This window comes from Rhinatrema bivittatum, chromosome 8 (genome assembly GCF_901001135.1).
Source record: "Rhinatrema bivittatum chromosome 8, aRhiBiv1.1, whole genome shotgun sequence".
Taxonomy (NCBI): Eukaryota; Metazoa; Chordata; class Amphibia; order Gymnophiona; family Rhinatrematidae; genus Rhinatrema; species Rhinatrema bivittatum.
Window position 1 is genome coordinate 266,446,192 of NC_042622.1, and position 71,895 is coordinate 266,518,086.

General features: G+C 45.4%; 1 protein-coding gene across 1 annotated transcript; it reads left to right on the forward strand.

Moving 5' to 3' along the window:
- Nucleotides 1–16,369: 16,369 nt before the first annotated feature.
- On the forward strand, nucleotides 16,370–28,809 carry NDUFA11 (NADH:ubiquinone oxidoreductase subunit A11). Its single transcript, XM_029614927.1, has 4 exons — nucleotides 16,370–16,525; nucleotides 16,958–17,050; nucleotides 27,623–27,745; nucleotides 28,530–28,809. The coding sequence occupies exons 1-4, from the start codon at nucleotides 16,447–16,449 to the stop codon at nucleotides 28,640–28,642; spliced, it is 408 nt and encodes a 135-aa protein (XP_029470787.1). The 5' UTR covers nucleotides 16,370–16,446; the 3' UTR covers nucleotides 28,643–28,809.
- The last annotated feature ends 43,086 nt before the right edge of the window (nucleotides 28,810–71,895 follow it).

Consider the following 71,895-nt stretch of genomic DNA (forward strand, 5'->3'; position numbering starts at 1 on the left):
GCTCATTTTACAGAGTGTCAACATACTTTTTCTGAGATCAAATGGACTATTTTAGAAATAGTAGCATGGCAACAGGATCATACGCCTCCGTCAGTGTGAACAGTGTTGGATTTATCAATTGAAAACAGTGACTCCTCATGGATTTAATAAGGAAATAGAGAGGATTCACTTCATGTGAATACCTCTCGTCAGTCAAATCAAACACACAGGTGTAACATGGCAGATCACATATAATCAGTAGTACTCTCGCGGTAACCTTGCTTAGACGTCAACGAGGAAAAGGCAGCAAGGTTTGGTGAGCTCAGAGTGTCTTTTTGAATCATAACCCATGGATGTGCATTTTATATTTAAGTTAAAGTTTATGTGCGATAGAAAATGTTAAGTTCATCACATGTTGGTATTCGTCCTTTATAGAATGAAATTGTGTCATGTGGATACGATGAATTAAACTTCTCCGAGGCCAGTACAGGAGAATGATGCATTGCAGTCCCTGAAGCAGCTTTTGCGAAAGTACGTCTGACTGGACTTTTTGAACAACTGGACCTTCGAAGCACATTGGACTCGCTGGAGTGATTTAAACTTTGAAGCGCGGCAACGCCACCAAAAGAACTGAATCTCGTAAGCGCGACAGCGCCGTCTACCAATAAGGGAAGTACTGTTCCATATTAATTCTTAGAAAAAATACAAAAGGTTAAAAAAAGTTACAAAAGAAAAATCAGTAACAGGACCGATGATTAAATATGACCCGTAGCGGTTAATACATAAAGTTAATTTGCTAGTATGCCGTGGGTGTTATGATGGTCCTATCTATAAATTAATCTATAATAACACAGCACATAGAAGAAAAAAGGTTTTTGATTACACAACGTATTGATGTGAGACTTCAATTACTCCAATATTGAATGGTAAATGTATCATCGGAAGACACTAGAGAGATAACGTTCCTGGATGGAATAAATGATAGCTTTATGGAGCAATTGGTTCAGGAACCGACGAGAGAGGGAGCAATTTTAGATCTAATTCTCAGTGGAGCACAGGACTTGGTGAGAGAGGTAACGGTGGTGGAGCCACTAGGCAATAGAGATCATAATATGATCAAATTTGAATTAATGACTGGAAGAGGAACAGTATGCAAATCCATGGCTCTCATGCTAAACTTTCAAAAGGGAAACTTTGATAAAATGAGAAAAATTGTTAGAAAAAAACTGAAAGGAGCAGCTACAAAAGTAAAAAAAAATGTGCAAGAGGCATGGTCATTGTTAAAAAATACCATTCTAGAAGCACAGTCCAGATGCATTCCACACATTAAGAAAGGTGGAAAGAAGGCAAAACGATTATCGGCATGGTTAAAAGGGAAGGTGAAAGAAGCTATTTAGCCAAAAGATCTTCATTCAAAAATTGGAAGAAGGATCCAACAGAAGAAAATAGGATAATGCATAAACATTGGCAAGTTAAATGTAAGACATTGATAAGACAGGCTAAGAGAGAATTTGAAAAGAAGTTGGCCATAGAGGCAAAAACTCACAGTAAAAAACTTTTTTAAATATATCCAAAGCAGAAAGCCTGTGAGGGAGTCAGTTGAACCGTTAGATGATCGAGGGGTTAAAGGGGCACTTAGAGAAGATAAGGCCATCACGGAAAGATTAAATGATTTCTTTTCTTCTGTGTTTACTGACGAGGATGTTGGGGAGGTACCCGTACCGGAGAAAGTTTTCATGGGTAATGATTCAGATGGACTGAACCAAATCACGGTGAACCTAGAAGATGTGGTAGGCCTGATTGACAAACTGAAGAGTAGTAAATCACCTGGACCGGATGGTATACACCCCAGAGTTCTGAAGGAACTAAAAAATGAAATTTCAGACCTATTAGTAAAAATTTGTACCCTATCATTAAAATCATCCATTGTACCTGAAGACTGGAGGATAGCTAATGTAACCCCAATATTTAAAAAGGGCTCCAGGGGCAATCTGGGAAACTACAGACCGGTTATCCTGACTTCAGTGCCAGGAAAAATAGTAGAAAGTTTTCTAAACATCAAAATCACAGAACATATAGAAAGACATGGTTAATGGAACAAAGTCAGCATGGCTTTACCCAAGGCAAGTCTTGCCTCACAAATCTGCTTCACTTTTTTGAAGGAGTTAATAAACATGTGGATAAAGGTGAACCAGTAGATGTAGTATACTTGGATTTTCAGAAGGCGTTTGACAAAGTTCCTCATGAGAGGCTTCTAGGAAAAGTAAAAAGTCATGGGATAGGTGGCGATGTCCTTTCGTGGATTGCAAACTGGCTAAAAGACAGGAAACAGAGAGTAGGATTAAATGGACAATTTTCTCAGTGGAAGGGAGTGGGCAGTGGAGTGCCTCAGGGATCTGGATTGGGACCCTTACTTTTCAATATATTTATAAATGATCTGAAAGAAATACGAGTGAGATAATCAAATTTGCAGATGATAAAAATTGTTCAGAGTAGTTAAATCACAAGCAGATTATGATAAATTGCAGGAAAACCTTGTGAGACTGGAAAATTGGGCATCCAAATGGCAGATGAAATTTAATGTGGATAAGTGCAAGGTAATGCATATAGGGAAAAATAACCCATGCTATAGTTACACAATGTTAGGTTCCATATTAAGAGCTACCACCCAAGAAAGAGATCTAGGTGTCATAGTGGATAACACATTGAAATTGTCGGCTCAGTGTGCTGCGGCAGTCAAAAAAGCAAACAGAATGTTGGGAATTATTAGGAAGGGAATGGTGAATAAAACGGAAAATGTCATAATGCCTCTGTATCGCTCCATGGTGAGACCGCACCTTGAATACTGTGTACAATTCTGGTCGCCGCATCTCAAAAAAGATATAATTGCGATGGAGAAGGTACAGAGAAGGGCGACCAAAACGATAAGGGGAATGGAACAACTCCCATATGAGGAAAGACTAAAGAGGTTAGGACTTTTCAGCTTGGAGAAGAGACGGCTGAGGGGGGATATGATAGAGGTGTTTAAAATCATGAGAGGTCTAGAACGGGTAGATGTGAATCGGTTATTTACTCTTTCGGATAGTAGAAAGACTAGGGGACACTCCATGAAGTTAGCATGGGGCACATTTAAAACTAATCGGAGAAAGTTCTTTTTTACTCAACGCACAATTAAACTCTGGAATTTGTTGCCAGAGGATGTGGTTAGTGCAGTTAGTATAGCTGTGTTTAAAAAAGGATTGGATACGTTCTTGGAGGAGAAGTCCATTACCTGCTATTAATTAAGTTGACTTAGAGAATAGCCACTGCTATTACTAGCAACAGTATCATGGGATAGACTTAGTTTTTGGGTACTTGCCAGGTTCTTATGGCCTGGATTGGCCACTGTTGGAAACAGGATGCTGGGCTTGATGGACCCTTGGTCTGACCCAGTATGGCATGTTGTTATGTTAATTTGTTAGAAAGCCAAGAAGTTGTTGCAGGTGTTGGAGTTCGTGTAGATTGTTGCAGTGAGAGGAATAGCTGGTGAGAGATGGAGTGAAAGAATTGCCCCAAAATTAAGAGTTGCACTGGTTAACCTATATCACACAGTGCATAAAATGTTATATTCGGATAGCTCTCATTGTCCAGCTCATTTATTATTGTATTACACTGCTAAAGGACCTTGTAGTTTTTGTGGGCAGGATTCTGAAATCCTCAGCTCGGTGCGCGCCACTGCGGTCAAGAATACAAATAGAAGGCTAGGAATTATGTGGAAAAGAATGTAGAATAAAACGGAAAATATACTGCCTCTATATCAGTCCACTGTGTGCAGTTCTGGTCGCCCATCTCAAAAAAAAAAGCTATAGCAGAACTAAAAAAAAAAAAAAAAAAGTACAGAGCACAGCAACAAAAATGATATAGGGGCTGGGATGGCTCCCTGACGAAGAAAGAGAGCAAACAAGTAACATGGGAAGCCAGGACCGACTCGTCTCTCTCTGCACCCACCGTCCCACAAGCAGCAACAAATAAACGCTCAAACAGTAAACGGGATCAAACAGGCCGCGGCTTTTAATTGTACAGCAAATCAGGTGCCCGAGCTGAGGTAATTTGTATGGAACTTCTTCTGCACCCGCCAGCAAGGTGCACAGCTCTCGTTGAACCAACCCACGACTCCCGCCTCTGTCCAGCAAGGAGTCGCGACCATGACCTCCGCTCCCGCCGCTTTCAGCAAGGAGCTTCCCCGCCAGACAACAGCACCCAATTGCCCTGCCATAATCCGACCCGGCACCTGTCGGGTCGTCGCACCGTTTCTCCTCAGCTCGGGCAACCCGCAACCCACCCCCAGCTGAGACAAAACAATCCAAACAACTCGTACTTAACATGATCATGGTATGTGAGGGCGGGTGGGAGGGAAGGTCGCGGTGGAGGAGCGAAAGAGCAGGGGAGCTGGTGCTCCGGGGTAGTCACAGGAGAGGTTTTCTCCTATTGGCTGCCCCATGCCCTGGGGAACCAATGGGTTTCCCAGCCCACCCCGGAAGTGAGCTAATGGGGCGGGGCCAGCCAATCAGCAGGCGCCCTTCTCTTAGGGCTCTTCAGCTTGCAAGAGAGACAACTAAAAGGGAATGCGATGTAAGTTTCTAAAATCCTGAGTGGAACAGGTAAATAGGTGACAGTTATTTATCCTTTCAAAAACCACTAAAACAAGCAGGCACTCTAGGAAACCAATAACCGGCAGACTTAAAATAAATCATAGAAAGTCCTTCTGCACTCCGCACGCTCAAGCTGTGGGATCTATTGCCGTGGGCGAAGCGAATAGCACAGAGGGGTTTAAAAAGAGGTTTGGACAAGTCCCTGGAAGAAAAGTCCATGAGCAATTATTAGGCAGGCGGACTTTGGGAAGCTTTCTTACCTCTGGGGATCGCTTTTTTTGGTACTTACTAAGGAGCCCATGCAATAATGTTCGCGGAAAGCGGACACTGACTTTTCAGCGCCCGCTTTTTTAATGCAAGCATGGCGCCCGCAAGGGGTGGGAGGGGCGCCGTGCAATATGTAAATTAGGCGCTAGGGTCGCTTGCCTGTCAGCCAGTAATGAAAACAGACGCCGAGTTAATCAGCCTCGGTCTTTATAACTCTGCTGTTTTGTTTTTTTTTTTACTTTAAAAAAGAAGTACAGAAGAGCAGTTTTTTCTGCCTTTCTGTACTTCTTTTACCTGCGCTCAGCTATTAATGCCCGCTCCACGCGGCGTTAATATCTGAGCAATAAATGTGTGTCTGACACGCATATTTATCTTTTTGCATGCGGAGTGAATGAGTAATAGCCCCATTTACATACATTTGCATGTGATGAGCACTATCTCATTCACTCCACGTCGGACGCGGGTTAAATAGGCACTAATCCCCCTATGGCATTAGGGAGTGGATTAGCGCCTATTTAACCTGCGTCGGAGTGTGGGTTATACGGTGCTCTTTGCAAAACCGACCACCCAGCTCAAGCTTTCTAAACTTTGGACTACTTGGGCAGAGACCTGTTCTCCTTCCTGATAAGACCTGGCTCTGATCAATAAGTCATTCAGATAAAGATGAACCATAAACATCTTCGTGCATCAAAAACACTGCCACAACTACCATGAACTTGGTGAAAGTCTGAGGAGCTATGGCCAACATGAAGTGGAACGCCCTGAACTGGAAATGTTCCTGAAGAATGCAAAACCAGAGAGATTCTGATGTTTTCCTGATGGACACGTGAATGTAAGCCTCTGACCGGTCCAGGGAGGACAGACGCTCCACCTGACAAACTGCCATGAGCACTGAAAAGAGATATTTGTAGATTGCTGTTCATTCCTTTCAGATCAAAAATGGGCCTGCAAGATCTGTCCTTGGGAAATACAAAATAAATGGAGTACCAACTGCGGCCCCTCTTTGCCAGAGGAACCAGAACAACAGCTCTCAATAGTTGAAATCTCATTAAAATCTGCTCTCCTTTAGACAGTGGATATACAAGGCAAAACCATAAAAACATTAGGCACGGGCGCTAGAAGCTCCAAGGCATTTCCGAGATGGGCTACTTCTGATCCGAAGTTAGAACTGCAGCAAGCAGCTGCCGATTGGCAGCACCAGAAAGTGAACCTGCTGAGCCTCACTGAGGGGCTCCAGCAGTTTCAGAAGAGGAGGCCGAGTCAGGTTTCAGCTTTCGAAAGCTCCGAAACCACTGACCTCTCCCCCCCTCGAGAACCTCTAAAGGAAAAAGGTGTCTGCTTCCCTGATCTGTAATGCCTAGAAACCCAAAATTGATCTCGAGCTCTGTCAGGGTGAAAAGACGAGTGAGGTTTGTCCTTGGGGAGCCTCTGGGGTCTTGGACTTCCCACATTCTTCACCAAATGATCCAGGTCCTCCTCGAACAACAAAGGAAAATTGGTTCTTACCATCTAATTTTCGTTCCTGTAATACCACAGATCAGTCCCGACAAGCGGGTTTTATTCATCCCTACCAGCAGATTTATTTTTATTTATTTATTTATTTAAGGTTTTTTTATACCGGCATTCAAGAACTCGTTCTCATCATGTCGGTTTACAGAAAACAGGGGTGCAAAAATATAACCGAAAACATAAATAAACGTGGAGAAGAGAAGCAGTTACAATTAACAAGGGTTCATGAACTGGGATTATAAGAAATAAAAGAGATAGAGGAGGATAATTATATACAAGTGTACAATGTAAATAAGGAGTCCTCTGTATATACAAGAGAACAAAATAAATATGGAGTCCACTATATACAGCTACTTAGCATAGGAGTCATTGGTGGATCTTGTTAGGTGGAGTTCGGGAAGGCTTGCCTGAAAAGCCATGTCTTAAGTCTTTTCCTAAACGTTAAGAGGCACGGTTCGTTTCTTAGATCTGGTGGGATAGAGTTCCATAGCGGAGGGCCTGCTGTTGAAAGGGCTCGGTCTCTCAAGGTTCTGTGATTAGTAGTTTTTACGGGTGGAACAAGGAGGCATCCTGTGTAGGCTTCCCTAGTCGGTCTTGTTGATTCGTGAACACGGGGAGGAATTTGTAGGTCGATTATGGTGTGTTGGTGAATGATTTTGTATAATAATGTGATGGATTTGTAAATTACTCTGAAGTGGATTGGTAACCAGTGGAGGGCTTGAAGGACAGGAGAGATGTGGTCTCTTTTTCTGGTGTTTGTTAGTAAACGTGCTGCTGCGTTTTGGACCATTTGGAGTGGTTTTGTATATGAGGAGGGGAGGCCAAGAAGAGTCGCGTTGCAGTAGTCTAATTTGGAGAAGATGAGGGCTTGGAGAATGGTTCTGAAATCTTTGGCGTGGAAGAGTGGTCTTATCCTTTTTAAGACTTGCAGTTTATAGAAGCAGTCTTTGGTTGTTTTGTTGATGTGGGCTTTGAAGTTCAATTTATTGTCGATTAGGACACCTAGATCCCTTACATGAGTGGTTTGTAGGTTGGTTGGAAGACAGACTGTGGGTTTGTTATCGGGAGTTATGAGTAGGACTTCAGTTTTAGATGAGTTTAGTACCAGATTAAGGCTGTTGAGGAGGCTTTTAATTTCTAGGTGGCAGGATTCCCAGAACTCGAGGGTTTTTGAGTATGATTCTTTGATAGGGATCAGGATCTGGATGTCGTCCGCATAGAGAAAGTGTATTAAGTTGAGGTTGGTGAGGAGTTGGCATAGTGGGAGGAGGTAAATATTAAAGAGTGTAGGGGATAAGGAGGAACCTTGTGGGACTCCGATGGTCGAGTCGTGGCGTGCTGATTCTTTGTTCTGTATTTTTACCTTGTAGCCTCTGTTGGTTAGAAATGATTTGAACCAGGAGAGCGCTAAACCAGAGATTCCTATAGCAGCTAACTGTTTAATGAGGATCGCGTGGTTTACGGTATCGAAAGCTGCTGAAAGGTCTAGAAGGACCAGCAGAAATGATTGTCCTTTGTCTGTACCTAGGATGAGGAGGTCTGTTAGGGATGTAAGAAGGGATTCTGTGCCACGATTTTTGCGGAATCCATGTTGTGAGGCGGAAAGCAGTTTGTTATCTTCAATGAAGTCCGATAGTTGGGAGTTAACAAGCTTTTCCATAATCTTGGCTATGATAGGTAGATTAGCTATTGGGCGGTAATTGTTGGGGTCTTTTAGGTCCAGGTTTGGTTTTTTTAAAAGTGGTTTGAGTGAGGCTTGTTTGAGGTCTTCTGGGAAGGAACCTTGTGATAGCGAACAGTTGATTATGTCAGCCAATGTTTTGGAGATGGTTTCTGGTATTGTGAGGAGAAGTTTTGTTGGTATATGGTCCGCTGGGTGCGAAGATGGTTTCATTTTTCTAAGGATGGTTTGGATTTCGGAGGAGGAGGTAGGTTGAAACATTTCTAGGAGAGTGTTTTTGATGTGGGGCATTAGAGCTTGAGTTAGGGGAGCGATATTGGAGGGAAGTTGAGTAAGAAGATTCTTGATTTTGTTTTGAAAGAAGAGAGCGAGTTCATCTGCTTTGGTTTGAGCTTGATTACTAGGGCATTCTGGTGAGGGAACTTGGGTGAGGGTGGAAACGTAGTTGAATAAAGCTTTCGCGTCAAAGACTAAGTTGTGAATTCTGGAGGCGAAAAAGTCTCTTTTTGCTTTGGAGGTGTAGGCCTTGTATTGTTGTAGCGTGCCTTTGTAGTCTGAGAGTGTGCTGGGATTTGGAGTTTTCCGCCAGTTAGATTCCTTTTGTCTTAGTATTTGTTTAATCCTTCTAAGATCGTTTGAGAACCATGGTTGTTTTTTGGAGGCATCTGGGTGAGATTTTTTTGTTGTAAGTGGGCAGAGCTTATTGGCTATTGATTCCGTGATCGTATTCCAGGAGTGTAAAGCAATATTAGGATCAGTGAGAATTATATCGGGAAGGTGTTTGGTTAGTTGATTGGTAAGGTCATCTGGATTACAGGGTTTCCTGTAGGTAAAGGATGGAGAAGGTGTGTGACTGGTAGTAGATTTTTCCAGTGAGAATGATGTAGAAATGAGGGAGTGATCAGACCAGGGTACCTTCAGATTTTTTATTGGAGAAGACGATTTTATGCCTTTGATAAAGATCAGGTCTAGTGTGTGGCCTGCTTTATGTGTCTGGTTTTTGACTATTTGGGAGAAGCCCATCGCTGAGAATGCTAGTAGAAGAGTTTGGCAGCTAGGTGAGAGAGCAGGGTTGTCCATGTGGAGATTAAAATCTCCGAGTATTATTGCTGGGGTGTCCAGGTTGAGGTATGTTGTTGTTATTTCGATGATGGATGAGACATCAGATTCTAAGAGTCCCGGGGGGGCGTAGACTAGAAGTATTTGGAGTTGGTGAGATGTGAAGAAGCCTATCTCAAGTTTATTATTGGAGTGGATCGGATGTTGAGAGAATTTGAGGTCTTTTTTTGTAGCAAGAAGGATTTCTCCTCCCCTTTTTTTCAGTCTAGGAAGGGAGAAGATATCGTAAGTTAGCGTTGGTAATTGGTTTAAGATTGCCGTATCTGATGGTTTCAGCCATGTTTCTGTTATTGCGCAAATGTCAGGCTTGGTGTCGGTGAGGTAGTCATTGAGGATTAGCGACTTTTTAGTTATAGATTGCGCATTGAAGAGCGATAGGGTGAATAGGGTGAGGCCTAGTAGTTGTGTTATCGGTGCTATTAGTATTGGTGTGAGTGATTTTAGGTTGTGGAGGTTTGCTTGTCTGGTTAGATTTCTTTTCTGTGGGAAGTAGTGATGTATGATTGGGATTGAGAATGTTGGATGCATTTTGGAGGCTGGATCCTTTTAAATTGTATGTGTTGTTATATAGGATGTTTGATTCGATTGAGTGCAGTTGTTGAATGGATTTGTTGAGTTGTGGAGTAGTTGCTGGGTTGATGCTGGAGTCCTGTAGAATTGTTCGAGTGTGGCTTCAGTTGTGAGGTTGATTGTCTTTGTCAGGAGTGGTTGAGTGGGTGCTGTGTTCCTGTGCGTTGTCAGAGTATGTCACCTGAGCAGTCGTTTGTCTGTGGCTGTGTCGTCATGCATTGGAAGTTTCAGATGGAGTGATTGAGTGTTAGATGGATGACTTGGATGGTGTAGACGGTCCTGTTCTGGCACGTTAGAGGGCTTGGTGGATTTTAGTAAGAGTCCAGCTGGCTTCCGGTAGTTAGAGAGGTAGGTGGGAGAAATGGGTGGTCAAGGGCTCAGGGTCTCTCAGGGGCTGCACGAAGGGGCGCACAAAGGGGCAGGCCCCTTTGTTGCGCACCTTCGGCGCGCGACGCGCGGCGCCTCGGATGTCCGTAATTAAATACCTCGCGTGCTTCTCCTGGATTGGTTGATGAAGATTGGAAATAGGAGGGCCTGTCTTGTGGCTTCCTGCGGCGGTGGGCGGAGAGCGGAGAATCAGCCGGATCGGCGCGATTTCAAGCAGGAGGAGGTAAGTGTGGAACTTCCCCGTGGCCGGGGCGGGGGCCCACGGAGGTAGGGCGAGATTTAAAGGCCTTACCCTGATAGGCTCAAGCGCCGGCTGCGCGGGCCTCTCTCCCAGCACCTATCTGCTCCGGGGACCTGCTCTCCACGTTGCAGTCTGCGGCAAAGAGGGCGACTGAGATCGAGCCGGCGTTTTTAAATTTGGCGCGGTCGCGTTGGTTTGACGTCACTGGCGCGACTGGGTCGTCTTGGGCGTCGGACTATCGGTCGGTGCCGGAGGGCCTGGCTTGTGGCTTCCTGCGGCGGTGGGCGGAGAGCGGAGAATCAGCCGGATCGGCGCGATTTCAAGCAGGAGGAGGTAAGTGTGGAACTTCCCCGTGGCCGGGGCGGGGGCCCACGGAGGTAGGGCGAGATTTAAAGGTCTTACCCTGATAGGCTCAAGCGCCGGCTGCGCGGGCCTCTCTCCCAGCACCTATCTGCTCCGGGGACCTGCTCTCCACGTTGCAGTCTGCGGCAAAGAGGGCGACTGAGATCGAGCCGGCGTTTTTAAATTTGGCGCGGTCGCGTTGGTTTGACGTCACTGGCGCGACTGGGTCGTCTTGGGCGTCGTCGGACTATCGGTCGGTGCCGGAGGGCCTGGCTTGTGGCTTCCTGCGGCGGTGGGCGGAGAGCGGAGAATCAGCCGGATCGGCGCGATTTCAAGCAGGAGGAGGTAAGTGTGATCAGATGACGGTAGATCAGATGGCGATCAGATGGCGGTAGATCAAATGATCAGATGGCGGTAGAGAACAATACTTTGGGCATTGCCACAAAATATGACAGTGCCACCTGCAGTCCCTCAGTATTAATCGATGCCCAAGCCAAGATAAGAAAAAATAAAGAGCGAATAAGGCTCCCAACGTGGATACCCCTGACCAACTAGATAATCATGCAGAAAACGCTAAACCTAGAAATTGAAGCCAAAAAATGGCAAATCTGCTTTGTAAATAAATACAGCAGTAGACCAAGCAGTCTTTCGGCAAAGGTCCTCAGGGCGGGCCTCTGGTCTGATCTGTGGTATTACAGGAACGAAACTTAGCAGGTAAGAACCAATTTTCCTTTCCTGAACATACCCAGATCAATCCAGACAAGCGAGATGTACCAAAGCCCTCTTACACTGGGCGGGAACCCGAAAGCCCAGCTCGAAGAACACTCTCTCCAAAAGGGGCCGCCTCTGGGGGCCCGCACATCCAAACGGTAATGTGTGGTAAAAGTGTGCAATGAAGACCACACTGCGGCTCTACAGATCTCTTGGGGAGACACCAGCTGACACTCAGCCCAGGACGTCGCCTGAGCTCGAGTCGAATGTGCTCTAAGACCCACCGGAATCGCTCTTCCTTTTGATACATAAGCTGCAGAGATCGTCTCTTTCAACCAACGAGACAAAGAAGCCTTAGTCGCCTTTTCGCCCTTTTTTGCTCCCCCGAACAAGACGAACAAATGATCAGAACGACGAAAAGCGTTAGTGACTTTCAAGTAATGTAATATCACTCGTCTCGCATCCAAAAGGTGAAGTTCTCGTCCCATCGAGGGATCCCGAGCCCAATCCGGAAACCCGGGCAACTCCACTGATTGGTTTACACGAAAAACCAACATCACCTTAGGAAGAAATGAAGGTACCGTACGCAAGGACAGGGGAGGGGCGCACCATGCGGCAGCTGTCAAACCCTGAAGAGGGCGCACTGCCCCAAGAATTTCCCCCCGGCGCGGTGAACAGGCTGTTGCCGCGACTGAAAGCCGCACGGCTCATTCAGGAGTACAGCCAGCCCCCACCGGAGTGAATCTGCCCCGACCGGGACCACCCTCCTCTGAATGATCCCCTGATCCGCCCACTTACTGCCCGGCCTGCACCCGACGATCTCACCAAGGATTTCAGTCTGTTAGGCCACACAGCCTGCTCACATGCGGCTGCTGTTGCATTCAGCCTGCTAGGCTGCTCACGTGTGGCTGCTGTTGCATTCAGCCTGCTAGGCCGCTCAGCCTGCTCACATGCGGCTGCTGTTTGCATTCAGTCTGCTAGGCCGCTCAGCCTGCTCACATGCGGCTGCTGTTGCATTCAGTCTGCTAGGCCGCACAGCCTGCTCACATGCGGCTGCTGTTTGCATTCAGCCTGCTAGGCTGCTCACGTGCGGCTGCTGTTGCATTCAGCCTGCTAGGCCGCTCAGCCTGCTCACATGCGGCTGCTGTTGCATTCAGCCTGCTAGGCCGCTCAGCCTGCTCACATGCGGCTGCTGTTGCATTCAGCCTGCTAGGCCGCTCAGCCTGCTCACATGCGGCTGCTGTTGCATTCAGCCTGCTAGGCCGCTCAGCCTGCTCACATGCGGCTGCTGTTGCATTCAGCCTGCTAGGCCGCTCAGCCTGCTCACATGCGGCTGCTGTTGCATTCAGCCTGCTAGGCCGCTCACATGCGGCTGCTGTTGCATTCAGCCTGCTAGGCCGCTCAGCCTGCTCACATGCGGCTGCTGTTGCATTCAGCCTGCTAGGCCGCTCAGCCTGCTCACATGCGGCTGCTGTTTGCATTCAGCCTGCTAGGCTGCTCACGTGCGGCTGCTGTTGCATTCAGCCTGCTAGGCCGCTCAGCCTGCTCACATGCGGCTGCTGTTTGCATTCAGCCTGCTAGGCTGCTCACGTGCGGCTGCTGTTGCATTCAGCCTGCTAGGCCGCTCAGCCTGCTCACGTGCGGCTGCTGTTGCATTCAGCCTGCTAGGCCGCACAGCCTGCTCACATGCGGCTGCTGTTTGCATTCAGCCTGCTAGGCTGCTCACGTGCGGCTGCTGTTGCATTCAGCCTGCTAGGCCGCTCAGCCTGCTCACATGCGGCTGCTGTTGCATTCAGCCTGCTAGGCCGCTCAGCCTGCTCAAATGCGGCTGCTGTTGCATTCAGCCTGCTAGGCCGCTCACGTGCGGCTGCTGTTGCATTCAGCCTGCTAGGCCGCTCAGCCTGCTCACATGCGGCTGCTGTTGCATTCAGCCTGCTAGGCCGCTCAGCCTGCTCACATGCGGCTACTTTTGCAAAAACAGACAGCTGCCGGTGATTTTTTTTTTTCCAACAAAGATTTAAAGGCCCAGGCACACAGGAAAGCACAAAAAGAAAAGTAAGGGTACTTCCCTGTCCTGGGCAGCCAGAGGGGCTTCGGGCCCACCGAGGGAACCAGACCACTGGCTGTCAGGGGTCCCAGGGTCGCGGGCTGAAGCTGGCCAGGGGTGACGACCCTTCTGCAGGATCCTGTCACCTCAGGGAGCAAAGTTTCCTCATGCTATCCAGTCAGTCAGGACTGCAGGGTTAGCACCTCTACCATCTGCTGGCGGTAGAGAAATACTGAGGGACTGCAGGTGGCACGCTCGTATTTGTAGCAGTGCCCAAAGTTTTGTTCTCTACCTCCATCTGCTGGTAGGGATGAATAAAACCCCCTTGTCTGATCTGGGTATGTTCAGGAACTTCCCCTTAAATGGAAACGTACTCAGCCAAGACTTTGACCAGATCTCTGCTGACCAGTTGCAGTGTAGTTTCCTGGCCACCACTGCTGATGCTGCAGACCTAGAAGCCCAGAAAAGATCGTACAGAGCATCAGCTAAAATGAAAGCAGCGGATTACATCCTCACTTTCTGGCAGCTGTTGAATCCAGTGCAAGAACGCACAAACCACAAAACCACCACACATAGAGATCTGAACCGCAAGCTGTGGTGGCAAACAAGGGAATCTCAAGCCATCTGGATCCTTAAGAGAAGTGATGCCTTGCATAATGATAGTAGTAAGCCTGGTAACCACTTTGACTAAAGCATTCCAGCAAGGCAAATGTAAAAGACACTGAAATGCATCAGGAGGCAGGGGATGCAGTTTGAGAAGATTCTTTACCCATTTCCAGGGACTCCTAGTTTGGTAGCACCATATCCACAACATCAAAGTGCAGAGAAAAAGTTGTAGTGGATTTGTGAACCCCTTTAACCCCTGTCCGGTCAATCCCGAATATATTTGTCAGTGAGCCTAATATAGTGTGCAGTCTTCCCCGAATATATACGTCCGGTGAAATATAAAAGGATGTAATACAGACAATACCGCAAACTTTTCACGTCCTGAAAGGGGTTAATATTGGGATCCCAAGCAGGGACTCCCTCAGCCGTAGATATGCAGAGGCAAGGTACTTCAATCAAAGCTGAAGTCTCGCTCTTGTGGAATAAAGTATGACAATATCATCCTCTCTCTCTCAGAAACCAATTCTCCCTCTTCCACAGCTGGGCCAATGCCCAGCTGTTCCCCCACTTTCCTTCTGTCCCTCTTCCAGATCAGGAGTGGAAGAGATTGCTGCCTCCTTGGCCTGCTTCCCAGGAGCTGGGTCTCCAGAAAGGAGATCAAAAACAGCTGAAGAGAACCTGCGATTTGCATCAGGCTCCTGTATAGCACAGAAAGCCTGATGCACAAATTGACACTTCAGGTGAAAATGCCTTAGAAACCTCATCCTGCTCCACCTGTGCTTAAGGGCCCTGCACTGGGACTACAGCCAGGGAATGGCCAACCCCCAATGCTGCGGGCTCCCATTGCTGCTGCGTTGCAGAAGAAACCATAAATACGTCCAAATTGGCTGCCGCTGCCATCAAAACTGGACCATCTATGGATTCCACTGAAGCAAGTTCAGCGGACAAAATGGCCAAAGAAGAGCTCCGTGCTGGAGAAACAACCACAGGCCCCTTGCACATGTCCCCTGGGAACTCCCTCACCATAACATCTGTAGAACACCTGCATCTATATTTATAGCCTGCCTAAGGTAAGCAAGATATGCTAGGCTGGTTATAATAAACATTAAAACCTCCAGACAACATAAGTGAAAATATATCAAGGTTCCATACTGTGGTTCTGCTTGTCCATCAGATCAGATACATCCCAAGAAGAGAAGCACAGCTACCCGTCCCCTGTAGCCGAACCACGGATGCCTGCAGAAGGGAGACAGCAGAACAGGTTTAGCCTTGCAGTCTAGTATGCTCAAGCCCTGCACCTTGGCCCCTTCCAAGCTTCTTAAGAGGCTGCTTAAAGACCCGAGGTAAGGAAGATTATCTCCAAAAGAACCTGAGGGCCAAATGCAGCAACTTTTTTTTTTTTTTTTTTTTAAGAACTACCCCCAGCTCTATAAAGCCCACCGTAACCGGACTCGATCTCCTGCGAAGAGCAAGGGCCTGGGTCCAAACAGCACTAGAGCCTCCCAAAATCCTGCTGTAGCAGCAGGGGAGGCAGAGTCCGCTGGGATTTCTCAGTGCTGCCCCCCCCATGTGCTGGAGTTAGAGAAATCCTGAGGGGCTGCAGGTGGCTCTCATATATGTGGCAGTGCCCAAACGTTTGTCCTCTGCCTCCATCTGCTGGTAGGGATGAATAAAACCATTTGTCTGGACTGATCTGGGATGTTCAGGAACTTCCCTTTAAATGGAAACGTGCTATGGTAATAAAGTCTGTGGGATCCGGGGCCAGAACCCACCCGTTAGCACTGGCCCGGTGTGATGGCACAGGATGAAATCTACGTGCAAGCGACAGCGGGAATAGTTGGAAGGGGAAGTGCCATTTACCATTTAGCAAGCGCTATTCGCCATAGGCAGTAAGTGACAGCCTCTGCCCCATGGAGTTCAATCTGGTGTACACTATTGTAACTCCTCCTTAGGGTTAGGGGGAGGGAGGTGGAAGTGCACTGTCTGCATATGTCGGCGAGAACGGCTGTTTTTGCCTCCTCACAGCTGCTGAGCTTCCAGATAGCAAAAGCTCCACGTGGCCGAGTCGCGCGCCGGGACGTCTTGTGGAAGCCTCGGGAAGCTCTCGCGAGCGCCGGCTCTCGGGCTCCTGCCACACCCGCGAGATTTGGTGGCAGGACTCCATCTCCCGGCGACGCTGGCGGAGTCAGGCGGGCAGACTTAAGCCGTGCTCTCGCTCCAGGTCTCGCGAGATTTGGTGGCAGGACTCCATCTCCCGGCGACGCTCGCGGAGTCAGGCAGGCAGACTTAAGCCGTGCTCTCGCTCCAGGTCTCGCGAGGTCGGGTAGTGTCCGGCTGCTTGCCCTTGCTTGCAGACATGAGTTACTGGGACGCAGAGGATGGCAGCGACTGCTTTACCAAGACCTGGATCCTCAGCAAACTGGGAGCCGGGCTTGGTGCGTTAAAGAGGGAGCGGGCTCTTCCCGTACTCGGGCTCGGCTTTTGAGCCTTTATTTTGGCCACAGCCCGGGCCTGGCCTTTCATTCCTTGGTCTGGAAAGCAGTAAGAACCCCAAGCTGACGGCTGTGTATTATGGGATGGGGGGGGGGGGGTTTACCTTCCTCTGACTGACATTCAGGAGCTCTAAAATGCAGATTGGCATTTGGCAAAATGGACTTACCTTGATTTCTAAGATCACTTGGTGCCCTTCCTTGCCAGACCTATATAAATCTTGGACCTCCTCAGGTCCCTTCAAGAATGCTGCACAGTTTTCTGCCTCGTGGGGACAGATAATCAGCTTTGATGATGGTGTCTGTGATAATTGCCATCTGCATGTTGTTACTGACTAACCCTATCTATTGCCATTAAAACATTGCTTTCCTCTGCAGGTTTGATTGGTGTCACCTATCATATTGTTGCATTCCAGCCCAAAACTGCTCTTGAGGGACTTCAGAGGGCCACGACAGCCACTCTGACCATGGGTAAGAAAAACCTGGAGGAAAAAGGCAGGCTTGCAAAATCCCTGCCTTACATTGGGGTGGGTAATGTCTCCAAATGGGTTTGTTTTGTGCACTGTATGACCGGAATGAACCTCACTCATTTGATCTCAGTCTCTCAAATTTAGTGCTAATGCCCTTCATGATGCTTGCACTGTATCAAAGAATGCTTTCTTCTTGATACTTGATTTCTTCGTAATATGTGCAAGAACATAGTGTGCACTTGGAAGTTCTTTTTACGTGAACTAGTGTGGAGTGCTTTATTACCACCATAATTTTTTTGGCAGTCTTCATTTGTGGATTTACAGAGATACTGATCAGCAGGAATTGATCATGTTGATATGTTTAAAATAAAATCTGGTTCTACGTAATTATGGCCAGTGCATTTCTTTGGCTGTTAAAGGAGATTGAGGTAGCCATAAGTGTACCTTCTACTGTAACTTGGGGGACAGGTCTTTTTCTAATTTGAATTTTTTAAATTGAGTCTTTTATTAGTATTTAGAAGTACATCTGGAAGCAAACATAGAAAAGTGTGTTCTAAAATTATAACACATGAAGTGTGGCTCGTAATTGACAAGAAGGATGGAAACTGCAGTGTCAGATTGTATTTTTTATTTATTCAATACTTCAGGTTTCTCTCCAGTCTCATGTTTTATATTGAGTTTACTTAAATACATTTATAGCCTGCTCATCCGGGCGAGTGTTCCAGAGCAGGTTGCAACATTTAAAAATAACAATACAATAAAAACAGTATTAATTAAGTTGACTTAGATAATAACCACTGCTATTACTAGCAACGGTAACATGGAATAGACTTAGTTTTTGGGTACTTGCCAGGTTCTTATGGCCTGGATTGGTCACTGTTGGAAGCAGGATGCTGGGCTTGATGGGTCCCTTGGTCTGACCCAGTATGGCATGTTCTTATGTTCTTATGAAAGGTAACTGAAAAAAAAATGTCTTTTTTAGAAGGTCTACTATCTGCATAACAGATACGAAAGTTAACAAACCTCAGCCTCATTCTGGATTTCCAACTTTCCAAGGACAGTTATCCTTAAGCAAGAAATTCCGTATAGTTTCCAAGATTTTGCCTTTGGAAATATTGAAATCATATCTAATTGGAACTTCGGGAATGCTTAAAGAGGCTGTTCCATCCGCCTGTCAAGACTTGTTGTCTTCCATTGGTTAGATGCAGGGAGGATAGCCAGAGAATAATATCAGAAGATCAGCTGTCTATGGATGGTTCGGCTTTCTCTCTGTGTTTGGCTACTTCTCTAGAGCCCCTTCAGAAGTGTCTGTTTTATTTTTGAAGCAAACCAGTCCAAGGGTGATAATTTATGTATGGGTTAAAAAAAATGAGGGCCTTCCTTGATGTGAATAGTATTACTCAAAGTAAAGCAGAAAACGTTCCTGGAATTCCAACAGGAAGTTTTGTCTGTAGGGGCAACCTTCTGTCTTAATGTTCTTTGTAAATGTGTAGTCTCGTTCAGGGGGGAACTATATATATATATATATATATATATATATATATATATATATATATATATATATATATATATATATATATATATATATTTTTTTTTTTTTTTTTTTTTTTTGGATCCTACTGGGTATTTTTTTGTTTCTGAAGAACAAAATGAATCCTGTAAATATGTCTACCACTTGAATTGCTTTTATTTCCCCCCCTTTTTCATTGGGTAAGCTCAGAGGATCCATAGTGACAAGAGGATACAAATGAAGTACATTCGAATAATTTGCCCAGAGCAGCAATTGTAATCCAGAACAGCGGTGGCACGACTTCATCGGGGCTCAAAGAAAACATGGGGAGGCCAGTGGTGTGATGATCATGACGGCTGTGCTTGAGACAGATATGAGAGGAGGGTTGAGAGTTTGGCTGGAAGATCTAAGGGAGGAGTTGGTGTTGGGTTGCATTTGAGAATTTGATATGCATAGCTACCAAAAGAGGATGAATCTTAACCGGGCAGACCGGATGGGCCATTTTGGTCTTTATCTGCTGTCATTTTCAGTATTACTATGTTCCCGTTGATAATTGCATTAATATATTTGACTTTCGCTAGGTATATAATGCTTTTATTTATGGTTTTGAATTAACAATTGTGCCTTGGATCTTTCACTATTTGGGGACTTGATGGTGCATGTATGTTTATGATATATTTTTTTCTGCTTTTTTTAGTTTAAATATATGAACATCTTTCTATGCCAAGCCTGAATACAATCTGAAATTTGGTAAATTTTAAAGCAAAGAAAAAAACTCTTATTATCCTGTCCAGTGCAGACTAATGGGTAATGGAGACAGAGGACATTCCCTTTCTCAGTGATATCATCACTTGGTGTATAGAGGCTGATGCTGCATGGGCACTAGCTAGAATTTCTCTGTCTCCAGCAGATGGTAGATACATGTTGGAGTGGTGCAGTAGGATTTCTTGGCTCCCAGGGGCCCGGCCTTTGGGCCTGTCCCTGGTGGCACTTATTCCCAGGGTAACAGTGTGCATGCTTGTTTTCCTTGGTGGAACTGGATCTTGGCTTCTAGGGCAACAGTTTATGTGATTGTTTCCCTAGTGGAGCAGGCCTGGATCGTAGCTCCCAGGAATCCCTTTTGAGATTGGCTGAACAGCGTCTGGTAAGCGACTTCCAAGTTCCGCTTTGGGCCTGGTTGAGCAGGAGGGTCTGGCAGGTGTCTCGAGATCCTAAGGTTGACTTCCAGGCTTCCAGCTAGGCCTGGTTGAGACTTGGACGGTCTCACAGTAGAAGCCTTTGGCAGGTCCCCTTCTATCTGATTCTTATTGGTGTGGGTCAAGGCCCTCCCTCACCCCACGTGCTTGACTTCAATTCTCTTACCTCTGGATTGACGACTAGTCTAGGCAGCGCAGGCAGTATGAACCTAGTGCATTCAGGACAGGGCTCATTTTTAGAAGGTATCACGTTAAAGGCATTATGAAGCCCTGAAGTTTAAGCCACGTACGGAGGGCGCACATTCTGGTGTGCTTGTGGGAAAGCTCCCGGGCCTCAAGTGAAAAGTACTGCTCCCTCTTCCCTTAGACTCCAGGGATGGCGTTTCCCTGCATGTCAGGCTCCAAAAGTGGGCGGGAGAGGCTGCGCCGGGGAAGCCTTGGTTTAGCTGCGCTCCAGTACCCCTCAGGGCTCACGGTTTAGGTTCTGAAAGAAAAAGACTGGTGCCTCTGGGCCCTCTGAGTCTTGGGCTGAGTGGGGAGCTGCGCAGAAAGTCTATGGGTTTGCTGATGGGGGGGGATAGGGGTGTCTTGATTCAGGTGAGCATCAGGTTAGCTCGGGTGTGAGATTTAACTCATGGAGGTTCCCCAGGGTGTAGGAATATCACCAGCACCTGGCTTCTGTTATGCGGCTTTCAGATGTCTGTTGTCCTGCTGGTCACCGTGGGGTGCATCTCCCGCTTCCATTCCATCAGGGATGGTCTAACTTGAGTGGCAGGTACCACCATCTATCAAAAGGAATGGATCTGGATCCTTCCAGCTTTGTGAGCACATCAGACGGACGCCTGGTGCACTGGGGTGCATTCTGTCACCCCCCTCGCCAAGCTCAAGGGATCTGGTCCAGGATGCGGTCTAGAAACAGACTGGAAGTCCAGGTTGGCTGGTCAGCCTGCTTGTACTTCCTGCCCTTAATGGTTGCTTGTCTGAACAGGCAAGGGGGAGGCTCAGAGATCAGCGTTAGCCCAGAAAGCAGGCAGGTTGTTCTGGTGGGCAGGTCAGAGCTTACCGCCGTCTTTAGCCGTTCTCGCTGCGCTCGCTGAAACAGACTTCTCCCCCCCCCCCCCCCAAAGTCGGCGAGCTCCGACTGGAAGCTTTCCTGAACTGAGTAGCTTATGGGAATCCCCCACCAGTGAATCTGGCAAATTGCAAGTTTCCAAGAACTGGCAGATTATTCAGCTAGCAGCGAAGAAGGAAGAAGCAGAGTTCAGCCATCGCTCATGGCCTGGTACACCCGGCTTTGGTTTTTTTGTCTTTATAGGCCTAACCCTTGCGGAGGGGTTAGCTCAGAGAGGAAAATTCTTCAGCAGGGACTCTTTCTCTGAAGTCTCAGGCTTGAGGCATCTCTCAGATATCAGTTTCTCCCTGGTGGGGTGGACATCCCATCCATGCTGACTTTCCTGCAAAAGGAGTTTTGATAAGGGCTGAGCTCTTAATTCCCTGGGGAGGGGGTGTCCCAGCGGCAGACGTCAGATTCGGGCAGTTCAGCTTTAAGCATCTTTGCCCTGCCCTTGGAGTTGGATCTAGATCAGGTTCTTACAACCGTCTCTTCCTTAAGTCGCGCGTCGTCGAAGGATATTCCTTAAAGGTAAAGATTAGAAACCTTGTTTCTGTTTATCTCTTCTCTTCTTTGTGTGGAAATCTATTTGTACTGCCTTTTTGCTTTGGCAGGGACTTGAAAATGATTTAAAAAAAAAAAAAAAAAAAAAAAGGCAAAACACAGTATTAGTCATTTAGCTGTGAGCTTTCTTATCTGAGCACTAACCAACAGTAAAACTCATTAGAACAGTTAACATGAATCTCATCTATGTATTGAATTTTGGCTATTTGGCTAGTAATTGAGTTGTGCTAGGATGCTGTTTGTAGGTGGTATCATTTTGTTTTGTGTTAGTGACAAGGCAATTACCATGCCATTTTTTTTTTCTTGCTAGACCATTGCTTACATATGGGATTTCCCCCTCAATAGCCAACAGAGACAGAGGATGTACCTCTTAGGACCTCACTCTGGGCTATAAGGGAGCTAGGGTCCTAGGTAGTTGCCAGTAGTCTCAGTCTCCGGCAACTGCAGACACATGAGAACCAGAAGAGAGAGGCCTTTATCTTTCTCCCCCCCCCACACACACACACACACTTTTTTTTTGTCAGAGGTGGAAAGTTTTTTTTTTGTTGCCATTGCAGGCCCCCCCCCAGTACTGCATGCACGATACAGTGGCAGTAAAGATGCTACTGCAAGAAGTCGCGGGGCATGCACAGCAAAGATACAGGGAGAAATAGGCTTAAAGGATCCTCAGGATAGGAAGATTGAGTCCATTCTGAAGCAGGCTTTTCCTACAAATTCCATAGCTCTGCAGCCTCCATTGGTGGAGGGTACGTAGCCCGAGCAGCCTTGTGTTGGATCCACTGCGCTGAGAACACAAAACAGCTGGCTTAGAGTTGACCATAGCATTTCTGGGAGGTGCTATGTACGACTTGGGCGCTATCCTCTGGAGTGGCAGCCAGGAGGCTCCTATGGTTAAGTAATTGGGCGGTGGATTCAGCATCTCAATCCCACCCTTTTAAATTGCCCTTTAAAGGGAGCCATGCTTGTTGGAGAGAAACTGGTGAAATATTTGGGAGAATCGAAATCCCAAAGACTGCTGGAAGATAGGACCGTCTAGGGCAGAGCTTTCCAAAGTGTGTGTTGCGACACTTTGGTGTGTCGCCTGAGGTGTGCCGGTGTGTCGCGCAAGCCCGGTGCACGTGACACACCGGCAAGTGGGAGCCAATGCAGCCGCCGGTGGAGCTCATCCCACTGGCGGCTGAGCAGTAAAATATCGCTGATCGGCAAGGCCGTGGTGGAGCTCACCTCACCACGGCCCGAAGAAGAAAAAGTTCACGTCGAGACGTGCAGGTGCTCCTCCTCCTTCCTGCCCATGCGGCCCCGGAAGAAAAATGTTGCCGGAGCCGCAAGGGCAGAAAGGGGGAGGAGCATCAGCCGCGTCCAGAAGAGGAGCAGCAGCGGGGAGAGAAGAGGAGGAGGCCCGGTAGCAGGGTCTCCGCCGCGATCGGCCCGAGAAGATCAGGGCCGCTGCAGAGCCCATCCTGCAGCGACCCGTGAAGAGGAGGCCCAGAGGTAAGAGAGCGGCTGAGGGCCCGTAGAGTGCGTCTGTGAGCTGAGTTGAGCGATTGTGTGCGTGTATGGGGTGAGTTGAGCGATTGTGTGCGTGTGTGGGGTGAGTTGAGCGATTGTGTGCGTGTGTGGGGTGAGTTGAGCGATTGTGTGCGTGTGTGGGGTGAGTTGAGCGATTGTGTGCGTGTGTGGGGTGAGTTGAGCGATTGTGTGCGTGTGTGGGGTGAGTTGAGCGATTGTGTGTGGGAGTGAGGACCTGAATGTTTGCAGAGACAGCATGTGAGAGAGTCTGTGTGTGTGTGAGAGAGACAGCATGTGACAGTGAGAGCCTGTGTGTATGAATGATTGTATGAGAGAGAGCATGTGACAGTGAGAGCCTGTGCTTGAGCAAGACAACATGTGGGTGTGAGAGAGAGCCTGGGTGTGTGAGAGTCAGACAGCATGTGCAAGAGAGAGACTGTATGAATGATTGTATGAGAGAGAGCCTGTGAGTGTGTGAGAGAGAGAAAGCATGTGAGAATGAGAACCTGACTGAATGTTTGAGGGAAGAAGATAGATGGAGAGAAAAGAAATAGAAAAAAAGACAATATGAAAGGAATTGGCAAAAAAATAAGAAAGGGGAGGTGGAACAAAAAAGCCTGTGACCAACCGATTAGAAAACTAAGATCAGACAGCAAAGGTAAAAAAAAAAAGAAATTACTTTTTACTGATTGGCACATGTAATCTTTGGTAATGTGCAAGAATAGCACTTTCTCTATGGCGGATCTCACAATGTACGAGATCAACATGGAGGAAGTGGAAACCCAGGGGGCCTGCACAGAGGAGGCAGCAGAATGGGCTTCAGTGCCAATAGCAGCGATCAGCGCCTCCCCAATAGCCATGCGGCAGCAGTGGCAGCAGAGGAATGAGAGAGGCTCCGAGGTTGCTGGCAAAAGAAAGAGAGGGGGTTTGCCTTTAGTGTGTGCCTGCCTGAGGGTGTGTCTGTGTATGAGAATGTATGAGTGTCTTCCTGGGGTTTGTATGTGTGAGAATAGGTGCCGGCCTGTGTGTGGTGTATATGTGTGTGTGAGAATGAATGTGTGCATGCCTGAGGGAGTGGTGTGAAATTGAATGGAAGCCTGCCTGGGGGTCAGTTTCAGTGTGTGAGAATGACTGGGAGCTTGCCTGGGTGGGTGTGTTTGTGTGTATGTGAGGGAGCCAGAGAGAGTGTGTATGAGAAAATCCAGGGGAGTAAGAGTTTGTGTGGGGGTGTGTGTGTGGAGGGAGAGAGAGTGTCTTAGAGCCTGAGAGTGTGTCAGTGTCTGTGAGAGTGAGAGGTTATGGTGGGTATAAGAGCATGAATGTGTATGTATGTGACAGTGTATGTGTGAGAGAGAATGGACATGTGAGTGTATGTGTGAGAGAGAGAGGATAACCTCCTAATCCTTGACAATATCAGGGTGACTGGAAATCAAGAGCTCCCACGTATGGACAGCAGGGGCTTTTTAAAATCCTTATTAGTTTTAATTATTGGGTGTTATTTGATATATGTGCTGTTTTGAAATATTTTATTGGTGTTTAGGAAATTGTACAAAATGTATATGATTTTAATGAATAGAAATTCTATTTATCAGTAGTTTTAAAATATTCTTTTATTAGTATGGTTTACTATTATAACTGATGCTTTATGTTTCTTGATTTTATTTGTTTTATGAGGAATGGTGGTTCTGTTTTTCCATTATTAATACACAGAGTCTGGCTTCTTGGGGTTTCCATTTCAGGTTTTGTCTAATTTGTGCTCCTTTATTTTGTATTCTGTATTTGGTGAGGGTCTGTCTCTGCTCTGTGTGTGTGACCATGATGAGAAATTCGCTAGCATAGGGATCTATAGCAATCGGGTTTGTTTTGTTTCCTCAGTAGGTGGTGTATTGGTATTCTAGGACCCAGTGTAATATTTACCCTTGCTTTTTCACAGGTAGGGTTATTGTTGTTAGAGTCCTTGGTGTTATTACTGTTACGTTATGATGGGATTGCAGTATAGATTTTGAGTGTCTTTTTTGCGAGGTTTTATTTTAGTTCACAATGTGCCTGGCAGTGGAAGGTGTTTGTGCTGCTGTTACTGTGAGGTGACACCAGAATTTGAAAACATCTTTAGTATGATGAGCTGTAAGGGAAACATTCAAGCTCATTGTTTGGGGGAATTTTAGTGGATGCAGAGAGTTACAGAACTGGAGGTGCAGGATTTATATTGACATTCTGTCCCTTCCTATAAATTCCAGTCTTCACTCTCATAGCCGTATAGAATTAGTTGAATGAGGCTATCAAATAATTTTATAGTGTGAAACTGGCCAGCTTTTTAAAATTACGCAGAAGACCCTTTGGACTTTCTTATTAACACCAAATATTCAAATCTGTGTTCATCCCATCAAGCTCATATATCTCATTAAAGAGGTAAATTGAATAACACAATAACTTTGTTTTATTATTGTTACTCATAAATTATAACAATAACATTAATCTTGGAATATTATATATTTTTAATATAAATGAAAGATTTTCACAAGATAGGTTGTGTCGTGAAACATTTTATTATGTATATATTTAAGGAAACATACATAAATTGTTGAAATACATTTTGTTCGTTTAACCTTTAACCTCTGGTTTGCTAGTAGACTGAATTACTGTGTCCCGAAATTATGTTTGTCTAAAAAGCGTGTCACCAACATGAAAAGTTTGGAAAGCTCTGGTCTAGGGACATGAGCCCTAGGCTTCAGATCATGTTGGGCGTTCACCTTCATGTGCACCGTGAGGCAAGAACCATCCCTTTCAGGGGCGCCAGAAGAGCTAAGTGTGAACCCTCTGCAGCAGCAAGTGGTAATTGCTCAACCTAATATGCAGCGTGTCTCTCTGGCAATACTACTAGTGGGGGTCTGCTTATTGCAGTATTTCTTAGCATCCAGACAAATGAATCCAGAACCAGTGGGTTATGCACCTCTACCAGCAGATGGAGACGGAGCAAGCTGACATCACAGTGTATATATAACCCTGTAGTGACATCAGCCTGCCAGTATTCTCTGTCTCCAGCAGATGGTGGACGTGCATTTCCTTACTGGGGATTGCTTCAGATTTGGAGATGAATTACCGGCCCTGATTTCCCAGACACTGAAGATGCTGGGAGTCCCTGGCACAGATTCCATGTTTGAGCCAAAGAGAAATCCCATTTTGGTTTCTTTGCGTAAAGCCTCTTGTTTTTTCCCGTTTATGGAGGCCGTTCAAGAATTGATTGATCTTGAATGGGATGCCCCGAAGGCAAATTTTAAAGGGGGTTGGACTTTAGAGAGCCTGTACCCCCTGGATCCAGTGATGAGGAAACATCTGCATTTTTGTCTGTGCCGTCTCTAAACGGACGACTATCCCTGTGGAGGGAGGAGAGGTCTTGAAGGATGTGCATGACAGAAGGATTGAGGTCATCCTTAAGCAAGCATTGAAGCAGTGGTAATGACATTGCAGACAGCTTCCTGTTGTTCCCTGGTGGCTCGCTCCTGTTTGCTTCTCTCTCAGGTGGTTGATGGCTCTGAAGTGAATTCCAGAGCAGTTATGGAACCCGCCACCGCCTTTTTAGCAGATGTGGGCTGCGATTTGGTCTGCATCTTGGCCAGAGGAGTGGCTTTGGTAATAGCAGCCAGGCGTCAGTTATGGCTATGAAATTGAGCGGCCGATGTGACCTCCAAAGCTGATCTTACGAAATTGCCTTTTAAAGGCTCGCTCTTGTTTGGGAGCGAGTTGGAGAAGCTAGGCAGTAAGTGGGGCAAATTCCCGGTTCCTAGATTGCTGGAGGATAAGAAGCAGTCACTGCGGTGTGAAGGGTCGTCTCAGGGTTTCCAGGCATGTCCCTACAGAGGAGCGACCTTTCAGAGCCTCGGCCTTTAGGCAGGTCTCAGTCCTTTTGTCCCAGACAGTCCAAGCGAAGAGCGGGCTCGGGTGGGGGAAACTCCTGAGCATCTTTGCCAACCCACCCCCGGGAACAGGAGATGGGGAGGCGCCTCTCTCGCTTTTATCAGAGGTGGGTCGAGATTACATCGGATCAGTGGGTGCTGGAGGCTAGGGGACGCTTTGTTCGTGTCTCTTCCTGTAGAGCCACCATGTTGTGTTTAATTTTTGGACTAATTACAGAAACATCATGGCTCCTTCTCTGCAAGCTAATTGTTGATTGTTTGGGACTATGATTGCTTTTAGGCTTGCACCACCATTGCCTTTTCTCTTGCCCAAGTCGGTAGACATCTCGCTGTCATGTGAAATCTCTAGTTTCTAAGACCGCTCTTCTCTCTGTCCCTGAAAGCTTGTGAACAGCAACGGGTGGAACGTTCCCAGAAGAACTCGGCATCTCTTCGTCTTCCAAAGTGCAGCCAGGCATTTTCCTAGTCTCCCTCAAACTTTGCATTACATCTGGGATCTTCCGCCTCGTAACTGCATGCGGCCTTCCATTTTAGGAATCCTTTTCTCGCCCGCTGCCTGTCAGTTGCGTCGTATCTTGCTTGTGTTAATCATTCCTTTAGCCCCTCCCCGTGCTTCCGTACGTGTCTGTACCTTGTGCAGCCTTGAGAAAAATGTGCCGGTTTGTAAATAAAATAATAAAGTGAGCTTTGTTCCCTCTTTCCTTGCTGTAGCGTAATCCTTGTAGCGATCCGTTGACGTATCGTTTCCTTTCTATGTCTTGTCGTGCAGCTTCACTGGGAGCCATATTTGGAATGACCACGTGCCTCGCTGCCCAACTACGAGAGAAGCCAGAGGATCCCCTGAATTATTTCATCGGCGGCTGTGCTTCGGGTGTTTTTATGGGGGTGAGAAGTAAGTACGACGTGCTTGCGGTGTACCAGGGCCTTCCCTGCCCGGGGGGGAACAGAGCGGGGAGCTCTGAAGCGAAGCACTGGGGGGGCACTGCTGAACTTTGCATGCCAGGGGATCCGCGTTGACGTTGTTGTAATAACAGATTGCCGGGGGGGACAGAGCTCAAGTTAATATGTGGTTTAAAGCGGTGTTTCCCAGCCCTCTCCTGGAGGCACGTCCTTCCAGCCAGGCGCTCGAGTTTCCCCACAATGAATATGCATGAGGGAGATCTGCATACCTTAAGACCACAGGGTATGCAAATCCATCTCGTGGATATTCAGTCCAGATATCCTGAAAACCCTGACCGGGTTTAGATGTGCCTCCAGGAGAGGGTTGGGAAACACGGGGGAAAAGGGGCAAAAGCAGAGACTGTAGGAGCTGTTTGGGAAGATTGGTGTCCAGTAGTGGCATTTTATCCAGCTTCCCTTATGCTGCTTGGCTTCCTGCTATTGTTGCCCCAGCAGCCGTAGAGCACCATTTCAGGGGTCACTGCCCCATCAGCCTTAGAGCACCAAGTCGCCTTCCCTTACACTCATGTCCCTCCCGTCGCTGGAAGGGGTAAAGCAACAGACGCCGACTTGGGAGTGGCCTCCAGAAACGGGAGCGTATTTCAGGGTTAAATATTTACTACTGCTTTGTTGCCCCGATTCATCCATCTTGTTTCCACGGCCTACGCAGCAGTAAGGGGCAGGCTGCTTGTTCTTAATGACGCGAGAAAACCCTGTTGTCTTTTCTCTGTTGGCAGCGCACAACTACATGACTGGCACCACGGCGTGTCTGGCCCTGGGGACAGTGGCAGCGCTAACAAAGATTGGGAAGAAAGAAGGCTGGAAACTGGTTGGGCCTCCTGAACTGTGAATACGATAGCTGGCGGTGCAGGCCCGAACTGCCCCGTGGTTTTCCTGGCCCCTGTTTTGTAAAATACAAGATTTTCTTTTTTTTTTTTGGTTAAACTTATTCTCTGACTCATCTGTTAAAAATATAACCTATACGGAGAGGTAACTTAAAAGACGGTGTTTAATATGTTTTTATTTTCTTTCTTATTAAAATCTTGTTTCCAATTTTTGGAGTTAAGCAGAGGGTTCAGCGAGGGGGGTGAAGTGTCAGTGGAAGCTGAGCCCAAGTTCTCATCGTAGCGCACGCTGGTACCTGGCAGGGTTGGAGTCACATGCCGACGCCTGCATCCTGACGCACCTGACTGTGATTCCCCCTCTCTGCAGGAGACGGGGCCCGGTCCTGTGGTTTGCACTCCCAGGCACCTTCAGACGCAGAGCAGTGAAGAGTAAAGCATTGCGCTGCTGGCCTTTTTCTGAAGCGAGCATCACGGGAAAGAGAAAGCTGTGCCCGCTGGTTGTTCATGCAGGAATTACTTTTGCACTGTTTTATTTTATTTATTTAGGTGTGTTTATATATATATATATACCATCGTCCCAGAATAAGATCATAGCGGTTTACAGAAAAAATCAGCGTTCAGATTCTTAGTCAACAACTACGTTCCGTGTCAGCGTTCGCCATCTAGGTCAACATCACGGCAGAGATATGTTCTAGGTCATATTCATACGTATTCCTGGTGAATACGACTGCAGATTTATGGACTGCTTCATACGTTTTCAAAGGCAACATTACAGCAGATGCAGATTCTGGTTCTACTACCTATACACTTTGCACACTTCACTACCATTATTTCTGATATTGACGTTGAAGTTTTCAGTGTATTGGCATTTTAATTGTAAGCTTTTTGAAAGAGTCGGTGGTTTTAGTTCACGTTTGAAATTCTTTGCTTCTGTTATCTGGCATAAAGACTCTGGGAAAACCTTTGGCCTCTTATTTGCGTTGGGTGTGTGTTCCGAGTAGAAGGCACTGTTGGAAGACCACTGTTTTGTGATCTCAGGGCTGTCTGTGGTGAGTAATGTTGAAGGGTAACTCGGTATTGAAAATTAGAGTTAATGCTTTATAATGAATTCTGGCTTGTACAGGAAGCCAGTGCAGTGCCGTTGGCGAGGGGGTGATGTGGTCCAATTTCCTTGTCCCTGGTAATAATCTAGCAGTAGCATTTTGGAGTAACTGTAGTGGTTTTAGTAGGCCTGAAGGTGGGCCTAGTCATAGGGAGTTGCAGTAGTCTAAGTTTAAAAATATTAGTGTTTGTAGGACAGTGTGGAAATTTTGGATATTATTAGAGGTTTCAGCTGGTGTAATATTCTCAGCTTGGTGTTTACTGTTTATATTCTTTTTCAAAGTGAATGTCTCATCGATCTGTATTCTTAGGTCTCGTACGTGATCAGATGGAGTAGTAATAATAATTCCTAGGTCTAGGGTTGGTGGTTTGATTATAGTGTTATCTCTCCTTAACCACACAATTTCATTTTTTTGGGGGGAGTTAGTTTCAGTTGAGAGAGTTTTTGTTGTATTTCCTTCATGTATTTTGATGGAGACGACAGGGTTTGTTTTTTTTGTCGAATGGGATGTAGAATTGAATGTCGTCTGCACAGAGGAAGAATTTCATTCCTAGATTTGCCAGTAATGCGCATACAGGCAAACAGATAAATGTTGAATAGGGTGGCCGATAGAGTTGAACCCTAGGGGACATCTGTATCAATTGGGACGGTGTCAGAGATTTGATAGTCCAGTTTAACTTGAAATGTCCTATCTTTTAGGAAGGAAGAGAACCATTTGTTAAAATTTCCGTCTATTCCAATATCTCCATATGGAGAGACTCCAAGATCCTTTTTCTTTTCTTTCTTCTGTCATGTGGACTCTTTTTTTCTTTTGCATCCTTTCCCTTCCTTTCCTGGGGGAAGGTTGGAGAGGGGAAATTTTGCTTGGTTTTCCCTCCTGTTTTCTATGGTTTATAAAAGTGTTTTTTAATGATAGTTTGCATTTTTAGGGGAAAATGTGTTGCTTCCATTGCTTTGACATCAGGATTACTAGTAATTGTCTGGGCAACACCATCCTATATACTGGTGAAGATGTCATTAAAGTTTATACTTCTCTGTCTCCAACTGTTGGAAGAGTGGTATAAACCTACATGCCTGGACTGGTGTAGCATGATCAAAGGAAATGAAATTCCTGAGGGATATCCTGAAAACCAGACTGGTCTGTGCTCTTCCTGGATTGCAGTTTGCTATCCTTTGCTGATTTTATACTGCATCACTTATTTTCCTTGGGAAATAGAAGCTCGGACCTTCTCATACCCTTTCTTTTGTGATAAGTGCATTCTTTGTCCATTGCACCCATGGTCCTCTCCAGATAAATAGTCATAGGCACAAAACTGTTTTCCGTTAGTAGTGTGGGAAAATATAGTAGTGCGATCACAGGTCCCTATCCCACTTATGTCCCCTCCTCCTCTTTGTTTAAATGGCACAGTCTGGAGATTTTTTTTTCCTGCTACTCCTACTAAGGATGTGCCTTGTTTTTTAACGACAGAGGCAATGACAATTGCCCATTTCGTTTCATGTCGTTTCTAAACTGAAACGATGATAAACATCACGAAATTTTGTTTAATTTTCATTTTAAAATTTTTGATTTAGCGTGCACTAAACAAAAAATTAAAAAAGGAAAAAAAAAAACCTAACAAAACCAAAGGGGGGGGGGAAAAAAAAAACCAAAATGAAATGAGTTGAAAGTTTTATCGATGCACACCCCACACTCCTACTATTGCTATTTATCATTTCTAAAGCGCCATTAGAAGTACACAGCACTGTCCAGATACTCATAAGAAATAGTCCCTGGGCCTTAGAGCTTACAATCTAGTCAAGACAAACATGGAGAGAGTCTTTTGAAAGTGCATTTTCCCCAGTTGTATATTTGATGACAAGTAAGCAGGCCGATGCGATAAGGTGCATTCGGCAGAGCACACGATTTTCCGTGCGGTTGTATGCACATTTTTGTATGCAAACGTTACTCTAGATGCAGCAAGGTGTTTTGTGCACAAAAACCATGTGTGTAAAACTGTGCCTCCTGCTTAGCACCCTCACATGGAAATCCCCTGCAAATGGAGGCATTATTTATTGCTCCCCAGTGCACTGAAAATTGTATTCCTAGTTATTTATGTAATACATTTGTATTCTGCAGATCTACAGTTCTCAGTGGATTACCCACACAATCACAAAAAATAATTATAAAACATCAATGAGCAAACAAATATGACAAACAAAGCAGTCAAAAAGTAAGTAGAGCAAGCAAAATCCATATGACATTGAGCTTGCTTTCTGCCTATATGTTCTAGGCAAGGGAGAACAGGTGCGGTTTTAGCAGTTTTCTAAATCGTATTAGGCCATTCTCCAATTTATTTTATTCTCCAATTTATTTTAAGTTCCAACCTGATTTCATCAGGTTGGAACTTAAAATAAATTGTCCATTCTGCCCTTATGTTCCTCCAGCATACTAACTCTTATTAAATCCTCCTACTTCAAAATGCGACTGCTTCAGTCTGTGACACCAATGCTTTCTCCTTTTGATTTTCGAACTGTTATCCATGCTTTAATTCTATCACCATTAGATTACTGCAATTCCATTTTCACTCAAATCTTTTCAATCAGTGCAAAATTCAGTAGCCCACCTTACGAGTGACACCTTGGTGTGTGCCCATATATCCCCTGTATTAGCTAAATTACATTGGCTTCCTGTTGTGAGTCATGTTCCATAGGGTGGAGGCAGCTACAATGAACATTACCATGTGATGAAGAAAACCTTACTAACTTAAGAGAGGGAACCTTAAGGAAATTCTGTGACATGGTGCGCAATGAGCAAGCAGATTGATATTTTTGAACAGAAGAGACTAAACAGTGTGTTGCCTGGTTATGAAGAGCTTTGAAGACCAAGCTCAGAACCTTAAACTGAGCATGACTCACAACAGGAAGCCAATGTAATTTAGCTCATTTCCATTAGATTACTGCAATTCCATCTTCACTCGCATCTTTTCACTAATTGAAAAGATGTGAGTGAAGATGGAATTGCAGTAATCTAATGGTGATAGAATTAAAGCATGGATAACAGTCCGAAAATCAAAAGGAGCAAGTATTGGTTTCACAGCCTGAAGCAGTCACATTTTGAAGTAGGAGGATTTAATTAGAGTTAATATGCTAGTGGAACATAAGGGCAGAATGAACAATTTATTTTAAGTTCCGAGCGTGAGTGGACATATAGGGACGGTCTGACCCTCAAAACCGAAAGATGGGGAAAAATCACTCATTTCAGTCCTGGTCATCAGGATGATCTCTCTTTTTATTAACGTTCAAGGACATCCTGTTCACAGTGAGCCAATTCTTTATCCTAGTGATGCAGTTCAGCAGGGGCCTCATTGGCTGAAGATGTCAGACAGGGCAAAGAGCCATTCCGCAGGGAGATTTTCTTTAAAAAGATCAAGATGAGTGAGTAGCTGCGAGGTGACCAGGGGCTAGGAGCTTTGGCAGAGAGTTTACAATTTTAAAAAGCTCACGGGGCTGTGAGGCGGCTCCACTCGTACGAGATGAAAACCAGCTTTTCTTGGCATGGTCAGTGGCTTTCCTGTAGGCAGTGAGTTTCTCCCGATAACAAGGAAAAAAGGGACAGAGACGGGATGGAGGTGGTCCAGAGAAGGGTGACAAAAATGGTGGTGGTGGTGGGTCTCTATCAGATGATTTAGGTTGAAGGACCTAAATATGTACACCGTGGAAGATAGGAGGTGCAGGGGAGATACGATACAGACATTCAGGTACCCAAAAGGTTTTAATGATGCACAATCGACAAACCTTTTCCGTTGGAAAGAAATCAAAAGAACCAAGGGTCATGAAATGAAACTCCAGGGAGGACGACTCAAAACTAACGTCAGGATATATTACTTCACAGAGAGGGTGGTGGATGCCTTGAATGCCCTTCCAGAGGAGGTGGTGAAGACAAAAATGGTGAAAGATTTCAAAGGGGCATGGGATAAACACTGAGGATCCCTAAAGGCCGGAGGATGGAAATAAAGAAAAGATTGCATGGGGGTAACTTGCTGGTTATGCGGTTACTACTCTTAACCAATAAAGCCTTCATACTGTTGATGCAACGCCGTTATTGCTTTCTGCTTTTACAGCAGGGGGGGAAAAGAAAAAGAGAATTATATTCAGACAGCAACTAACAAGGAACTTGGATTTTCGGTCTGGGAAAACAAGCGTAGGGGGTAACTTGCTGGTGTGGCAGTTACTGCCCTTAACCAATAAGCCTGATACTTTGGATGCAACCCCAACAATGCTTTCTCTTCAACGGCAAGAGGTAACAGGGAATTGGACTCAGACTGCTGCAACCAACAAGGGCCCTGACTTTGATGGTTTGGGAAACTAAATCAGGAGGGTGACTTGTACAGCGCAGCAGATGCTACCATAAGCTTGCTGGGCAGACTGGATGGACCATTTGGTCCTTTTCTGCCGTCATTGGTTTATTAATAAGCTGGGTGCAGCCCAAGGCTGCATAAATGGTAGACAGAGACACAGCATTGGTATGCAGATAAAAGTTGCTTAAAATGATAGCATTCTTAAAGTCGACATTGGCAAGTAAACAAGAAACATTGAAAGGTTTGATGTTAAAGAGCCTGGGGGACAATAAGGAACAGGCTCCAGTTCAATGCGGATTGCAGAAATAGCATTTCAATTGGCGAGGTTTCTTCCAGTAAAATCAGCTGAAGAGAGGTTTTAGCAATGATCAAAAGCCCTCCTTTTTTTTAGCCAAACGTGATTTGGAATATACTTCATAGTTTGAGAGGTGAAGCTGATTTAATAAAACAAAATCAGATGGCAGAAGCCATGATTCAGTAATGCATAACACAGCTGGGGGTTTACCTCTAAGCAAGTCACCTAGTATATGAGTTTTCTTTCTGACTACTTGCATATTAATCGGACACAGATTTAAAACATGAATATTGAGACAAAAGTTCAGTTTTGCAGTCCAATAATATTATAACAATTCAGTCTAGCGTTCTTTCTGGCAGGTTCCAGCGCTCTCTGGGCAACCGACCCCCTTCCTAATACAACAGCGATATAATCATCCATGTTGAAGTAAACTCCTAGAGTAATGCATAGCATAAGCAGAAACTATATGGTGACCACATCTTTAACATAGCGTGAAATCTTAAAAACAAATTTAAAACCATAGTTACCCAACTTGACATCATAAGGTCAAGGCGGTGGTGTAGGCTAAGAGCAAACTTAATGAATAAAGCCACGTTTCCACCTGTACGCACTCGGTCGCAAGGAGTATGCTTCTTTGTCGCGGTCCTTCATTCGCATGCCTAAGGTGCGCAGGTCTCTGGTGTCACCGCAGGACTTACGCAGGGGCCAGAGAGTGACATGATCAGGTGGCGGAGCATAGAACAGCAGAGCCCTAACAAATCATGCAAACCTGAAGAGAGACAGAGAGACCAGAAAGTTTGTTTAAAGGCACTTAAACCTGGCAGGAAACAATGCTCAACAGCCAGGGCAAGCGAGCACAGGTGGAGGTGGAGTTAGGGGCCAGTGCTTGCGTTAGTCAACGGCCAAAGCTGAATTTCCAACACTGGGACCTGTAATTGGGATTTATGCAGAGAAAACATGCTCTGGGCAAACCTGTATTCTATGCATAAAATATAATTCATGCGCACAGATGTCTGTCTTCAAAACATATCTGAGAAATTTCCCTGTTCCCCTGAGTTTAAAATATGCGTTCAGCCTTTTACGAATGCACATTTTAACTCTGGTTGTGCACATTGTCTAAGTAGCACACTTTTTAAACTCATAGGGGTAGATTTTAAAAGGTTGCGCGCGGGCGTACATGTTCGCGCGCTACCCGGCGCGCGCACATGTACACCCGATTTTGCACCTTGCGTGTGCCGAGCCGTGCAGCCTTCCCACCCCCTCCCAAAATGTTTGTTTCACCTTTTGTGCCTGCCGGCCGATTGTCGGCGCGTGATCCCCGGCACAGTAGGAAATGGCCGCTGTGCCAGGAGCCGCTGACCCCGCCCCTTTTTGCAAGCCCCGGGACTTACGCGCGCCACCAGGCCTTTTAAAAATAGGCCCGGCGCGTGTATCTCTTTTAAAATCCGGTCCATAATGTATTGGCATAACAGCTTACTAGATTAGGAGTTTAAAAAAAACCCAAAACATTTTAACCTGTGCGTTAAGAAACTGCTTTAACCCACACGTTACCTCATCAGCCTCTTAATGATGTCAGTGAGTAAGCAGGAGTAGGGTACAAAATGAACACGGGCGAAATGGAGAGAGAGGCCAGCGTTGCCACCTTGAAATTAATCACATGAAATATTATGCGCCTGACTGGATCTGTAATCAGCAGCAGCAATTTTGCTTCTTTGTAGTAAAGAGGTACTACAGCAAAGGAAGGGAGAGTGTGTGGAGCAGGTCTTTTCCTCAGACTACAGCCCTTCATATCTTTCCTATTGGTCGGTAACCATTTGCACATAATGATATTTATAAGAGGTGGTGAACCGCCATCCCTCGAGCTGCGTGGGGCGCTTGCAACGGGCCCTGGAACTGTTCAGCTGCAGGAGCCCGGGTAAAGTCGCACCTCAGACCCCCATCCCTATCCCATCTGACCTATGCTTTCCGGGGGCCAGGACCAGGTGCTGCTGTCTGCCTCCTGAGCTTACAGGTTCTCCATGGGGGCGAGACTCTCGCTGCTGGAACTTTAAGCCCTGCCATTTTCACCCACGAGCCGGCTGCTCTGAAGGGGGGAGGATCGCCTCATGCAGAACCCGGGAGCCCCCCCCCCCCCCTTGCTGCCTGCCTCTGCTGCTGCTGTTTCTGCCGTTGCTGTAGAAGAAGTGAAGGAGGGGGACTGAGGGAGCCTTGCCTTATTCAGAAGTTGCCATCAGCGTTCGTGTGGGCCCGAGGACTCTGCCTGACCTGGGAGTTGACTGGTAAGAGGAGGCTTAAAGTTTTTAATCACTTGGAGGGATGGAAAGAGAGAAAGGAGGAGAGACAGGACCAGCATGGGAAAGGGGGGGACGGGGGGACGGGGGCAGGCCCTAGCCCTGCCACATCACAGTGGACCCCCATGCCTGTCCAAAGGAGGCAGTACTGGTTCGGGCCCAGCCCACTGGATGCCTTCAGGTGCAGCTCACAAGCCCCTGCTGCGGTCCCTACACCTTCTCCGGCACAACCTTTCCGTTACCGTGGAAACCCATGCTGGGCCTGCAGTGATTTCCTGTGCTGTAGCTCGGTTTGGCCCCTTGCACCCACCAAAGGCAAAAGGCAGAATGTGCTACGAAGATAAAGGTAACGCCATTATTATTCATAATCTTTTAAGTATTTTAAGAAGGTGTGGCTCTCTAGAACTGTATTATTCCGATTTTTTATTTTTTTTTTGGCTCTTGGTCTGTGAAAGGTTGGCCATTCATGAAGATAAGGATGGAAGCGTTTACCTTTAGACTTTTTACTTGAAGGGAAAGCTTGATTTGGGGTGGCAATAGCTGATGTGGACCTAATGTAACTTAATTTAAGGAACTGATGACTGAAATTTGTGAATTTTACCTTATATTGTGATATACTAAGTGGAGATTTTAATTGCTTGTTGCAATCCCAGCTTGGACAGCCACTGTTTGTTATAGAAAAGCTGGAATGAATGCCTTGAGTAATGTGGTAGCTGTCAAATTTTAGTGGAAGGTTGGAGGACGCAGACAAAATGGGAGAATGCTCATGTTATTCACCTGTAACAGACACCCTTTCACCTCAAATCGACAACTTGCATGTCCCCGTCTCCCCCCTTACACGCTGGGGCAGATTTTATAAATCTTGTGCGCGAACAAGAGTACGCGGGATTTCAATATACGCGCATTTTATAAATGTGCGCGAACAAGAGTACGCGGGATTTCAATAGATACGCGCATTTTATAAATGTGCGCGAACAAGAGTACGCGGGATTTCAATAGATACGCGCATTTTATAAATGTGCGCGAACAAGAGTACGCGGGATTTCAATAGATACGCGCATTTTATAAATGTGCGCGAACAAGAGTACGCGGGATTTCAATATACGCGCATTTTATAAATGTGCGCGAACAAGAGTACGCGGGATTTCAATATACGCGCATTTTATAAATGTGCGCGAACAAGAGTACCCGGGATTTCAATAGATACGCGCATTTTATAAATGTGCGCGAACAAGAGTACGCGGGATTTCAATAGATACGCGCATTTTATAAATGTGCGCGAACAAGAGTACGCGGGATTTCAATAGATACGCGCATAGCCATTAAAATCCGGGGTTGGCACGCGCAAGGCTGCCCAAAATCGGCAGCCTGTGCGCGCCGAGCCGCGCAGCCTGCCTCTGTTCCCTCCGAGGCCGCTCCGAAATCGGAGCGGCCTCGGAGGGAACTTTCCTTCGCCCTCCCCCCACCTTCCCCTCCCTTCCCCTCCCCCCCCTACCTCTATCACGAAAGTTAACTTTGCGCGCGCCGGGCCGGCTGCCGCACTCCATGTTCCGGTCTGGGGGCTGCTGTCACGCCCCTGGGCCGGAACCATGCCCCCGGACACGCCCCCGAAACGCCGCGTTACTCCCAGCACGCCCCCCCGACACGCCCCTTTATGCAAGCCCCGGGACTTACGCGCACTGCCGAGCCTATGCAAAATAGGCTCGGCGCGCGTAGGGGGGGGTTTGGGGTAGGTTTTCAGGGGGTACGTGCGTACCCCTTTGAAAATCTACCCCAGAGTATGCTGAAACCTAGATACAACTGGAATACTGGAAAGGTACCTGAAACAATTAAACCCAAACCCTTTACCAAAATAAACTCATTGTACTGGACGACTCCGTCATCAGGGGCACAAACATGGGGGACTGCCTTTGAGGATACAACCATAGTTAAATGCATTCCAAGACCCTCATCTGGTAGAAACAGAACCCAATTAACCAACATTATTAAGAGAGAAAATAGAGGTGCTGATTTGGATGTGATAATCCACTTGGGAACAAATGACCTTGCAAAGAAACAATATTCAAGGGGTACAGAAAGATTTCCAGGCACTAGCAAAGCAGATCACTTAAATAACAAAACCCCAATCTATTGCCTTTTCAGAAGTAGTACCGATCCATGTAACGGGGACGAGAGGCTTAAACAGATAACCAATTTTAATGCATGACTCAATACTTGGTGTAAGGAGCAAACTTTTGGATCCATTGGAGGCTGGGGGCTTATATGGAAGAATAGAAGGCTCTATGCCAAAGATGGACGACATCTATCAGTGGTAGGAAAAAGGGTCCTTAGAGATAAATTCAGATCCTACTTCCTAAGACATTTAAACTAGTTGACAGGTGTGCAGTAAAGATCAGGTAAGTCAACCCCCCCCCCCCCCAACCAAACCCAATTCCATATTCATACTCATACCCAACGCAGAAGGAAATAGGAGAACAGGACAGCAAATCTCAGGAAAAAAGGTCCAAAGGGAAGAATAACATAAGCGAGATTAGCTGGAAGACTGGTGCATAAATGCTCCTTGTCTGAGTAAGAAAATTCCAGAGCTGCAAGCCACTATGGCAGAAGCAGACTTGGACATTGTTGCCATTATAGAGATGTGGTTCACAGAAGTGCATGATTGAGACAAGGCCATACTGGGATATAACTTAAGAAGGGATAGAGAGGATTGGAAAGGGGGAGGAATAATAGTACTCTGTCAAAAGCAACATCCAAGCTACTGAAATGCTTGGAAAGCGGGGCAAAGAGGAAGCTCTGTAGGCAGTCCCAAGAAGAGAAGATGGTACTCCTATTCTGACAGGAGTGGTTTACAGACCCTCCCAAATCAGTCGGAGGAAAAGGACAGAGATCTAATGAAAGACATCCAGAAATTAGGGAGGAAGGAGCAGGTGCTGATTGTGATTTCAACACGCCGGACGTAGACTGGGAAACCCCTTCTGCAGAATCTAACAGAAGTAAAGAGAGAGTGGATGCCCTGCAGGGAGCTCAGCTCAAACAAATGTAAATGAGCCCACCAGACAGGGAGTCATACTGGACTTGGTGCTCACTGACGAAGAGAATGTATCAAAAGACCAGGTGGGAGCCCATCTCCGCACCAGTGCCCATGAAACGGTGTGGATCGAGATCGCAAACGCGAGGTGTACTAGTCACAGACAGACCCGAGTTTTGAATTTAAAAAATACGGACTTTGTTGAAATGGGAAAGTAAAAGGCTGGGAGGAAGAGAATGAGGTGGAGCTACACTGGGTCAAGAAAAAAGATTTCATCAAAAAGGCAACAAACCTTCATGTTAAGCAAGTAGGCAAAAGTAAAAAAAAACGAAAACAAACAAGGGCCAATCTGGTACACAAAGGAAGTGGCTGCCATTATAAAAACAAAAAAAATGGTCTTCAAGAAATACAAGTATGTGGAGGAGGACATTGAAATGGCACAAATATTAAACAAATATTTCAGTTCAGTGTTCACCACAGAAAACCCAGGAGATGGATCATCACTGGTTAGCAAGACAATGGATGATAGTGCACTAGACATCAAGCCATTTACTGAAGATGATATATGGGAGGAGCTAGGAAAAATAAAAATGAATAAAGCCTTAGGACCGGACGACATTCACCCCAGGGTGCTAAAAGAGCTCAGAGATTGGCTGGCAAGCCTGCTAAGTAAGTATACTGTTCAATAGGTCACTAGATTTGGGGATGGTGCCAAAAGATTGGAGAAAGGGCAGTTGTTGTACCGCTACACAAGAGTAGGAGCAGAGACATGGCTGGAAACTACAGGCCAGTTAGCCTCACCTCAGTGATGGGAAAATTGATGGAGAAACTATTGAAGGAAAGGATAGTAAACTATCTGGAATCCAGAGGGCTGCTGGATCTGAGACAACATGGAGTCACCAGGGGGAGGTCCTGACTGATGAATTTGATATGTGATGCGAGAATTGAACTATGGAAGAGCACTGGACACAGTCTACTTGGACTTGAGCAAATCCTTTGACACGGTCCCGCACAGAAGACTTCTAAACAAAATGAGAAGTTTGGGGCTGAGTGAGAAGATGGTGACATGGATTGCAAACTGGCTGATGGTTAGAAAACAGAGTTTGATAGTGAATGGAGCTACTCTGGGGAGAGAAGGGTGTTGAGTGTTGTGCTGTAGGCATCGATATTGGGACCGGTACTATTCAATATCTTTGTGAGCGATATAATGGAAGGGATTGAGGGTAAAGTCTGTCTATTTGCAGATGATACTAAGATCTGCAATAAGATGGACACACCAGAAGGCTCGGAAAGTAGAGAAGTGGTCTGAAACATGGCAGCTGAGCTTCAGTGCAAAGACGTGCAGAGTCATGCATCTGGGAAGCGGCAACCCAAAGGACCTGTATGTGTTGGGGAGTGAAGAGCTGATAAGTATGGAGCTTGAGAGGGACTTAGGGGTCATAGTGTCTAGCGATCTGAAGATGGCAAAACTGTGTGATAAGGCAATTGCTAAAGCCAGAAGAATGTTGGGCTGCATAGAAAGAGGAATATCTAGTAGGAAAAAAGAAGTGATAATTCCCTTGTACAGGTCCTTGGTGTGGCCCAACCTCGAGTACTGTGTTCAGTTCTGGAGTCTGTAGCTCAAGAGGGACAGAGCCAGAGTGGAGGCGCTTCGGAGAGAGGCAACCAAAATGGTAGGAGGCCGCCATCATATGGCCTATGAGGATAGGCTGAGGGCCCTAAATCTGTACACCCTGGACGAGAGGGGTCATGATACCGACCTTCACATACATGAAAGGTATAAACAATTCACAACTGAAAACAAACCTCTTCTACCAGAAAGATATAAACATAAGAACATAAGAAATTGCCATAATGGGTCAGACCAAGGGTCCATCAAGCCCAGCATCCTGTTTCCAACAGAGGTCAATCCAGGCCATAAGAACCTGGCAAGTACCCAAAATCTAAGTCTATTCCATGTAACCATTGCTAATGGCCATGGCTATTCTCTAAGGGGCGGATTTTAAAATCCCTGCGCGCGTAAATCCTTCTGGATTTACGCGCGCCTATTTTGCATAGGCCGCCGGTGCGCGCAGAGCCCCGGGACGCGTGTAAGTCCCGGGGCTTCCTGTCCGGGGGCATTTCGGGAGCGTGGCGGAGGGCGTGGCAGGATGACGCGGCGTTTAGGGGGTGGGGCGCGGCATTTCGCGGGCGGCGACGGGGGCGTGGTTTTGGCCCGGGGGCATGGCCGCGGCCTCCGGAACAGCCCCTGGGACCGGAGGATGGAGCAGGGCTGCCGGCCGGCATGTGCAAAGTTACGCCTGCTGAAAGCAGGCGTAACTTTGCCAACAAAGGTAAGGGGGGGGTTTAGATAGGGCTGGAGGGGTGGGTTAGGTAGGGGAAGGGAGGGGAAGGTGGGGGGAGGGCGAAGGAAAGTTCCCTCCGAGGCCGCTCCGAAATCGGAGCGGCCTCGGAGGGAACAGGCAGTGCGCGCTGGGCTCGGCGCGCGCAGGTTGCACAAATGTGCACCCCCTTGCGCGTGTCGACCCCGGATTTTATAAGATACGCGCGGCTACGCACGTATCTTATAAAATCCAGCGTACTTTTGTTCGCGCCTGCTGCGCGAACAAAAGTACGCGCTCGCACAAGTATTTAAAATCTGCCCCTAAGTGAACTTAGTAGCAGGTAATGGACTTCTCCTCCAAGAACTTATCCAATCCTTTTTTAAACACAGCTATACTAACTGCACTAACCACATCCTCTGGCAACAAATTCCAGAGTTTAATTGTGCGTTGAGTAAAAAAGAACTTTCTCCGATTAGTTTTAAATGTGCCCCATGCTAACTGGGTCATGATATGAAACTCCAGCGAGGCAAACTCAAATTGAATGTCAGGAAATTCTTCTTCCCGGAGAGGGTGGTGGACGCTTGGAACGCCCTTCCGGAGATGGTGAGAGAGAAGACAGTAAAGGACTTTAAAAGGACATGGGATAGATTATGTGGATCCAAGGGAAATAAATCCAAGAAAAGCAGTAACTAGCGGGAGGAAGTAAATGGGAAACTGAGAAGAAGAATACAAGTTAAGACATCAATTAGTGAATGGGTCAGACTCTGTGAACCCCATGAGGAGTTAAAGATAAGAGGCATGGGGGGTGAAACAGTTTCAATTAAACCCTAGTGAGAATGAAAGGGCCCAGACTAAAGGTCTGTGATTCAAATTCAAAATAAGATTGTGGGGCAGATCTGGTCTTTTTTTCTGCCGTCAGGTCTATGTTTCTATGAGAATGGGGGGGCAGATACCTGCTGTTAGCGGATTCTGCCCCAACGTCATTACTTACCTTGGCACGCGGTCTGTCTCTTACCCAGTGCCAAACCCAGGTGGCCAGCTGCCGCTGCTGGACCTTCGCCCGATGTACCCTTTTACTTCCATTTTCCTGCTGCTAATGTGTGGCCTACGTTGGGTGGTGGGGGTGTCCCACAGCCTGGCCTTAAAGGACCCAAAGCTGTGGATTCAGTTGCACCCCTGCCCACTTTTAAAGGGGCTGCTCCAGCTGCTACCAATTTTTAAGTGTTTAAAAAAAAAATAGCCAAAAGCTGGGCTCTCTGAGACTGTCACTTCTAATCAGCAGCCCAAGGCATGGGCCTACACTTCCTCGTAGGAAGGACGTCAGGGCCTGGGAAGGGGAGGGCCTGTAATGAGGGACAGGAGTAGAGAGACTTGTGCTGAGCGTAGGGCGAGAGCGGGAAAAGCAAGAGGACCCAACTGAGTGGAGGGAGAGGGAGACATTTTACAGTAACCTCAATATCCTACCCCTAGATTCTTCCTGCTTTATGCCGCAATTTTGCTCCCAGCCTTTCCCCTCTCTGTCACGGCATTAAGGCGAGATAATAAGGTCCAGTCCTCCCTCCACACCTGCAGTCACACCTGTTCTCTGAGGAAACCAGGCACCCGGTTCTGTTGCCGAGTGAAAATGTGGGGAGGTTGTAAACAGAATATGTCACTCCCAGTGGGGTGAGAGTGGCTGCATTTCTCCCTTCACTAGTTTTCATTCTGCAGTAAGGCCTGCAGGGGGCAGTGTGCGCTAAGAAATGGACAGGATGCAGGCGGATGGAGTCTTCAGATACAGCTTCCATTGGGGGTAATGATGCCGGGGAACAGAAAAACTCCTATTGTACGACTTCCTGTGCAATTTGCTTTCCATGCCCTGTCTGGGCTGGCAGTGATGCCAGTTTAAAACCCCCTCCTGCTCACACAGGAGCAAGACCCTCGTGTCTTTATACAACTTTTAAAAGAGAACGAGCAGGCACCTGCCTGTCATAGCTCAGCCCTTCTAGTGCTGTTTGCACACACGTTATAAAGGCTGTCTGCCAATCGGAGGCTTATATTTTGCTAGAGATTCTTGGGTGCTAATTAGAGATGGCATCAGTTTCTGTACTGAGGGTTGAGGAAAACTGAAAAACGTGCTTTCTTACAGTCAGGGGGGGTGGGGGGGTGCCTGCTTGCTTGCTGACATTGCATAATCCTGCTGATGTCCTGCTTCTGCTAGAGATTCCTGGGTGCTAATTAGAGATGGCATCAGTTTCTGTACTGAGGGTTGAGGAAAACTGAAAAACGTGCTTTCTTACAGTCGGGGGGGGGGGGGGGGGGGGGGGGGGGGGGGGGGGTGTGCCTGCCTGCCTGCCTGCCTGCTTGCTTGCTGACATTGCATAATCCTGCTGATGTCCTGCTTCTGCGACATGGCTGGAAGCATCAAGGCATGAGACCTTTCTCACTGGGTTCATGTAGCAGTTTAATTTTACTATTTCAGCTCAGGACCTGAAGGTAGGAGGGAGGAGGACAGATGATGGGGTAATGTTCTGAAACTCCAAGGTGGCCACCCACTCGCCTAGCCGGGGTGCAATAGAAATGCAAGCCCTGTTCCGCTGCATCCCAGTGCACGGTCTGGTTTCGGCTGCCTGGAAGTTTTCGATCGGCTATGAGAAGGTCTGTCGGCACTATCACGCCTAAGTATGAGTAAGGTGCTGAGGCACTGGGAGCTAAAGTGAACTGGAAGAGCTGGAGCTGGAAGAGCTCTAGGGATATCTACATCAGTCCTGTTCTTCCTTTTTTCCTTTGCGTCCCTCTTGGGTGAGGGGTCATGGAGCAGGCATGCCTGGGTAACAAGAAGGACACAGGATTACAGCTGGCTGCTTAGCACCAGAAAGACTAATGCCTCTCTATAAATCTATGGTGCAACTATTTAAGAACGTATAACCACAGATGTCCACTAACTGTTGGATACAATTACAGAATAAAGAGACCAATAAAGTGTAAATTGAACTGGAAACCGTAACAAGCTGTATGCAGTGTAATATTACAATTCCTCAAAACATCAAACAACAAAATCTAAGAAATATAAAACATCAGTCACCATAGTAAAACCATACTAACAGAAATAAATATTTCCAAACATCCAAAAATGAAAACATTTTATACATTTCCCAATACACCAATAAAATATTTCAGAACTGCAGCCACACCAAGTACCCAATAATTAAAAATAATAAGGATTTCAAAATCTCACGCTTCATACCTGGACTCTTTTGATTTCCAGTCCCCCTGAGATTGTCGTGGATTGGTGGAGCCACACACACTTTATCCTCTCTCTCGCACACACACACACACACACACATTGGCTCACTCTCTGTCTCTCACATACGCACACTCTGGCTTTCTCTTTCACACACACATACCGACATGCTCGCTCTCTCATTACACACACACACACACCAGCTCCCTTTCTCTCTCTCTCACACACACACACATTGGCTCACTCTCTGTCTCTCACATACGCACACTCTGGCTTTCTCTTTCACACACACATACCGACATGCTCGCTCTCTCATTACACACACACACACACACACCAGCTCCCTTTCTCTCTCTCTCTCACACACACATTGGCTCACTCTCTGTCTCTCACATACGCACACTCTGGCTTTCTCTTTCACACACACATACCGACATGCTCGCTCTCTCATTACACACACACATACACACCAGCTCCCTTTCTCTCTCTCTCACACACACACACACACATTGGCTCACTCTCTGTCTCTCACATACGCACACTCTGGCTTTCTCTTTCACACACACATACCGACATGCTCGCTCTCTCATTACACACACACACACACCAGCTCCCTTTCTCTCTCTCACACACACACACACATTGGCTCACTCTCTGTCTCTCACATACGCACACTCTGGCTTTCTCTTTCACACACACATACCGACATGCTCGCTCTTTCATTACACACACACACACCCACCAGCTCCCTTTCTCTCTCTCACACACACACACACACACACACACACACACACACACACACATTGGCTCACTCTCTGTCTCTCACATACACACACTCTGGCTTTCTCTTTCACACACACATTTTGCTTGACGTTCTTTGCTTATAGACTTAGCCATAGAAGCAGTCCTGTATTTTATACCTAATGTCTGAGCAACAGTACCTCAGACAGTAAAAAAAAAAACAACAAAAGTCAGGGCTCATGTTGGTTGTCTCTGAATCCAAATCCCCCCCACGTGCACATCCCCTCTCCATTAAAGCAGAGAGCAATGCTGCAGTTGCAGCAAAGTATCAAGGTTTATTGGTTAAGGGTAGTAACTGCCACACCAGCAAGTTACCCCCATGCACTCTTCTTCATTCACATCCTCTGGCCTTTAGGGATCCACAGTGTTTATCATCCCATGCCCCTTTGAAGTCCTTCACTGTTTTCGTCTTCACCACCTCCTCCGGAAGGGCATTCCAGGCATCCACCACCCTCTCCATGAAGAAATATTTCCTGCTGTTGGCTCTGAATCGTTCTTCCTTGAGTTTCATTTTGTGACCCCTAGTTCTATTGATTTCTTTCCAATGGAAAAAGTTTGACTTTTGTGCATCATTGAAACCTTTTAGGTATCTGAAGGTCTGTATCATATCCCCTGCACCTCCTCTCTTCCAGGGTGCACATAATCAGCCTCTCTTAGTTCTTCAGATACAGACCCCACACCATTTTGGTCGCCCTGCTCTGGATCGCCTCCATCCTGTCTCTATCCTTTTTGAGATAAGGACTCCAGAACTGAACATAGGTGAACTAAGGTGAGGCTTCAGCAAGGACCTGTACAAGAGCATTATCACCTCCTCTTTCTTACTGGTTATTCCTCTCTCTCTCTGCAACCCAGCATTTTTATGGTTTTAGCTGCTGCCTTGTCACACTGCTTCACCATCTTCAGATCTCCAGACACTGTTACCCCAAGCTCCCTCTATAGGTCCATATACATCAGTCTTTTATCCCCCATCACATACAGCTCTTTTGGATTACTGTACCTCAGATGCATCACTCTGCACTTCTTGACATTGAATCCCAGCTGCCAAGTCTTTGATCACTCTCTTCAAACTTCCTTAAATCTCTCTTCATTATCTCTACTCCTATCATCCGCAAATAGAACAAACTTTACCTTCTGTCCCTTCCGCAATGTCGCTCACAAAGACATTGAACAGAACCGGTCTCCATACTGAACCCTGTGGCGCTCCACTTAACACCATTCTCTCATCAGAGTAGGTTCCATTTACTTCTACACGCTGACTCCTGTCTGTCAACCAGTTTATAATCCACGCCACCATCAGGCTTTGGCTATCGTGTGATGGAGATCTGTGATGGCCCCATCATACTTAGTTTTCTACCACTGTGGGATGGGGTCCTCTTCTGTTCCTCCTGTGCCAGATGATGTTTGAACTGTGAGCACAGGAGGGATAGAAGAGGCACTAGCACGGGCAGTTAAGTTGGAGATCTGGCCATGGGTGGCTGACGATCGGCTGGTGGGGAGCTGCAGCTGGGTCGAAGGGCTAAAATCCGTACCTTTCAGCCCTCCTCCTGCCTTCCATACGTTCACATATCTGTGCCGTCTGGAGGTAATCTGGACAGTGAGTAATCTTACAACGAATGGTTATATTCAGCACTACACAGTTAAGTTGGCCGGATAAGTCTGGTAGAAAAATGACCTGTCCTAAAGTTACCCTGAAATTTATCTAGGCATGTTCCGCCGACTATCTGAGTAAAGTTAATAGCTACTTCTTAATTTCCTGCAGTTATCAGAATAGAAAAATTGACCACAGAGATGTCAAAAACCAAAACCCAGGAAGTCTTTTTACCACTCCTTAAATGTACCCCGTAGGCCAGTGGAGTGTAAAAGCCCTACAGTGCACAAGTTTGAGCTGGCACTTATTTTGCTGTAGGATTTAGTAGCACTAAATTAGCATCTTGGCCAATAAGAGTCCAAAACATTTCTTTGTAGTTACAGAAGACCAGGAATTTGTGGTTTTTATGAGCTGCTGTTTAAGGGCAGGCTTACCCTCTGGCTGCAATAGCCTTCAGCTCTCTTCCTGGTACTGTAAAATGCCAGTTGCATATGGTAATGTTTGCTGTGTGCACATGTGATGTTTCTTACTTCTCATTTCCCCTTGTCCAGCCATAACTTAAGTGCACTTGCACATCATGTTCCCGTCTAGTAATGCTGACCTGTATAACCACATCTCTCACATTCAGCTGACCTGACAGGTGTAACGAGTTTCATCCATGCTCCCCTAAAAAAAGATAACAAATGTATGAGATAAAATGGCCTTGCAGGCACTGATGTGATTTTCCAAAATTCATTTAATCTCTCCTAACTTCTCCTAATCCACCTTTTTTGCAGCTTCGCATGTTCGCGCTAGGGATGTGCAGAAGGGAAAATTTTCATTTTGGTTCGTTAAATCATTTTGCAGGTCATCAAAATTAATCTGGTTTATTTCAAGCAAAAATAAATTGTTTAGTTGTTTCCCATTAAAAGCAATGAGGGAAGCAATGCAGCCTATTCTGGGCTCTAAAATTGAGGTTTTCTAATTAATTTTAATGAAACTTATAGGTATACATCAGAAGGCAGAATCGAGGCATCAAGATGGTATCAAAGAGGCACCAAAAATGGTACAAATAGCTCAAGGGGGGATATGATAGAGGTCTCTAAAATCATGAGAGGTCTAGAACAGGTAAATGGGAATCGGTTATTTACTCTCTCAGATAATAGAAGGACTAGGGGGCACTCCATGAAGTTAGCAAGTAGCACATTTAAAACTAATCAGAGAAAGTTCTTTTTTACTCAATGCACAATTAAGTTCTGGAGTTCAGTGCAGGAGGATGTGGTTAGTGCAGTTAGTGTAGCTGGTTTTAAAAAAGGTTTGGATAATTTCCTGGAGAAGCCATAAACTGCTATTAATCAACTTGACTTAGGAATAGCCACTGCTATTAATTGCATCAGTAGCATGGGATCTTCTTGGTGTTTGGGTAATTGCCAGGTTCTTGTGGCCTGGATTGACCACTATTGGAGACAGGACACTGGGCTTGATGGACCCTCGGTCTGACCCAGTATGGCAATTTCTTATGTTCAAGGCACCATAAAGGGACAAAATGGTACCAGAAGTGGCAGGAGCTCTCCAAGGCATCACGAGACAAGCAAAATAGCTGCAAGAGCAACACGAACAGCCAAAGGCTCTAAAAGAGCAGCAAAGGGCACCAACAACAGTGGCATGAAGACCCCCAAGACAGCAGGAGAGGGGGGCAAAGCAGCACCAGTGCCATGGATAGGGAGCTAATCAGCAAAAGTGGCAAGAAAGACCTCAAGGCACCGAGAGAAGGTCAAGAGAGGAATGAAAACCCCAAAGCATCATGAGAGGCGCAAAGCGGGCACCAACAGGGTATGGCGGGGAGAAGCAAGAGGAAACCTGGAGAGGCTTTGATGTGCAGAGAAGAGAAGCAGAGGAGAAGGAACAGGTTGGGCAGTAACAGACAGTAGCAGAATAACACAACAAGGTGCTGACTGAACCAGGAGAGAGGCAGGGCACAAGGAGCAGGCAGGGCAGCAGCAGCAGCGGCAAGAGAGGCAAATGGCAACAACATAGCTAGGTGATGATGGCAAAATCTAAGGGCGTTGGTTTAAAGTAGCTGTGCTTTCAGTCCTCCTGCTACTTGCATGGAAATATTGGGGAAACCCAGCAGGGTAGATTGACTTTCGGGAAGACCATTGCCAACAACAGTGCCCTCAGCTGTGAACTCTGAGGGCCCATGATGGCCCCTGCCATGGAGCATGCATGGTCGCTAGGCATGCTGCTGGTGCGCAAAAAAAGTATTATTTATTTATTTATTTAAAGTGTTTTGGATACCGTCATTCGGTTGCGCCATCAGAACGGTTTACAGAAAACAATCAATAGTTGCATAACTATCGTTGCATTATCTTATCGTGTAATCGTTGTCATAGTATAAATATGTAGACTGAGTTCATTACAAATAACAGTTCTTACTTGTACAGCACATTATATAGAGCTAAGTTAATTGCAGGGGAATAACAATATAAATTAACAATATAAAGAATCATTATATGAGTTAATATATATAATCTGAGGTCGGTGGGGTGATCCATTTTTAAGGGTTCTTTGGTAGAACTGTGGTTGTAGCTTTCTTCCTCTTGTTGGGTTGTGTGTGCGCTAGATAGGCTGCTTGGTTGAGAGAATTTGAGTAGGCTCTGGTGAAAAGCCAGGTTTTCAACTCTTTTTTTTGAACGTTTTAACACTTGGTTGAGTTCTTAATTCGATTGGTAATGAGTTCCATAGTGTGGGGCTGGCAATGGATTATGGCTCTCTCTCGTGTTGTGTTTAGTTGAGTGATTCTGGGCCAAGTCTGGCCAGATGGCAGACTTGTGTGCCTAATATATCAATGGACCTGTGGCCATAACCTTGATGGGCTTGCTAAATAATGGGTCACAGAAATATGCTGCTGGGGTGAGGCGAGGGTCTCTGCTGCCATCTGCTCTAATCAGGGGGGCAACATAGCTGTGACATATTGAGGTGGAAGAGGAACATAAGAACATGCCACACTGGGTCAGACCAAGGGTCCATCAAGCCCAGCATCCTGTTTCCAACAGTGGCCAAACCAGGCCATAAGAACCTGCCAAGTACCCAAAAACTAAGAAGATCCCATGCTACTGATGCAATTAATAGCAGTGGCTATTCCCTAAGTAAACTTAATTAATAGCCGTTAATGGACTTCTCCAAGAACTTATCCAATCCTTTTTTAAACACAGCTACACTAACTGCACTAACCACATCCTCTGGCAACAAATTCCAGAGTTTAATTGTGCGTTGAGTGAAAAAGAACTTTCTCCAATTAGTTTTAAATGTGCCCCATGCTAACTTCATGGAATGCCCCCTAGTCTTTCTATTATCCGAAAGAGTAAATAACCGATTCACATCTACCCGTTCTAGACCTCTCATGATTTTAAACACCTCTATCATATCCCCCCTCAGTCGTCTCTTCTCCAAGCTGAAAAGTCCTAACCTCTTTAGTCTTTCCTCATAGGGGATTTGTTCCATTCCCCTTATCATTTTGGTCGCCCTTCTCTGTACCTTCTCCATCGCAATTATATCTTTTTTGAGATGAATTGTACACAGTATTCAAGGTGCGGTCTCACCATGGAGCGATACAGAGGCATTATGACATTTTCCGTTTTATTCACCATTAACTTTCTAATAATTCCCAACATTCTGTTTGCTTTTTTGAATGCCGCAGCACACTGACCCAACAATTTCAATGTGTTATCCGCTTTATGTAAACCGGTGCGATATGTATTCTATACAGGAACATCGGTATATAAAAGTTAAAAATAAATAAATAAATATTGACGCCTAGATCTCTTTCTTGGGTTGTAGCGCCTAATATGGAACCCAACATTGTGTAATTATTGCATGGGTTATTTTTCCCTATATGCATCACCTTGCACTTATCCACATTAAATTTCATCTGCCATTTTAATGCCCAATTTTCCAGCCTCACAAGGTCTTCCTGCAATTTATCACAATCTGCTCTTGATTTAACTACTCTGAACAGTTTTGTATCATCCACAAATTTGATTACCTCACTTGTCGTATTTCTTTCCAGATCATTTATAAATATATTGAAAAGTAAGGGTCCCAATACAGATCCCTGAGGCACTCCACTGCCCACTCCCTTCCACTGAGAAAATTGTCCATTTAATCCTACTCTGTTTCCTGTCTTTTAGCCAGTTTCTAATCCACGAAAGGACATCGCCACCTATCCCATGACTTTTTATTTTTCCTAGAAACCTCTCATGAGGAACTTTATCAAATGCCTTCTGAAAATCCAAGTACAGTAATCTACCGGTTACCTTTATCCACATGTTTATTAACTCCTTCAAAAAAGTGAAACAGATTTGTGAGGCAAGACTTGCCTTGGGTAAAGCCATACTGACTTTGTTCCATTAAACCATGTCTTTCTATATGTTCTGTAATTTGATGTTTAGAACACTTTCCACTATTTTTCCTGGCACTGAAGTCAGGCTAACCGGTCTGTAGTTTCCCGGATCGCCCCTGGAGCCCTTTTAAAATATTGGGGTTACATTAGCCACCCTCCAGTCTTCAGGTACAATATGATAGGTTACAAATTTTTACTAATAGGTCTGAAATTTCATTTTTTAGTTCCTTCTGAACTCTGGGGTGTATGCCATCCGGTCCAGGTGATTTACTACTCTTCAGTTTGTCAGTCAGGTCTACCACATCTTCTAGGTTCACCGTGATTAGGTTCAGTCCATCTGAATCATTACCCATGAAAACCTTCTCCAGTACGGGTACCTCCCGTTTCAAATACTGCAGAATTCGGCTGCCAGCGTACTAATAGGAAAAAAGAAAAGGGACCACATTACAGGAACCCTGGCTGAACTACACTGGCTTCCTATCGAACAAAGAATACAATATAAAGCACTGTTCATAATTCATAAACTAATCCACGATGAAAGGGCAGACTGGCTAAACACAGCACTTCGGGTACACGTACCACACAGATCAGCTAATAAGGCGCTATTAACTGTTCCGTCTGTGAAATCAGTACGACTCACCCAAGTAAGGGAGCGAGCGCTGTCTCTGGCTGGTCCCGTACTGTGGAACTCAATGCCACTCGAAATAAGACTGCAGAGAAGTCTGAAACCATTCAAAGTAAGTCTAAAAACCTGGCTTTTTAGACAGGCTTTTTATAAGGAGAACGAAGAAAAACAAACGAACGCAAAGTAAGCACCAAGAAATCAGTTTCTAATTTCTTGTTACTATCTCCAAACACATTTTAGAGTGTTAAACTTAGACGTGAACCATGCAAAAGTTTTCCAACCAACATCTCAACCAAATTCAACTTCTAATTTTTTATTAGAACAAATATGTTACAGTCCAATGATGGCACACCTATACTATGATGTGAATCGGTTATTAACTCTTTCGGATAATAGAAGGACTAGGGGGCACAGTATGAAGTTAGCATGGGGCACATTTAAAACTAATCGGAGAAAGTTCTTTTTTACTCAACGCACAATTAAACTCTGGAATTTGTTGCCAGAGGATGTGGTTAGTGCAGTTAGTATAGCAGTGTTTAAAAAAGGATTGGATACGTTCTTGGAGGAGAAGTCCATTACCTGCTATTAAGTTCACTTAGAGAATAGCCACTGCCATTAGCAACGGTAACATGGAATAAAAGGTTTTAAATAAATAGTACCTACCTACAGCTGACATGACTAGATTGCAGTGCACTGGAGTGAGACAGAGGAATACTAAAAATCGCCCCTCTTCACTTCTCCTTACTACCCAACCACAGTGAACAGAGAGACCGAATTCCAGCAGGCACTGCAGGGGCAAAGAACAAAAAGCCCTGCTTTATCCAAACTCTTCTCTCCCCTTTTCTAGCTTTTTTTCTTTCACTCAGAAAAACAACCTTTCCTTGTGAAATCCAATCTAGGAATGATTGTACAATGGATAATGGAATTTGCACAAGCTCAAACCTTGCAGTGGAAGTCAGCATCACTTGATACCGGTGCCAACTATAGGTTGGTTAAAAAATAATTGATCTTGATTTGTCCTCCTTCCTGTCTTTTTCCCTGCATCTTCCTGCCTGGGAAAACTGCACCATCACTCGTTGGTTGCTATGCTAACAGGAAAAAACCCCAAAAAGCTGGACTGGCATCGGCAGTTTTACTTTGCCCATATAATATAACAAAAATGAATAGGGACAAAATCTATTTATTTATTTATTTATTTATTTATTTTTGGTGGGTGCCCTCCATTTGTTTCAGGGGACCACAAATGCAATGAAAATGGCCTCATTCATCATATTTTACCCATTAATTTCAAACAAATGCACATCCCTAGTAGGAGCTGTGGTACAGTGTAATACAGGAGTCCCTAAACTTTCAGAACGAGGGCCACATTGGACCTTTTGAAACCACCCAGAGGGCTGAGGAGTTTGTTAAAGGGGAATCCTTTGCTGAGTGAAGGGTCCCCCTTGGAGCTGGAGTTTGCAGTGGGGGGGGGGGGGATATCTGTCCCTTTCTATGATTTGAAATGCTGGGAAAGGGGGGAGGCAGAAAACAGGGTCCCATGGGGGGGGGAGAGCAAATAGAAAGCATGTCTAATAACGAGGTCCATATTCAAAAGCATTTGGCTCGATACCTCGGAAGTTATCTGACTAAATAAAGATATAGGCACTTATCTGGATAAATGTTAGCCAGCTAGAATTTAGCTGGATAAATTAGGGGTGTTGCCAGAGGCATAACTGGGGGAAGTTATTCAAAGTTAAGCCGGATAAGTTAGCGGATTAAGCCTGGTCGGGCCAAATAGCTGCTCACCTTGATAGCCAGCTATGTTCAGCAGTGCGGCTGCACTACTGAATATACCTCCCAAGTTTTGCTATTTGAGCAGTGACCTCAATATTTCTAGATTTCTCAAAAACTGACCATTCTGCCACGCCTCGGGGGTTCCTGCACCCTGCCTTCTAGATGTAAGAGTGCATGGCACTGCTTTTTCTCCCTCCACTCTTTATTTATATCTCACTGATCTGAAAGCCTTGTTCTCAGCAGGGTACATCATTATACAGATTTCATTTTAACAGTACAATATGTTCATAAATCAGCAAAACATAAAAAAAAACCCCCAAAAAACAAAAACATAACAGCACTAACATATACAGAGGAGACTAAACAGGAAGGCCTGTTCAAACAGGAAAGCTTTCACTTACTTTCTGACAGTCAACTAGCTCTCCGACATGCAGATCTTAATGGTCTATAGAATGATTCTGTAAATAACTTTATTCTGGTTTCTTGTTATGTTCTTACGATATGCATTTATTGATTATATGCGTTCTACTTATTTTATTTTATTATATGCTTAATGTATTAGCTCACTGTTTCATGTTCTATGTAAGGCCTAGGGCACCCATGAAAAGCCTAAAGAGTTTTTCTGTTAAATGTAAACCGAAGTGATTTGTATCTGATACAGGAACTCCGGTATATAAAAATAAAAAATAAATAAATAAATTCCATAAATCGGTCTGCCACCGCCAGAGTCCTGCCCCAAGTCTCCATCAACTGAACAGTTTATGCAAAGCGTATTGTCAACAACATTGCTCCCTGAGACCGTAACGTACTTGCAGTTGTGTAAATGGTGATTATGGAACAAATAGATTCAGGTAGCGCCTTGAAAACGGAAGTAAGAATCTTCAATTTAACTCACCAAGCGATTGGTAGCTAGTGTAAAGAAAAGAGCTTGGAGGATATGCGTTCGTATGGCGTTTCAGTAATCATTCGGGCTGCTGCATTTTGTATTAGTTACAGTAGTCTAATTGAGAAAGAACACTAGCCTGAATGATTGAGCAAAAAATCATATGGATATAACAGTTTTAATCCATTTAACGTTAAAGCTTGTAAAATGCAGCCTTTGCAGATGCTTTTACTTGGGCTTATAATGAAAGATCTGAATCAAGCTGGACATCTAAATATTTTATTTTATTATATATCATCAAACTGCAGTACTCTAAGGTGATCTCTAGTCATGGAGTGACTTTAATCGGCAACGTTTCTGCGTCTTTTTTTTCCATGTTCAGTCTTTTCTGCAACATCCAACATTTGACATCATGTAGGCATTTAAAGAGAGTGGTAAATGAAGACGAAACTGAGTAGAGACTTGGAAAAGCAGCTGAATATCGTCAGTGTAAATCGAAAATTGAACTCCAAAGAGCTAAGCATATTAATGAATGTAAGTAGATAAATAATAAAGAGTATTGCTGAGAGGGCTGGTATCTGTCAGGTATGATCTGAGGGAGCTGATACTGGCCGAACTGTGATGTCTAACAAGATCATCAAGAAGACCCTTCCCTTTTCGTCACTGTCTCAAATAGTCTGAGGTATATAAAAGCAAGGTTTCAGTACTAGGCCGTTGGTTTCTTTAGGTAGGTTGAAACATGCTGATCTTGTAGTGCTTATTGTCTTTAAATTGGCAGCGACAGCTCTTAAGATGCTTTAATAAGCCAACTGGGCACTACATCATAATCATAATACACGGGATGTAATGCGCCCTAGTAACTTCAGAAACAACAATAGGGGGGAAATCATCTTGAAGGACATTTGTAGAGTGGCCAGAGAGGTTCAGTGGCCCAGTGTGATTAGTGTCAAGAGCATCCTGATAGTTCTTAATTTTATCCGTAAAAAACAAGAAGCCATTTCATTAGTATCAAGAATATCGTCTATCGTAGGCAACTGAGAACATCTTATCAGTGATCTCAGTAATGAGAACAGTTCCTTTGGATGATTGAAAGCCGTTTGCAATTTAGTGGAGACATTAATTTTTGGATTGTCAATCAAAAATTGGTATTGACAAAGCTAAAAGAGGTTCTTTATCTGACAATAGTGAAGATTTTCTTCATTTTCTCTCAGATCATCTTAACTTAATGTTTACCTGATTTATTTCCAACATAAGCCATTGACAAACTACTTTCCAATGAGGACTAATATTTTTTAAAATGCTATCTCATCAAGAATAGTCAATGCTGATAGATTTCAATTTTTAGTAAGCTCAGAAGTAGAAAGACTCTCGCCATCAGGTCTTGTAGACTTCCAACAAGAGGCAAAAGTGGCTACATCATTATTTGTATGCCGACAAATTGCCTAGAGACAAGATGACTTATCCACTGACTGACATAACTATGATAATATAGGATAATCTATTCAAGGCACTTTTAGATACATTAAATAAAATACTCTTCTTAAGAAAAACTTACCAAAATAAATCCAGTATATGGTCAGCATCATCCATTGCAAAATCAATTAGTTGGCAGAAGCCTAATGAGGTCAAAGCAACTAAAAAGCAATGTCTATTTAAGGCGTAGAGAGACCTCTAACGGGAAATTAAAATATTCCCTTCCTTTCCCCCTTCTTTGGCTCACACTCTGCCTTCTCTCTCCCTCACTCTCTTCCTTCTCCTCCCTTGTCTCATATTCACCCTTCTCGCTCCCTCCCCCTTCCTGTCCTCTCCCTCAGCTCTATCACCCCACTCTATCTTCAGCTGACGGGGCTCGCTCTCCCCGTCAGTGCCTCCGTTCAGTGGCACGGGTTGGCCGGCTCCTCTTCTGCCGGCTGGGCCTGTGCAATCCAGCACACTTTCTACTGTTGCCAACCACACAATAGAAATAAATCTCTTTTCTCTAGGCCGGATCTCGCGGCAGAAAGAGAAAGGGTGATGATCCAGAAAAATGAGTTCCGCATGCCATGCTTTAGGGACCCTTCACCTAATACTAAATTCCCTTCCAGTCTCATAAGTCCAGCTTTCACCTCGAGCTGAGTGAGATCAGAACTGCACTCATCATCTGTTTTTGGGTCTTGCTGAGTCATGGAGGTAATGGTTTGGTCTGAGGGGTTCCAGCTGACAAATAAGGGTGGCAATAATAGATTGGACCTGCAAAGGAAGCCTCCTGGCTAGCCAGGGCCTCGATGTGACTGCTGGTGGCCTCCAGGGGATGCCAGAGAGAAGGGGGGGGGAGGAGAGAGGCAAACCAGCAAGTGCAGAAAGAAAAAAATATACTTAGAGGATACTGCCAAATTTCTTAGAAACAGGAGCAACTGCAAAAACTATTCCTTTTGTGACTCAAAGCGAATCCTGAGACAACATTAGATAATCTAAACAAGGAAATCACCAGGAAGGTGACAGGAGTAGTGCTTCAGTTTTCACCTTGGCAAACTGAATAGGTCAGGACTGGGAGTTGCTGGGGGCTTGACTCTTCTGCTCACTGTACCAGTACCATACGCGCTTAGAACCTGCTGATTACCATCATTCAGCCCAGGAAACGAAGGGAGGCAGTTTTCCTGTCAAAGGAAGAGTAAGCAGGCTTTCGCTTGGAGCAGCAGGAGATCCGCCTGCTCCCACCCAGAAAAGGCCAGGTTCTTCTAGAAAAGAGGTTGATTCCCGCACCTTACGCTGGTTGGATCAGTCATGGGGGGCAGACACGGCTGCCGGGGTTGGAATATGGAGCCAGTCTCGGTTCTCTTGGCTGTTTGCAGCTCCTGTGAGGGGGGCGGCATTCGTTTACAGCTCCTGTGGCTCGGGTAATTGGGCATTGAAGCTTTCCAGTGGGCTGGAGCAGTGGTAATACGGCTTCTGGGCCTGAGGTAAGAGGCGATATTCATAATTCCTGAGCTAATGTTGAGGGGGGTTCATTTAAAATAATGCTCAGTACTTCACCGAGGCTCCTACACCGATGTGGACTTCCAGCCAAATTTAGGGCCTGATGTGCTAAGGTGCATGGTAAACGTGCGCTGAAATTCATGCACATTTTTTTTTAACCTATATGGGGGAAAAAAACAATTAAATCATGATGCAGTAAGCAAATGTATCCTAATGGTTTTGGTAATTACAGAGCACGCACTCCTGAGTTCAAGTGCAGGCTTAGTGCACATTTTAACTCAGAAAGGGGGAGCGGGATGGAGTAAGATCCAGGGCCACAAGAAAAGAAGATGTCCTCGGCAAAATGCCTTTGATATAACACACAGGAGAATCATCAGTGGAAAAGTCGTTTTTTCGGCTGGATTTGTTTTTGTGTTCTGACGTTATGTGACCTCCTTTTTCATGGTTCTCACTGTTTCCAAGGGCACACAAAAGAATTTCTCTCTGGGGCCGTCTTCACTAGTTCTCTCTCTTTTTTTTTTCTCTCTTCTGCTTGTCCCAAGCTGTGGGTTCTTCTTTCTGCGAGGGTGAAGGGGGAGTCCTCCTCACCCCAGGCGATCGTGTGCTTTTCTCTTACGTGCATGAGTATCTCATATCGACGTGACGCGCTGGGACAGTCAGACCGGGCACTGCCCTGAGTGTTCAGACTTAAATGTACTGGTTCCTTAGAAAGTCCAAAGCAATGTCCAATCAGAAGATAGCGGTGTATATGTACAAGGGAGGGTATCTTACAATGGTCTCGCTTCCTCTGAGTATGTGTCTTGTCTCTCGGGTTCCTGGGATGGTGCTTAGCACTTCTTCTCTGTGCATAAATTGTCCCAGTAGGTTAGGGAAATTCTACTTATGGGGAATCCCTTGAATCTTGGAAAAAAAATCCCGAGTCCAAATGCCAAATCTCGGTCCCCCAGCCAGGGTCTTGGTCCCTTAGGGTGAGATCCTGTTGAGAGTCTCCTGATCCTCCTGCCTTCCTCCAGCCCTCCCAGTAGATGTGGTTTCTCTAAAGGAAAAAGTCTGATAAGCGCAGGAAACCCAGCTGTACCAGCCCCGCTTCCCCGGGAGGACGGGTGGAGCAAAAGCCTCCTCACAAGCAACAAGGAGAAAAACCTTCACTTCCAAAAAAAATCTCCCTGGCTGGTCGGATGCTCTCCCTGGTGTAGAAGGGAAGCTCACAGGGCTTCAGTGCTGAAAACATTTTTTGTGTTATGTGTTTGTGTTATGTAAATCAAATTTATGTGCAGAAAATACGCATGGAGTATTAATCAAGTTTACTTAGGGAATAGCCACTGCTATTAATTGCATCAGTAGCTTGGGATCTTCTTAGTGTTTGGGTAATTGCCAGGTTCTTGTGGCCTGGTTTGGCCTCTGTTGGAAACAGGATGCTGGGCTTGATGGACCCTTGGTCTGACCCAGCATGGCAATTTCTTATGTTCTTAACCCTGACTGCAGGTCTTGGCACCGGATGTCCAGCTTCTCCCCTTCAGCCTAAACTTAGCTTTGGCCTCTTTACTTCACCTCTGACTAGGAGTTAATTTTTCCAACATTAAGGAACCACAGATTACGCCAGCACACCTCTCTGCGTTGGGGTGGAAGAGCTAATGCCATCATTTAACGGGTTCTGCCCGAGAGAGCGCCAACCTTGACGCGCGCTGTTGGGCGCAAACCGTTTTGCTGCCTCAGCAGTGAAGATTGCGCCCAAGAAAATGCACGCACGGCTGCAGGTAAAACTGTGCAGTCTGCCAAGAGCACCTTCTTACGTCGGGTCCTTAGGTCTCTAAGGGGCCAATTTTCAAAGGGGTTAGTCTCCTAAGTTTGGGAGTTAGCCTCCTAAATGGGCCCTTTTGAAAATGCACTAGTGCCGAGCCCCAAATTTAAGCTCCTAGTTGCATTAGGTTCCTAAAAAAATGAGTGGTTAAAGGGCAGGGTTAGAGTGGGGAGACAAAGTTAGGGGCTTAGCACTGATTTGCAGAACCAGGCTCCTAATTTAGGAGCCTAAATCTAGGCAAATTAAGGCATGGCCCTAAAACCCTTCCTTAACCTGTGCAGGACCATCTAATAAGGTCCACCTTAACAGCCAGAGAGCGCTGGGGGCAGGGCCCTTCAGAGTAAGAATAAGAGCTGGGACCCAGGTGGGAGTAGTCAAGCCAAGCCCAGGTCTCCAGGAGAAGAATGCTCCTGCCACATTGCTGTCGTAATGGTAAATATACTGTTATGTGAATGTTGAAGGTATGTTAGAGATGTAGACCTTTGTGTGGTGGTACAGGTGATACGGCCGAGCAGGCAAGCCCATACGGCGGACATACCCTGGAAGGGACTGATTGGAGCTTTGCCTCTACCAACCGTCGTTCCCGCTGGTTGAGCCCTTGGTTCGGATGGCTGCCACGTCAGGAAAGTCCATGGGGTAATGGCAGGAGAGAAAGTCCAACTGCAGGTGATTGTAGGAGCAGGCAGTGGACAGAGGAATCCTGTAGATGAGCCAAGGTCGGGGAAGGCAGCAGACAAGCCAAAGGTCAGGTCCAAAGCAAGGCATCTGGTCCAGGCAGGAGGATCAGAGAACAAGCCAAGGTCAAACCAGGAAGACAAGCCAGGGGAGACAGGGCCAGAACGGGCTATAGCACAAAGAACCAGAACCCGGAAGGGCAAACAGACCAGGACACAGAATCACAACAGAAGTGGAAACACAAGAAGGCAAGGAACCAGGAATACAGGGAATGCAGGGAGAAGCACCACCCACTGAGGAACGGATCACGCGGGAGACCTGTGGCCAAGGCAAGGAGTGCTGGGTCAAGCAGGCCTAAGTAGCTAAGGCAGGTGGCATCATCTTGAGGTGACTTCAGAGATTCACCCAACAAAGATGGCGTCGTTGGGCACGCATTCACCTAGGGTGTCCATTGCCAGGTCCTTGCTATATGCGTGTCCCTGTGCCTGTAATGGCCTGGTTCTGCTGGGATGAAGGAGCCTCTTGCTGTTAAGATGGGTGGCTGGGAGGAAGCAGCTGGGCCCATGGTTCCTCAGGATTGTGAATTCTGCTGAAGGTAAGCAGATATGCTCTTATTTCACGTGCACAGTAAATAAAAAGCACTTAAAGAAGCCTTGACTGCTCATTTACCGGGCCACATAGGCCTAAGTTTTAGGGGCCTAAATTTATGTGAGTTTTCAGCTAAAATCTTAGGCCTCTAAGTTTAGCTGAAATGAGACACCTAACTCACAGGGTCATTCATCAAAATGTGTTGGAGTCCTAACGGTTGCGGTATCGCCACAGCACAGGCGTTATTTATCGCATCGTACACTGACCATGCAAACTTCTGAAATTTATTCAAGTGGGCGGATTTTGGAAATGAGAAGGCTAACGCTGCTTGCAATAGCACAATGCATGCTATCGTGGGATATAACTACACCTTTTTTCCTAGCAATTCGCCTTTGATAGCTATACGTTGTGTCTGAAATGGGATTTTTTGCAAATCCCATCTTGCAGAGGGAGAGGAGAAAGAGAGCCTTGAAGGTGGCACACATATTAGTCAGCTATTTATATTCCACTATAGGAGGGTCCTCTAGTAACTCGGGGTGAGATTTGGGTGGTGGTCTAGGGTTTGGGGGCCAGTTTTAAGTGGAGAGTCAGACCTTACAAATAGCACAGTACACATCAGTGAGGATTTGATGTGATTTGGAGTGAGGAAAGGAACACAGAGATGAGATTTCTACAATGTACTCTAACCCTAGCTTGATAGCACCCGGGTAGAGAGTGCATCAAGCTAGGGCGAGAGTACATTATAGAAATCTCATCTCTGTGTGCCCTTCTCTCTCTCTCTCTCTCACATTGTGGGTGTTAGATGAATCTAGGGGTTAGGGACTTGAATTCAGGCAGTCAGTTTTTTTAAAATTAATATCAGCCCCTTAGTTTTAAACTCTGCCCCTGTAGCTACCCACCCGTTAGGTACCGAAATTTACATACTCAGCCGTAGTCAGTTTTCAAAGAAGCCAATTCAGGTGCCTAACTTCTGAAGTTAGGCACTTAAACCCTTTGAAAATTCATCCTCAAGTCCCTAAATTGAAAGCTGTTCTGCCTTTAATGTGGGCTGCTTACCATATATAACTCTTTGTCAAAAAGGTCTGCCTGAGCCAGGCCTGGATTTACCACAGAGTATGCAAGGAGATGTAGTACTGCTCTTCTTACGGAGAAAAGATTGTATCCGGACTGATCTGGTTTCTAAATTCCTCTCCCCTTGTAATGACGTTTTTAGCATCCAGCACAAGTCATGGTAAAAAAAAAAATAGTGTGAGATCCAGGCCCTGGAGGAATTCCAAAACAGGTTTATATATTTATTTTATTTTTTATATTCTGCTTTTCGCGCTTCAAAGCGGATTACATTCAGGTTGTAGAGTCTGCTACCTATTGTAGCGTCCATTGTGGGCCAGCCTTAATTAGGGTCAGAAGACCCTCTGATTGAATCTCTGTGCAGATACCCCTTATTAAATTGATCAGCATTTTTGAGAAGCGTGCTTATTAAATGCACTTTTAACAAACAATTTACCATTTCAGTATGGTAGATCAGCTGACATTCCTCTCTCATGGACTCATCATTGTCCTGTTGAAGCCACAGAGGACAGTTTGCTCTCCCTGAGAGCTGCATAAGCCAATAGTCCTCTAGGTTGAAGCTTCTTGGGAATATTGGGTGGAAATTAGAAATAGTTCTTCAAGATATTTATATTTGAGCATAAACATACGCCTAAGAGCTCAACATTTTCCTGCTGACTGTAGATATACACTGAAAGAGTTATATTTAGGAGATATCCATTAGTCTTTGAAACGGATGCCTATCTGTCAGAGCCTCTTAAAACATATCAAGTTAATTTCCTCAAAATACAGAAATTAAGCAGAGGTAAATTCCTTGGCTGGTTTAATCTCTGGAGAGAGACAGCACTTAACTAGATAATGCGGCTCTGAGGGACTGTTCTCAGGATCTGTCAAAGCCCAGGGCAGTGAGAGCATGGGAGGGCTAATAGCTAATTTGTAAACTCATGGGAATGGAGCTGGTCCTCATCGCCTCCCAGCTATTCCAGAATTTAGCTAAGTACAACTCTAGCAGGAGAACATGGAGGGTAAGGTCCACCCCCTTCCCCTCAGCTCTTGATCATAGCACCCTGTATAACTATGACCCATAAATGGCTGATTGCAGTTTGAGAATACAATGGCTATGGTGCTTAGGACAACACTCTAGCAGTTGACGACCACATGGACCCATGGTTGGCATTAGAAATATCTGACCACAGCTTGACCCATTTTTTGGTTCTATGGTTTGAATTTGGAATGGATGGCCATGATAGGACAATACTGCAGTTGCTGACCAGTTTGTACCATGATTCCATCTACCCCATTGGTGGCCCTTGTAATATCAGGCCATACCTCTTCACTACTGATGTCCATTCTGGTGTTATTGAAATATGTTTCTTAGCTGATGCCTGACCTAGGGCTTGGCGAAGGGGAGAGGAGGCAGGCGAGACCGTACTGTGGTGGCACCATCATAACAACCTCTGGTCCTTTTTATTCTTGTTTTGCCTTACTCTCTAACCTTTCTGACCCCCAAGCCACTTATTATATCCGAGTTCCCTCCTTGACAGCAGCAGCTGGTAGAGGAGTTTCCCCTCTGTTACCCTGACTCAATTTTGTTAAAATTGGTCAGCCTTCGGGGAGCAATCTTCAAAACTACCCTGACTGATGCAAAGGCCATGGGTGCTTTTATCCGCAGGCTTTGCATTAGTTTTTAAAGAGAAAGCATGAACATTTGGAAATCATCCAGAAAGATTTGCACCTGCAATTATTTCTGTTGGGACTTTTTTCTATAGAAAATGATGCACCTCGATTTGAAAATGTAATCTAAGTGCCTTATTTAGCTCCCCCTAGCCAAAACACACCTCCCCAGGACCCACCTACTCCTTTCAGGAGTAAACGTATGCCTGTGGTTTCCTCTCCGCCTGCCTCTCCCCACTATACTGTTACCTGATTAAGGGGATGGGCAACTTCCATGCAGCCAGTTTATCCAGGGACATGGCGTTTGGAAATCACCTTATTATTAATAAGTTCATAGATTGGGGCACAAGATCTAAACTCATAACCTTTTAGCTCATGCAGGAAACCTAACCACTAATATATTTTAAAGGCAGAACAGTGCGACTTAAATTCCTTCGGGATCTGGTGGTTGAGAACATTGGATTGAAGCTGGTAATGCGTTGATGATGGTGTGATGGAAGGTCTGATTTTACTTCTTAAACGTCGCTGTTAGGACATTGACGTTTAGTCTGCCGGTGGAACAAGATACAACAGGCAGAGCGAAAGATAATGGGAGGCAGAGAATCGCGCCATCTGCACCTGCGCTGTGTGTGTGTTACCTGCCGTCTCAATTTGCAGGATTGAAAATCTTCATAAAAATGCAGTGTAGTGCTCTCTGTTGGGCCTCATCTAAACGTTTTAGAGTTCCATTGAGTTCCAAGAATTTCTAGATTTAATTAGACCTCTGGCATGCGTAGCTGCCCATGTATTATTCCACTGGAAAGCACCTATTAGAACACAACCACTTAACTGCCAAAGATGGTTTCATAATAGATCAGTGCATGGGTAGCCAGCCTTTCACATGCGGCCAGCCAGGAAGGACAGAGTAAACAGATGAGCTCTTTGTGGCTGTTTTTATGACCGTAATCTCCAAAAGCCGTTGTGCCTTCCAGACATTTATTTAAGTTCTGAGACTTATAAAACTGTCCAATGTGTCATATGATGATTATGTATTTATATAATGAGTGTACCGACACCGCAGTTAAAGCTTTCCATGATGGAAGATTTGCACAGGCACAAAGAGAGAGAGACCCTCGTTTTCCTGGAACTGCCACAGCTCTCCTAGAACTGAGCCTTGAACACCGAGGTAGTTTGCTCCCAAAGTCTTCTGGGATGTGTAGTTATTTTTTTTCTTCAGTGGAAGATCAGAGTTTGCTTTGGTTTGAAAGGTGAGACGGCAGGACTGAAGCATTGCCAAGCACAGATCGAGAGGCCTTCATCTGGATGGTTTCTTTTCAATCGCCCAGAAAGAAAGGTTTATTTATTTATTTTATTTATTTAAGGTTTTTTTATACCGGCATTCAAGAACTCGTTCTCATCATGTCGGTTTACAGAAAACAGGGGTGCAAAAATATAACCAAAAACATAAATAAACGTGGAGAAGAGAAGCAGTTACAATTAACAAGGGCTAATGAACTGGGATTGTAAGAAATAAAAGAGATAGAGGAGGATAATTATATACAAGTGTACAATGTAAATAAGGAGTCCACTATATATACAAGAGAACAAAATAAATATGGAGTCCACTATATACAGCTACTTAGCATAGGAATTATTGATTATTGACAAATCCAATATATAAATCCAAGATATAAAGTGATAACATAAGCTAGTTCATATCACTTTTTAAATTTATTTTTGTTCCTTTATTTTTTGTCCCCTCCGTCAAATCCACCCGTTTTATTTCATAACCGTTATTTTTGTGCATTCTGGTGAACATGCATGGCAATCACACACCTCTTTTTAAATGCTGAGCATATGACTGCTGATGGTGAGCAATCAGGGAGACTCTGAGTGCTGGACGTCTGAGAGGTGAGTGAGTGTGAGAGTGGAGGATCTGCTTGCTGGGAATCTCTGAGAAGGAGCATAAGACTGGTGGATCTGATTACTGGAAATCTGAGACGGGGAGCGTGAGAATGGGGGATAAGAACATAAGAAAATGCCATACTGGGTCAGACCAAGGGTCCATCAAGCCCAGCATCCTGTTTCCAACAGAGGCCAATCCAGGCCATAAGAACCTGGCAAGTACCCAAAAACTAAGTCTATTCCATGTTACCATTGCTAATGGCAGTGGCTATTCTCTAAGTCAACTTAATTAATAGCAGGTAATGGACTTCTCCTCCAAGAACTTATCCAATCCTTTTTTAAACACAGCTATACTAATTGCACTAACCACATCCTCTGGCAACAAATTCCAGAGTTTAATTGTGTGCTGAGTGAAAAAGAACTTTCTCAGATTAGTTTTAAATGTGCCCCATGCTAACTTCATGGAGTGCCCCCTAGTCTTTCTATTATCCGAAAGAGTAAATAACCGATTCACATCTACCCGTTCTAGACCTCTCATGATTTTAAACACCTCTATCATATCCCCCCTCAGCCGTCTCTTCTCCTCATAGGGGAGCTGTTCCATTCCCCTTATCATTCCCCTTATCATTTTGGTCGCCCTTCTCTGTACCTTCTCCATCGCAATTATATCTTTTTTGAGATGCGGCGACCAGAATTGTACACAGTATTCAAGGTGCGGTCTCACCATGGAGCGATACAGAGGCATTATGACATTTTCCGTTTTGTTCATCATTCCTTTTCTAATAATTCCCAACATTTGACTGCCGCAGCACACTGAACCGACGATTTCAATGTGTTATCCACTATGACACCTAGATCTCTTTCTTGGGTTGTAGCACCTAATATGGAACCCAACATCGTGTAATTATAGCATGGGTTATTTTTCCCTATATGCATCACCTTGCACTTATCCACATTAAATTTCATCTGCCATTTGGATGCCCAATTTTCCAGTCTCACAAGGTCTTCCTGCAATTTATCACAATCTGCTTGTGTTTTAACTACTCTGAACAATTTTGTGTCATCTGCAAATTTGATTATCTCACTCGTTGTATTTCTTTCCAGATCATTTATAAATATATTGAAAAGTAAGGATCCCAATACAGATCCCTGAGGCACTCCACTGTCCACTCCCTTCCACTGAGAAAATTGTCCATTTAATCCTAGTCTCTGTTTCCTGTCTTTTAGCCAGTTTGAAATTCACGAAAGGACATAGCCACCTATCCCATGACTTTTTACTTTTCCTAGAAGCCTCTCATGAGGAACTTTGTCAAACGCCTTCTGAAAATCCAAGTATACTATATCTACCGGTTCACCTTTATCCACATGTTTATTAACTCCTTCAAAAACGGGAAGCAGATTTGTGAGGCAAGACTTGCCCTGGGTAAAGCCATGCTGACTTTGTTCCATTAAACCATGTCTTTCTATATGTTCTGTGATTTTGATGTTTAGAACACTTTCCACTATTTTTCCTGGCACTGAAGTCAGGCTAACTGGTCTGTAGTTTCCCGGATCGCCCCTGGAACCCTTTTTAAATATTGGGGTTACATTTGCTATTCTCCAGTCTTCAGGTACAATGGATGATTTTAATGATAAGTTACAAATTTTTACTAATAGGTCTGAGATTTCATTTTTTAGTTCCTTCAGAACTCTGGGGTGTATACCAAACGGTCCAAGTGATTTAATACTCTTCAGTTTGTCAATCAGGCCTACCACATCGGATCGGATTGCTGGGAATCTGTGAGAGCGAGTGTGAGAGTGGGGGATTTGATTGCTGGGAATCTGTGTGCAGTAGCGGGAGAGTGGTGGATCTGATTGCTGGGAATCTGTAAGAGGTGAGCATGGGTGGGGATCTGATTGCTGGAAATCTGTGAGAGGGAGCATGAGTGGGGGATCTGATTGCTGGGAATCTGTAAGAGGTGAGCATGGGTGGGGATCTGATTGCTGGGAATCTGTGAGGGAAGCCTGAGAGTGGGGGATTTGATTACTGTGAATCTGTGAGAGGGAGACATAGTGGGGGGATCTGACTGTTGGGAATCTGTGAGAGAGAGCATGAGAGTGGAGGGTATGTGTGTGAATGCATGGGTGCCTGCCTGAGGGTGTGTCTGTGTATGAGAATGAATGGGTGTCTTCCTGGAGTCTGTATGTGTGAAAATAGTTGCCTGCCTGTGTGTGGTGTATGTGTGTGTGAGAATGAATTGGTGCCTACCTGGGGGTCTGTGTGTGTGAGAATGAATGTGTGCATGCCTGGGGGATGGTGAGGGAGTGGTGTGAGAATGAATGGGAGCTGCCTGGGTGTGTGTGTTTGTGTGTATGAGAGGGAGCCAGTGAGAGTGAGAGCATGTGTGTATATGAGAGAATCCAGGGGAGTGAGAGCTTGTGTGTGGGTGGTGTGGGGAGGAGAAGAGGGTCTTAGAACCTGAAAGTGTGAATGTCTGTGAGAGAGAGGGAGGTTATGGTGTGTATGGGACAGTGTATGTGTGAGAGAGAATGGACATGTGAGTATGAGTGAGAGAGAGAGGATAAAGTTTGCGTGCTCTTCTAACCTAATCCTTGACATTATCAAGGTGACTGGAAATCAAGAGCTCCCACTTATGGATAGCAGGGGCTTTTTAAAATCCTTATTAGTTTTAATTATTGGGTGTTATTTGATATATGTGCTGTTTTGAAATATTTTATTGGTGCTTGGGAAATTTTTAAAACATGTATTTGATTTTAATTAGAAATTATTCTATTTATCAGTTTTAAAATATTATTTTATTAGAATGGTTTTACTATTATAATTGATGTTTTATGTTTCTTGATTTTATTTGTTTTATGAGGAATGGTAATTCTGTTTTTCCATTGTTACACTCAGAATTTGGCTTCTAGGGGTTTCCATTTCAGTTTCTAATTTGTGATCCTTTATTCTGTATTTGGTGAGGATCTGTCTCTGCTCTGTGGGTGTGACCATGATGAGAGATTCTGCTAGCATGTAGTGTCTGTATAGGTATCTATAGCAATCGGGTTTGTTTTGTTTCCTCAGTAGGTGGTGTATTGGTATTCTAGGACCCAGTGTAATATTTACCCTTGATTTTTCACAGGTAGGGTTATTGTTGTTTGAGTCCTTGGTGTTATTACTGTTATGTTATGATGGGACTGCAGTATAGATTTTGAGTGTCTTTTTTGCGGGGTTTTGTGTTAGTTCACAATGTGCCTGGCAGTGGAAGGTGTTTGTGCTGCTGTTACTGTGAGGTGACACCAGAATTTGAAAATATCTTTTAGTATGATGAGCTGTAAGGGAAACATCCAAGCTCCATTGTTGGGTGAATTTCCATGGATGCACAGAGTTAGAGAACTGGAGGTGCAGGATTTATATTAACATTGCTTTCCTTCCTGTATACATTCCAGGCTTCACTCTCATAGCCATATAGAATTAGGTGAATGAGGCTATCAAATAATTTTATAGTAGTTTTACTAGAAGTATGAAACTGGCCAGCTTTTTAAAATTACGCAGAAGACACTTTGGTCTTTCTTATTAAGACTTTTTTTTATAGCCAGTTTTAAAGCAGGATCCATGCTATAGAGGTGGGTGTGATGAAGAAATGTCATTTTGCATCCCCCCTCCCAAAACTCTTCTGTCTAGAGACGCCACTGATTTTCTGTGGCCTTAAGCATTAGTACAAGAAGGATTTGGGGGGGGGGGATGTGCAGGAGAGGCACACAAATGCATTGGCCCCCATGAGCCATATGGGGCCACAAGCGGAGGCAAAGAGGAGTGATGATTTGGCGGGCTACGAGCAGCACTCAACTTGCTCGCGGCCCAGAAAACCACACACTCGGTGGGCACAATCGAGAATGAGGTAGGAGTCGGGGCCGAGACCGTGGGGTGGCGGCGTGACCGGGAGGGGGGGTGTGGATGCACGAGGCAGAAGGTTCGCCTGGGGTGCCTAAACCCCTTGCACCGGCCCTGTTGAAGATGATGTCACAAGGGAGGCCTGAGACAGTGAACATAGTAGATGGGAAGGTTTATAGAGGATGAGGGACCTGCTTGAGGTACAGTAGAGTCTAATTTTTAAGGGAATTGTAGGCCAGGGTCAGAATCTTGAAATTGGTACTTTAGAGTGTTGGTAACCAATGTAAACTTTTTAAGACAGGGATTATTTAGTCAAACTTATGTACATTCATTATCATGTTGGCCACAGCATTTGTATGAGCAATAGGAGGCGATGTGGGGCATTGACGATTCCCACATATGAGTTATAGTAGTCCAGGCAAGAAACAACAATGGATCAGACAGACGTTATGAAGGCTGTGTTGTCTAATAGTAAGTGGAGATAGCCTTTTTCCACCTCCGCTGCTATTTTAGTTATTGCATGGACTTGGACTTTGATGACAAGTATGAAGCCAAGACTTGAACTTGTGAGTATGGTACCCCAAGACTCACACTTGGGGGAAGGTGGTTGGGATCCCTTTTCTAAATCAATAGCTTCTCTGCCATTTGGAGATTTAGGATGTTTGTTTTGGTGTAGTCAGCTGGCAATTTTCTCTAGGGATCTATTGAGATATGTAATAGTTTGATCTTGATTTGAGCTGATGAGAATTAGTAGTTGTATATCATAAATGTAGGAGTAGGGGGTGATGAATTTGTCTAGGGGGGACTAGGTAGATGTTGAAAAGATGGAGCCTTGGGGTGCACCACAAGAGTGAGTAGGGTTTGGAGAAAGCTACTCCCATGTAGGCTAAGGAGCTCATTAATATCCTAAACTATGCAAATCAAATAACGAGCCTTGCCAAAAAGATCGCAAACCAAAATAGAAGTTAGCTGCATCTCTTAAGCTGTAGCTAACTTCCTCTGGGATTCTTGGGAATGCACATCCCAAGGCTCCTGGGTCCCTGTCTTTAAGAAGCCACTCTGTCCTGCGTATGCCCCGCCCACTCACCTCCACACCCATGAGTTGTGAAAATCCCCGGAGTCTATATAGACCCCTTGTCTTACCTTCCCCCTTGCCTTTGCAGGCAGCTCATTAAAAAAAACAAAAACACTTTGTCACTTCTGTGCAGGCAGGCTCCACAAAACTTTGGCCATTGGAGGGTGGAAGGCCAGGACGCCCTTCACCATCCTAGCCCATACTCCAGACCCCTCCTCCTTACAGACAAAATTATCCCTGATGATCCAATGGACCCCCTGGACCCTTCTCTTGCACATAAAAAAAATCCTTGGTGGTCTGATGGACTGCCCACCCCCAAGACTCCCCCTTACTCACCATAAAGTCCCTATTAGTCTAGTGGGGGCCCAGAGCACCTCCTAGTTTCTGGGCCAATGGCAGACATTGCCCATAGGGGTAAAGGATGGGTGGACCTCGAGGCTTGGTGGTATTCCCAGTCCCCACTAGACTTCCAGGGATTTCTTGGTGAGAAAGGGAGGGTCCGGGGAATGGGTGCTCCACGAGCCTACCAGGGATCATTTTATGTTTAAGGGAGGGGTCCGAGGGGGGGTGGTGGTGGTGGGGTCTGTTGCACCACCAAGGATCTTTTTTTGTGTAAGAGAGGAGTCTGAGGGTGGGCTAGGGTGGGGAGGGGTCCCAGTCTCAGCCTCCAGGGATTGGATGTTTTTTGGAGAGGGCACGAGGGATTTGAGTGTAGGAACAGGGCTATAGATTGTGCTAAATTAATGTGTTCTTTTTTTTCAACAGGTCACACAATATTTTGAGGTAGGGCTGGGGTTTCACTCTTGTGGTATTTTTGCCCATGGGAGTCATAAAGCCACAGGGTCATTTACCGCAGCTTTGTGACTCCCACAGTATTTTTCCTTAGTGAATGACCCCCAAGGTTAGGAATTCCCAAGGGAGACCTAGGTGTGGCTTATTGACGTGGATGTTAAAGTCACTATGAATCAGGGTCCTAGAGTGTTAAAGACCACCCTCAAAGATTAGTTGTAGGATGTTATATAGAGCTTCATTAT

What these genes read in the sequence shown, in the direction of transcription:
- NDUFA11 (XM_029614927.1), top strand. Translation starts at nt 16,447, where the DNA reads ATGAGTTACTGGGACGCAGAGGATGGCAGCGACTGCTTTACCAAGACC. An exon ending in CAAACTGGGAGCCGGGCTTG is followed by an intron (nt 16,526 to 16,957) that starts GTGCGTTAAAGA and finishes TTTCCTCTGCAG; the next exon opens with GTTTGATTGGTGTCACCTAT. An exon ending in TGTTTTTATGGGGGTGAGAA is followed by an intron (nt 27,746 to 28,529) that starts GTAAGTACGACG and finishes CTCTGTTGGCAG; the next exon opens with CGCACAACTACATGACTGGC.